At 42.2% G+C, this 72,089-nt stretch overlaps 3 protein-coding genes and 1 long non-coding RNA gene across 4 annotated transcripts; 1 reads left to right on the plus strand and 3 right to left on the minus strand.

Annotated features, from left to right (window-relative positions):
- Positions 1 to 384: 384 nt before the first annotated feature.
- Positions 385 to 34,794, minus strand: LOC308312874 (lysyl oxidase homolog 4-like). The gene is made up of 15 exons (XM_080759630.1): positions 34,673 to 34,794; positions 32,358 to 32,629; positions 30,909 to 31,735; positions 28,903 to 29,114; positions 20,667 to 20,705; positions 20,146 to 20,353; positions 19,706 to 19,886; positions 11,809 to 11,963; positions 11,004 to 11,171; positions 8,638 to 8,800; positions 8,087 to 8,330; positions 6,024 to 6,139; positions 5,509 to 5,645; positions 1,736 to 1,847; positions 385 to 1,612 (listed from the first exon to the last, which is right to left on the minus strand). Exons 2-15 carry the CDS (start codon positions 32,626 to 32,628, stop codon positions 1,542 to 1,544), a joined length of 2,904 nt encoding a protein of 967 aa, XP_080615756.1. The 5' UTR covers position 32,629; positions 34,673 to 34,794; the 3' UTR covers positions 385 to 1,541.
- On the plus strand, positions 17,460 to 46,817 carry LOC308312902. Its single transcript, XR_013963820.1, has 3 exons — positions 17,460 to 17,489; positions 46,452 to 46,526; positions 46,689 to 46,817. It is a non-coding gene; the product is annotated as an uncharacterized lncRNA (long non-coding RNA).
- Positions 46,818 to 50,673: 3,856 nt separating this feature from the next.
- On the minus strand, positions 50,674 to 55,361 carry LOC308311741 (polymeric immunoglobulin receptor-like). Its single transcript, XM_080758526.1, has 9 exons — positions 55,330 to 55,361; positions 54,193 to 54,543; positions 53,363 to 53,686; positions 52,042 to 52,356; positions 51,708 to 51,784; positions 51,473 to 51,595; positions 51,291 to 51,322; positions 51,106 to 51,168; positions 50,674 to 50,860 (listed from the first exon to the last, which is right to left on the minus strand). Exons 1-5 carry the CDS (start codon positions 55,346 to 55,348, stop codon positions 51,720 to 51,722), a joined length of 1,074 nt encoding a protein of 357 aa, XP_080614652.1. The 5' UTR covers positions 55,349 to 55,361; the 3' UTR covers positions 50,674 to 50,860; positions 51,106 to 51,168; positions 51,291 to 51,322; positions 51,473 to 51,595; positions 51,708 to 51,719.
- A 4,987-nt stretch (positions 55,362 to 60,348) lies between these two features.
- On the minus strand, positions 60,349 to 65,393 carry LOC308312585 (meteorin-like protein). The gene is made up of 5 exons (XM_080759244.1): positions 65,002 to 65,393; positions 63,673 to 63,853; positions 63,016 to 63,241; positions 61,898 to 61,957; positions 60,349 to 61,760 (listed from the first exon to the last, which is right to left on the minus strand). The coding sequence occupies exons 1-5, from the start codon at positions 65,094 to 65,096 to the stop codon at positions 61,429 to 61,431; spliced, it is 894 nt and encodes a 297-aa protein (XP_080615370.1). The 5' UTR covers positions 65,097 to 65,393; the 3' UTR covers positions 60,349 to 61,428.
- Between the last annotated feature and the right edge of the window lie 6,696 nt (positions 65,394 to 72,089).

Here is a 72,089-nt window from a genome sequence, read left to right on the forward strand (position 1 = left end):
GTCCACAATATCATGTAGCAGTTAATGTCTAAAACAATTTGTGTCTTAAGTACCAGGTCTTATTCCCTAACTTGAGTAAACTAAAGACCTGGAGGCGTGATCAATGCTCTTTGGCCACTCAGAATAGCCAAATGGCATTGATCACGCCTCCAGGTCTTTAGTTTACTCAAGTTAGGGAATAAGACCTGGTACTTAAGACACGCAAAATACAGCCCTTTGTCTGCTTGCGATAGGTAAAACTACAATTTCATTCCAACGTATTTTTACTGTTAAATAACATTTCTCTATGCTATTTTTCCTTAAAAAAGTGACTGAAGAAACCAAAACATACCCTTTTTCCACTCTACATTTCCACAGTACTACCTCAAAAACTATATAGTTAGTCAAATAAGCATGCCCCAAATATAGTTTGACAATCTTTATTCTTTCTCTACCATTGCAAAGTAGTGTTGAAGGCTCAACACTGTGGTACAACCAGATCTCATCTAAAGTTGTGGGTGTTTGACAGATAAACAACAAACAGAAATATTTGCCATAATAAAATTAACAGTACAAAACACAGCTATGTATCAAGTCAAAGATGTACATGAAATTCTGTATAAATTATTGACCTCAAGAGGTCATATAAAACTGTACATGACAATACATTTGCAATACATTACAATATTTATTCAAATAAAGCAAAGTAGCACCATGAAACACTATCAATACTTTAAAAATAAAGCACACAGTTTTCTTTACAGTAAATACAGTACTGCATTTGTAATTATGAACAGTGAAAGTACAGGAAGCACAAGTCTAAGAACAAGTAAAACTGAGAATTTGTATACTCTACTACTAGAAAGTGTCTTTATTAAGCCTAATTTATACTCTGTAGTACAACGCTTGCCTTTTTTTTGTTGGCAAACAACATTGTCATGCAATGGACGGAGTATAAATTAAGCTTTCCATGGATGGCATGTACTGTAAACATAGGGCTTGTATTGTATTGTACTCATGTGCCTTCATGTCGTTACTTTATAACTGTGGTTACATTTGAATCAAGGGAAATTAAAACAAAAAATAAAACATTCTAAACTGTAAACTACTCTAGGTTTTGTTACCATGGTGACGTCCGATGATTTTGACCACTTCCTGAAAGTCCTTTTGTGGTCGGTCTCCTTTGTTTATCTGTCTCCTATTTCTACATACATCATCCCTCTCTCAGAATCTTTCTAGCAGAAACAGTAGATGGTTGTAATCTGATCTTGCATTTGGGGGATCTGTGTTTTCAAACGTTTTCATGAAATCCCTCAGTGTCCTTCCCATTTTCGATCCCCTTTCCCCACCTTGATCTCGTTCAACCCCATTTTTTCCCATCTACTGTTATCGAATGTTCATTGCAGGACAAGGCAGACGCTTTATGAAAGTCTCTTTGATGTTCCTCCTTTCTTGGAATATTCCTTGTGCTTGAAAGTACGTCCTTCTGATTGGCTGTGGAGGTGTGACGAGGGCTTGTTCAGATGTTAAGTTCTTCTGAGTTCCAACTCAATGTTTTTCATTCAGAGATTATTATTGGAGATCTGACGCTGGTGCTCAAACAGGTCCTCCACCTCTGGGCTGTAAGCATCACCTGATGGAGTGGATGGAGATAATGGAGGGAGAGGTTCAGCTGAGCAGTCAAGGCACAGGGTGGAATTTAGAGTGGTTTACAAAAAGATGACATATCTTTTCAGACGTGAAGGAGTCTTTATACCTGCGTGGCAGCCAAACATGAAGACTCGTGCTCCGTCGTATTTGCACCGGCATCGCACCACATTGTTATGGAAGTCTGACTCGGCCATGTCCAAGGATGGGTTCACCTCCACCTGCATAGACGCATAATATGTTAGACACAGACTGCATAGATCAATTGTCTTGCCTTTTTTATTCATTAACCATTTTTATCATTTTAATCACTTTTATATTAGTGTTTATTTATGTGACCTACAGTATGTCAGCAGATCCAATTCCAATCTATACAATTTACAATTTGAACGATAAATGTCTATATAAATTATAATAAAGAAAGATGATTATGATGATTCATATACTTTTCTAGTTTAATTAATTTCTCTTATATTTTATTCAGAAACAGGTGCTCAGTATGATGATGATTAAAGTTTCTTTATTAGGAAAAAGACCCCTTGAGATGTACCATCTCGTTTTCGAGGGGCTCCCAACACAGATACATGTCACAACCTTTTTGTACAGTAAAACAAAACAAATTACATACACCTAACATGGACAGGACAAAACATTAAACATTGAAACCTTGAAAACCTTACAACCTCATTACGGCTTTGAATCCCATAATATAATGTAGCACAATATGAAGATTCTATGTCCTATGCAGTGAGTGCAAAAAAAATAATAAATAAAATAAAATATAATTATGGTCCGACTCCTCACTGATGGAGAATGTAACTTTCCCCGTGGCATACGGTACGTGATGAGAAACTAAGCTAGATTCTAAACAGTTTCTTTCTCTCTGTGAGAAACCAGCTAGTTATGGGACAAGCTGAGAAGCCACAGCATGGGTTGTTTCTGTTAAAAATTGTGTTTGCATGTTGGGGGTTCTGGAATGACATGACATCATTTCTAATCCTATCATTTCTCCTAGAGAGACATGGGGTGTTGGGGGACAGTTTTCTTTTGTTCAAACCTATGATTACAATGTAGTCATGCTTGATAGGGTTGGTTGCTATGTTTGCTTGTTTTCCACCCTGTCTGTCGTATATAAAACACACACACACACACACACACACACACACACACACACACACACACACACACACACACACACACACACACACACACACACACACACACACACACACACACACACCCACACCCACACCCACACACAAATGATTTTTCCTGATACACACTTCAAACAGATAACCTGACCACATTTTCAATACAGCTACTGTCTTTAATTTTCTATATATGAATTCTGCGGTTCTGGTCATATTTATAGAGAGTGAGTTAACTCGTTAAAATATTCTATTCATATTTTTATTTTGTCTTAATTTAATCATGTTTCTGGCCAATTTGTGTCGGTCCCCACAGTGTGTTTAGAGGGACCCAATGATTTTGGCCCTTAGTTTTATTGTCCCGGTGTTAAAGGAACGATATTAACTTGGTTCCAGTAGATGGCCATTAAAAGTTCAGGCAATAATCTGAAACAAAAGGCCCCTTTTACAATACAATGAAAGGTTGTCAGTAATAGTATTGTATAAAAACGCTGTGAGGTTGCGTCGCTGATGTTTAAATGACGGCGCAATCAGAGACAATCAAGCTTGAGGTGGACGTGACTCACTGGTTTAAATGCACAGTCCTAAAAATGTCTGCTGCCCCACGTTTCTTGGCACAGAGACAAAAGAAACGCCCAGTTTGCCGCGAAAGACATGCAGACTCCCTCCCCTCAATCACACACATCTAACACAAAGACATGCAGACTCCCTCCCCTCAATCACACACATCTAACACAAAGACATGCAGACTCCCTCCCCTCAATCACACACATCTAACACAAAGACATGCAGACTCCCTCCCCTCAATCACACACATCTAACACAAAGACATGCAGACTCCCTCCCCTCAATCACACACATCTAACACAAAGACATGCAGACTCCCTCCCCTCAATCACACACATCTAACACAAAGACATGCAGACTCCCTCCCCTCAATCACACACATCTAAAGACATGCAGACTCCCTCCCCTCAATCACACACATCTAAAGACATGCAGACTCCCTCCCCTCAATCACACACATCTAACACACATTTATGAACAACTTAACTACTGTTTCACCACATTTTCCATCGCAACCACAAAGGGGTGTTGGAGCCACGGTTACCATGGCAACAAGGGATCACGGGTTTCTGACATGCATGTGATTGTCTCCTGGGACATGACTCAGCATATTTCACTGGGGCCCTATATAGTCCTAATGGAGCGCTCACACAAGTACTTTATATGCATGTGCATTGTGCATGCAAATGCACATGTACCCTGGAAAAGCCTCAATGCCAACTAAGCATTTATTTGAGAGTATTACATTCTCAGGATTTTGCAGAACACACAGACACGCACGCACACACGCATGCACGCACGCACACACACACACACACACACACACACACACACACACACACACACACACACACACACACACACACACACACACACACACACACACACACACACACACACACACACACACAGACACACACACACACACACACACACACACACACACACACACACACACACACCTAAATACAACTTCTATATACTGCATGAACTGTTGTGTATATAAAATGTTATGATGGGCGGTGAGCAACATCATTATATTATCAGATAAATGGACAGAGGGTGGAGAGTGGACAGCTTTGTAACACAGCAGATGTAAAGATTTGAGCAGTAATGAGAAGCAGAGTAGACATTTCAACCGCTGAGCAGCCAACCTGAGCATCGCTAGCAAACCCTTCCACATTCTATATAATATTTTTAACCTTATTGTATACTTTAGCAGCTATTCGAAAAGAGATGATCTACCAGCTCATTGTGTGTTTGTAGTTTGGCTATTTTAGAAAAGCTGACGTTATGAGCTTGTATTGTACAGTAGATAGGCTATGATTGAAAGATTTAGAAAAACTTGAAAAATCTATGTTATGAGGGTCCCTGTCCCTGGCACAAAATCTTTTCAGACTGTGGCCAATATCAATCAATTTTGGGGTCTTTGGCGTGAAAATATTTGAGAACCACTATTTTAGATAGGAAATGCTGACAGACTCCTTTCCACTGTCAATATGTCAGCCCTTTTCTCTGAACTGCTGGACTAATGGTAGGTCTACTTTTGCTATAAATGCAGGTTAAATCCCCTGTTCTTAAATATGCACACACCCGTAAACTACATACTGTACATACACGTAAACGCCTGCAGGCCCAGCCAAGACCCATTTAGCTAAAATTACAGTCTCTATCATTGCTTTTCATCTTGTGTACGCTTTGAAATGGTGCAACGCTAACCTTTGTTTTTGCTCTTTTTTGTGCCTTTTCCCCCTTCTTGGCTTTAAAAGAATTTCACAGTTAATTTAAGACATAGTCGCACTTGAAATAGTGGACGTTATTTCACCATAATGACTTTATGTATTTTACTTCTTATCCTTAACGTTTTTTGTTAAGTGGCTTGTGACAGAATAATCAGCACATTAACTAAATACCTATTAGGATATCATGGCTGCCTTCAGAATTGACTTTGAGGAATTAATTTTGGTTTCAAAATTACATTGTTGCTTTTCCAGTAATTAAGCTTAACCATATTAATCCTGCAGTAGTGTAAAAAATGTCTTAATAGAATATGTACAGGTGAGCTGTGTAGATTGGCTATTTTCACTATTTGTCATGATGAAGTATGTTCATAAACTCTGTTTGACAATGGTCAGGCTTTACCCCAGGCTTTACCACAGTCACTTACCTGGAAGATGTATTCACCAGGCCGTATGTCTGTGACGTCGACCCACTGGCAGTCAATGTCATGTCGATAGGTATCCCAGCAGCCCACTGAGATGCCCTGCTCACCCATGTTGTAGCAGGAAAACCTCTTACCTGTTCCTAGAAGTCCAAACAACAACAGCTTTAATCTTGGAACGGTGTGATTTAGCTTAAATCACTAAAAGTTTGATGGGTAATACTTTATGTTTCTAATATAGTTTTGTTTTCTGTACCTTAAGAATAAAGTGAAATAGAAAGAGATTTCCTTTTCTGCCATCGCAAAGGGCCCTATTGTAATGTAATTTAAAACAGACAGGTGGCATCTCTTTGTGAATTAAAAATGAAGCATCTTACAGGTACAAGTGTTGGTATGTTTGACTTGGCAGATTGGCATTGCATTTATTTTTGGTGCAATTATTATTGTGATTCTTGTCTAACATGGTTCAAATCACTCTTCAGATAAACATATAAAAAATGTATAACTGAATGAACATTTACCATCAGGGCAGTAGGTATCCTCCAGACAGAAGCTGGCTTTGTGACCTTCAGCCACCTTGGTTCCATTCAAGGTTAGAAGGTCATAATGGGTGAAGACCTCAATACTGTGGTAATGCCTAAGAGTGGCAAAGATAGAAGAGGAGAGCAAAGTGATAAAGATGGAGAGAGATAGTAAAAGGATAAGGGTATAGGATAGTAAAAGTGATCAAAGTAACTGATATTCCCCACGGACTGAAACATTTAGACATAGGTTATGGCTGTTTTACTGTTCCTTTTCTTGTTTTTCTTGAATGATTCCCAGAGGAATAACAATTTACTCTGGCCTCAAATCAACAAAAAACAGAATAAGTCTAAATATGACATCCATAATTCTTGCTATCGTTGCGAGGGCGTTGTGGGGAGGAGAGCTCTGAGCGCCGAACTCTGCTTCTCCTTTTGGGACGCAGAACCACAACCACTGACAGAAGAGCAGACACCCCAGTTTGAGCCCATGCTGTCATGGCTGTGATGACGTTAACAACTGGGTGACCAGCAAAAAGAAGGTTTATTGTAAGCCGTTGTTTTTGGTGGATCAGGGGACCAATTTATTTCAGTTAAATTACAGACATTTGTACAGTATGTCAGCAGTTTGATTACATACCGTACAGATCTCCTCATGTATAGAAATGTACTTTTCCTATGCTGTTAACTACTTAAGCCCTATACTGTATGCACTTGGCCAATCAACAAGCTCACAACATAATTATCGCCTAGTGACGCATTTTGAGCTTGACTTTTCTTTATCTTTCCTATATTGGTTTGAAAATGAGTGCAATGGTTAACCCATACCAAAGATCATTACATTCAAGAATAACAATGTTTTGGCACACATTTAGTCTAATAATATCCATCTCCACCATTTGGGGGAAAAAAAGAAGAAAAATAATGTCTGACATAAAAGCAAATTTTGGGTTGCCAGTAAAGTTACTTTATGAGTCATCTGTAAATCTTTGCTTAGTAACATAACAGTTGACCTTATGTTTGACAATATAATCATCTGTGCTGCTGAACATTGATTGATGTCGGTAAGCAATGTTTCCCAACGTGCATCTATGGCTTTTTAGGATGAAACCCTTTGATTTTGACTTTGACTTTTAACAACGCCAGGTTCAGTGTGACCACACGCTAAATCAAACAGTACAACATACTGTAAACCTACTCAGCTGTAACCAAGTCAAATCTAACAGACTTATGTTCTCATTCTGTCCAAACCTACTCGTTTGGAACCAAATCCCCAGGCCATACCACCCCGTCTCCTCAGTCGCTTCCTGCACTTTCAGTTTTTATTTTAATGTCTCCATTTCATTTAATGTGTCTTCTGTCTTCTGAATATTAGGACATTTTGTGAGCATGTATGTGTGCATGTATATTCTACAACTTCTTTAAATTATGTATTATTTCATGGCCCTTATATATATATATTTTTAACTTTACTGGACATTCTGCATATTGAAGTTTTTTGTACTTTTAGTATATTTTAATGCAAGTACTTTTGTGCAAGTACTTTTGTACTTTACTCAGGTACATTTTAAATAACGGACTTTCACTTGTAACATAGTATTCTACATCACAGTATTGATACTTTTACTTAAAGGTATAGTTCACCCCCAAAATAACGTTTTTTCTATCGATTACTCACCCCATGGAGACTAGAATTCATTATTTTTGTTTCCGTGACATTCCTATAAAGCCAATCATTTGACCAGCTCGCTATATTCCCTATGGAGACACAAATGAGACTTGTTGTGTCTCCATAGGGTACCACTGCTGGTCAGCAAATTACTGTCTTAGGAATGTGACAAAATCAAATAAATATCCATTAATTCAAGTCTCCATGGGGCGAGTAATCGATAGAAAAAAGTATTTTTTTGGGTGACTATCCCTTTAATTAAAAACTTTTAGTAGGCCTACTTTTTCCACCACTGCCAGTGATGTTGCGGTTATATGGTCAGACTCAACACACACTGTGTTAGCCAACAATAAACACATTTTCGAACTTTTCAAACTCGTTCCCAGATCTGTACCTGTGACATTGGTGCCACGTCCAGCTCTCTCTACCGGCCCTGGGTCTGAAGTCCGCGCGGCCCAGGTTCATGATGCGGGAGGAGAAGCGCAGCAGGCGGCGGTGGCCGTAGGGCCAGTTCATCCTGGCGGCGGACGAGGACAGACAGTTCTCCTCGTTAGCGCAGGTCAGCAGGTGCAGGGGCCGGTCCTCCAAGTAGGCAGACTCCTGGATCAGCTGGGCGTCGAAGACCAGGTCAGGGGCAGCTGCAAGAGGTCACGGGATCGGGAGTTTACACAAAGAGCCAAAATCTGTACTAGTTATCAAACCACTTCTATATCATATTCATAGGAAAAATAGATAATTATGTTTGAATATGTTTTTGTTTATCCATAAGGACTTCTAGATGCCTATAAGAGCTCCATCACACTATACGTTGAAGGGGTTGAATCCCTTCACTTTGGAGCTTCTGAAGCAAAGACTTCACTGACCACAAACAAGGACATGCTGAGAGAAAGGTAAATGAGTGTGTGTGCACATGCACCTGCACACGTGTGTGAACACAACACTCACTCTCCACACAGGCGACTCCAGCGGCTCTGCCCTCTCCTCCTCTGGGGCAGTAGAGATTGACATTTCGGCGACACTGTTGGATAGACATCTCCGTACCGATGCAGTGTGTTCCACTAAGAACCAGATCAGCAGCCTCTGCAGTGCCGGGCCAGTACCAAGTCTCCTGCACGGAAAGATACCGACACATTCAGACTGATCTTGGAAACAAACAACTGGAGTCTCTGGACTTCAAAAATAAAAAAATGAAAAATAAATGTTTTGACAATTTGTACCTTTTAATGACATGCCCAAAATAGAGATGCCAGGTTGAAAGTTGTCGCTGCCCCTTCCTATATGTCCTGTACTGAGAATATGAAACTATCCCATCAGATTCCATTTAAATAAAGGAAAATATATCTAAATAGGGCTTTCATCCCTTGAATCTACTAAACAAGGTGGGTGTTAAATTATGGGCTGTTATTTGAATGCACTTATACAGTATGTATTTGTTCTTATAATGCACTTTATGTCTGTTATGCAATATTATTGTGTGTATTTTAAGGTGGCAGCCTATAAGACAAATGTCTCTAAGAGACACAAACTGTGAACCATCTCAACATTTTTAAATTCACTGTGAAAGGTCCCCACAAACTCCCCCTCAAGCCAATTGGCATACAGTATACTGTACAATACTCTCACACTGGCCTTTCCAAGCACACTCTATTTTGAGATTGTTTGCTCGCCAAATGTCTCCCTTTCCCCCTCTCTCCTCGCCTCGCTTTCCCTTTTTTATTTTCGTTCTGCTGGAAGTGGACGTTTGAGAAGCCTGTAATTACCTCAGGCCTTGGTAATAACACAGCAGAGACGCACAAACAGCAGCGCAGAGAGAAAGCGACAGAGAGGAAGAGAGAGAGAATGGCCGACGGAAGGAGTTGACAGAAACCAACAATATGATAATATTGTTGATTTCTGAAGCCATCCATGCCCCTATAGGCCTGCACTCGACAGCTGGATACTTGACTTTCTGTCCGGCCGCTGTCAGGTGGTGAGAATGGGCAACCCTCAGGGCTGCATGCTGGGCCCTCTCCTCTATTCTCTGTACACATATGACTGTACAGCCACACACTGCTCCAACATCAAATACACGGACGACACAATAGTGATGGGCCTGATCGACGACGATGATGACACGGCCTACAGAGGTTGGAACACTTACACAGTGGTGCCAGGAGAACAGCCTACAAGTAGGAACACTTACACAGTGGTGCCAGGAGAACAGCCTACAAGTAGGAACACTTACACAGTGGTGCCAGGAGAACAGCCTGCAAGTAGGAACACTTACACAGTGGTGCCAGGAGAACAGTCTACAAGTAGCTCTCAGTGGTGCCAGGAGAACAGCCTACAAGTAGCTCTCAGTGGTGCCAGGAGAACAGCCTACAAGTAGCTCTCAACGTCAATAAAACCAAGGAGCTGATCGGTAATTTCAGGAGACCAGAGAGAGAGCACACACCTATTGTCATCAACGGTGCTGAAATGGAGCAGGTCTACTCCATGTTCCTCAGAATACACATCTCGAGGAAAAACGCCTGTGGTTACTGAGGCTACAACTTGAGGGACCTGAAGTGGGCCACACACACACCACAAAAGTGGTGAAAAAGGCCATTCTACAAGAGTACCATCGAGAGTGTTCTGACGAGCGCCACCACTGCCTGTTTCGGGAACTGCACCGCCGCAGAATGGAAAGCACTGCAGAGACTGGTGCGAACAGCGCATCGTAGTGGCACCCCCCACCAGGATATACACAATACACGAGAGACGTGTGGCTAGAGCTGAAAACATCATCAGGGACATCCCATCACCCCAAGCCACTGCAGCACCCACGGCCGGGCAAACATTTCCAGAGCATCAAGGGCAACACCACCAGACTCTTGAACAGTTTCTACTTGTCAACAATTCGACTGCTGAACAAGAAGTTAGTTCAGTCAGATATACTCGAGCGGGTTCATGTTATGCTCAAGGGACATAAATGTATTTGAGTTAATATGCTGCATTACTATTGTGGGTGTATACAGTGTTTGCAAGATCCACACGTCATACGCTGATGTGGATGACCAATTGGGCGGGGTATTTAAGCTCACCTAGACTGCATGCATTCTTCCTGCCTTCCTTCTGTATATGGTTCCTGGTTGTTATGCACTGTTTGCTCCCACCGCCACCCCAGCACCACCGGTGGGCTCTGTTATTCTGTTCCCCATGGCGGGGGGGGTTGTTATTGTATATCTATCTCCCTGATCTTTATGTTTAATGGTGTTTAATTGTTTAAGATGTGTCTGCATGGTAGCCATATCTCGGTCGGTCGCTTGCACCCCTCCCCACCACACTCTCACCTGGTGAGCTCTGGCAGCAAATCCGAAGCCCAGCTGTCGACAGACCACCATGGCCTCGTTGAGGCCCCAGTTCTCACTGCAGACCGACCCCCAGCGCTTCACTCCCCCCACCTCCGTCAGAACCTCCACGCGGCCCTCCATCCGGTCCCTGCCTCCTGCTAACCGCACCTGTTGGTGAAACAGTGCTATGAAGATATGCCATTTGTGTGTGTGTGTGTGTGTGTGTGTGTGTGTGTGTGTGTGTGTGTGTGTGTGTGTGTGTGTGTGTGTGTCTTATGTGTGTCGGTGTGTCGGTTTACTCAAAAGCTGCAAAGCATTGCATCATCACGTAAAGGGATATTTCACTTTCAAATAAAAATAAAAATCACAGACCCCAGTTTAAAGACAATATCAGTCACTAGAACCATGGATAGGCACGTGTTTTCAATTAATCTATCATGGGTAAAATGGAGTTTAAAAATGTTTGAAAGTGAAATATCCCTTTAACTTTTAAATTATTTTTTATACAATATATAACATATACATGAACATCTGGTGCAGTATATTTAAGTGTAAAGTAAACATGTGCACTAGCTGCTCTCCCTCTGTCAGTGGTTGTAGCAAGCTATCATTAATTCATTCATTATAATCCCAAATGAAGAAATTGTGTCATACAGATCTATAGAACAGACATGAGGAAATTGGAAACTGTCATGTGTGCTGTGCTTTCTGTGTGAGAAGAATATGCAAGTGTCTTGCACAGTAAAACCACCAGTGTTCATGTATCCACTTGTGACTGAGAGTGTTTATCTCATTATTGTCTCACCGTGGCCTGGAGGCCTGTGTCGGGAACATTGCAGCGAACTGACACATCCTGGCTGTGCTTGCAGGTGTACAAAGGAACCTCGCGGAAACCACAGTCCATGATGGACCTCTCCCTGCCTGTACACTGCACACTGTTCATATGGACCGGGCCGGTACCTACGGAGAGGGAAGACTTTCACTTATGTGTCTGCCTGGTGGTAAGATACTAAACAAGCATGTAGGTAGACATAGGATACGACAGTATGTACAGTACATATACAGTCACAATGTGTTGCTTGTTGACTGTCTTCAAAATTTATTTTTATTTTTTCTTAACGACTATGGTTGACCAGAGTCCCTCAGTGTTTTCTGTTTTCGCTCTACATTCAATATTTTTGGCCTTAGAGCTTGTCGATCTATTTTCCTGCAAAAGGTTTCAGCACAATACGGATGCTGGGTTAAACCCCAATGACCCTAATTTTCTTCAGAATTGTTTGAAATATATACAGTACATGTATTTCTTTATACCATAGTTACCCGAGACCTATAAAAAATGGGTCCCGACTCATATTTTGGGAAACGCAGTCTCATAGTACGGTATGGGGGCCCTCTTGGCAGCCGAGGCCCACAGCGTCACCACAGGGAGGGATTAAGAGGCCAGACATGATCATGCCCTGTGATGTGGCTGTGGGACAGAGCATGGGCATTGGCCTCTCTGTCCAAATTACACTGTATATTACACACTGCACATCAGGGGTACGTTTAATACACCAAATATAGATGCTGCGATTTACGGAAAAAAGCTTGAATGGCTATGTGAGTGTGCCTGCGTGAATTAGTGTGTGAGGGCCCTCAGGTCCGGGCCCTGTAATTTGGGGGCACAAATAGCTAATGATGTCATCAAGGCTGTGTCACTGTGGTCAGTGCTGTCCGTTAGCCATCTTTTCTTACTGTTCTCCCTGTCTCATGTGCAGTATAGTCTCCAATGTACAGTAGCTCTGTGCAAACCCGCTGTACATATACCTGCTTCCTGAACTGGCTTCTTTTCTCTGTCATGGTCATTTTAGGATCGACAGATTATCGTCTAGGAATTACAGCTCTGACCCTGCCATTGATTCATTATAATGATGGTGACCCAACCTTGAACTTTGAAGCCTATCATCCTATTCTGGAGTGAACATTTGACAAAATAGATACCAAGTGTATCACCAAGTGACACCATGTGTCGCAACACAATGCATTCGCCGTTCTGTGCTTGTCAACCCCCTTTGGGTGAAGAGATTTGATATAGAGGCCTAGAGGGCAAAAGGTGCAGACCTAACCCTATATTCTATAATAACGTTTGCCAATGTTTGATCTCACAATACATCGCAATGCAACACAATTCGTTGTGAACTTTTGAGAGCTTTTAGAGCTTTGCCTATTTTTGCATTTTGTTTGCATTTTGGCATTTTGCCCAGAATAGGGACACTAGGGTTAATTTTGTTCAGGCAAATTTTCACTTTGCTATATGACCATGGTCCATCTCATAGAAGATAATCTTTTCTATATGAGTGACGCGCTGGCTTTATCCTTCATTTGTTGCATGCCGCTCCGGACAGAGCAATAGCTCTGCACGAAAGGAGATCATGGAATTCCATTAATTTTGTGCACCCAGCGTCAGTAGCTACACCTAACGTGAGGCTTGCCTAGAGGTCTGAATCATTCCATCTTGACATTCCCTCATGTCCTTTTTTTAGACATAATAGCCCCATAGCACCTTCTTTTATAGAGCCCTAAAAAGCTACACCAAAATTGTTTCCATGAGCCACTTGTTTAAGACTAACGGTGAGAAGGAAATGCGACCACCTTTACAGGACATGCTGTGTGCTCGCTGGGGCATTGAAATAATGGTGGGGAAATGGATGTGGTTACGGAGGTACTGCCAAGGTACTGCAGGGAGTAAACTAAACAAGGGAGAGAAAGAGTGTGTGAAAGTTGGGTCTAGGAATATGTTTATAAGTAGAATTATTAGACAGCAATGTGGCTACATGCTCATGCCCACAAATAGCACCAAAATGGTCACAATCTGTCCAAACACTCATGGTTTGCCAGATACGCTCCCGGCTGATTGCTTGACATCTTGGTTTCAAAGCTTTGTTCGCTTTTCAAATAGAACAGATTTATTTTGACGACGACACATGCAATATTGTTTAGTGTCACTGGAACTGGAACACGGTAGCATAGTTTACACTCGTCTAATTGGTCATGGGTAGAAATCCACAACAATCAGCTTCTCGGCTAGGAGCCGAGAGCAGGCTGTAAACATTTTCAGTCTGGTTTATTTGTACACTCGGCTGTGCAGGTCCTGTGAGGGCTGTGTAGCCTGATAAAGTATGTTTAAACTGGAGAGACGCTGACCTGAAATTGACTCCCATGGTCAACTCTGTGTCCCCTTTCAACACTCCACCGTTCAGTGTTATGCCTCTGTTACGTTAAGTCCTACCATGTCTACTCTTTTCATACCAGGGATATTATTTTCCTGAATGAAACGATGCTATCAGTTGGGACAGTGGACGCGGCAAAGCCTAATGATAGGTTTGCATGCTTTACTGCCTGGGGCATACACATTACACACTTCCCCAACCATAGCCTCGAACCAATCCCCGACCATAACCTAGCTTTGGTCATGGGAATTAAAGCTTTTACTCTCTTGACCTTATGTCCTCATGTTCCTAATGTTTTGTTTCCCTTGATGTTTTAATCGTGTGATGTTTCTTCTTTTATGAATTTGCCTATTGTAGCATTCCATGGAATGTAAAGTGCATTATAAATAAATATCCATTATTATTATTATTATTATTATTATTATTATTACATGTATTATTATTATCAAAAAGAGGTTCAGGAATAGAGCGGAAAAGTACATAGCCAATGGGCAAGTTTAGTAAAGTATTGAGGGTTTAGTGGTTAAATGTCTGAAACATTAACATGAATCCAACTTAATAGAAACATAAATCATCAAACAAACAAAAAACACTGGTGATAGTGCTGTCAAACAATTCAGTCCATGAAGCTATCTATGAAATCTATGAAAATGTTTAATCTGCAACACAATTTTATATAATACGTAGTGGGGACACTGGGGGTTCCTGCTTAACCTCTCTCTGTCAATTAAGGGGTCCGTGGCCTGAAAACATTGAAGATCCATGATTTAGAGTGTACAAAAGGAACGGAGTTAATTTCATTAAATTTGCACACTCTCGGATTTAGAACAAACTAAAAAGGTAGGAGCACACACCAGTAGTAGGGTGTGCTGACCGCAGGAGACAAAACTTGAACAAAGAAAGAAAAGAGGCCGCACAGCTCGTAGTCACTCACGATGCTAGAAACCTTTACAGACGTTTCGGCAAACAGGATGCCTTCTTCAGGATATGAACACTCTCGGATTTAACAGTGCCATCTCTCAAGCTCTTTAGTTTAGTAAACAGAAAGGTCAGGTCAACTTAGGATACCACACGGGAGAAAAACACACACAATGTATCAACTTAATTTTTTATAATGTTCCAGTTCCGATTTCAGTCTGACAATGATTTGTTTCTTCACTTCCAATTTCACTTGTTTATTCTGTCTCCTGTATGAGTAGGCTACTGACTCCTGATTGGTTAAAATTGGTATCCCAACCTGGCTGAAAATGCATACTAGAGAGCTGGAGAAACTAAGAGACTCCCTGACCCACCCCTAATTGTTCAATAGAACAAATACGCTCTCACTTATTGTTAAACATCTGCATTACTTAATTTACAAGCGCAATTAGAGAATGTAGAAGAAGTGTTTTTTTGATAATTGTTAGGAAGTAAAAACTGCTCTGTCACACAAGTGTGTGAGAGTTTGAAAAGAGAAGTTCGTTCATCTTCATAACAAACAGCTGGGTCGTTTTGTTTACTATACCTACTATAGCGCGCACGTGTGTGTGTGTGTGTGTGTGTGTGTGTGTGTGTGCGTGCGCGCGTGCTTGCGAGTTAGAGGAAGGAAGTGTGAAATGAACAAACATAAATGTAATTGAAGTCCTACAGCATTTGCAGCACTGCCCCTTTAAGGGTAGTGCATAAAAGGGGTGGCCAGGTTTGAGGCCTCTGTTTGGCTGAAAGCCTCTTTTGAGTGTTTGTGGAGGACCTGCAGCCATGAGGTGTACTGCACACTGCACAGCCCAGTACTTGGTAAGAAAACCTCAAACAAATGTTGATGCTTTGATAATTTATTTGGATTATATGGGGATATATTTTAATAAAGTTACATTTAATATTCCATTTGCACTGCAGAATTCGGCAGGTGTGATGTTTTGTGAGGGGAACATCGCTGGGATGCTGCAGAGTCAGTAAATGGTAGGGGAATGGGTTTTAAGAGGGGTTTTTGACATGGGGATAGTGTTAATCAAGTGTTAGCCTAATGTATCCAGTGGTGGAAAGTAACTAAGTACTTTTACTGTACTTAAGTAGAATTTTGACTGGAGTATGTCAAATTTTCAGTGCTTTTACCTCTACTACACTACATTTCAGAGGCAAATATTGTACTTTTACCCCACTATTATTTACAACTTTCGTTAGGCCTACTAGTTACTTTGTAGATTTTGATTACCGGTATTTCAAAACATACATTAATCACTTCAACCCTATTTCGGGCCATTTGAAAATAGCATATCTTAGCTTGTGTGTTGCATCGCGACACACGCATTGTGAGCTTGCAGATCAAATATTTTCCAAAGATATTTAAACATTTGAAAACTTTAAATTCTGCACAATGTACTTTTACTTTTGGTAAAAATGTAATTGGCCACCGACTGGAAATCGATCTGAAATTATGTAGTTCCAGGGACCCCCCGGAAGCAAAGATTTGAGTTAAAAACGTTAGCTGTGAAAGAATATATATTCAAAGATTTGCGCCACATTTTCACAATTTTTCTAAAATAGCAGACCTACAAGCTCGTAGTGCGGCACTCAGCGTCGCACTCTGAGCTTGTAGATCCGCTATTTTTCAATAGCTAAAGCATAACACAATGCTTAAAACACCAAACGGGGTTCCCGTCCAGAATGGGTTAATTCAATTCAATCTTTATTTAAGGTTGCGAATACCATCAGACGGGGACAACTTCTTGCTTGCAATTAAAATTAATTGTATTTCCTATACGGTTTAACAATACTAAACACAGGGGAAAATTGAGGTGGAACAATGTTGGCATCAAGTACAAGGTCAAACAAATCTGAATCTGAAGGCAGAGTGTCACTTCCTGCCTATAAACACTCACAGCATGGGCCCAATTCCACTGATTAGGGATGACACTAGGGGCTGTATTTTGCGTGTCTTAAGTACCAGGTCTTATTCCCTAACTTGAGTAAACTAAAGACCTGGAGGCGTGATCAATGCCATTTGGCTATTCTGAGTGGCCAAAGAGCATTGATCACGCCTCCAGGTCTTTAGTTTACTCAAGTTAGGGAATAAGACCTGGTACTTAAGACACGCAAAATACAGCCCTAGGTGTGAATGGTCATTGTCCTATTGTCTTCTTTAAAGTGCTATAAACAGTGCAATTAAATTAAGCTATATTACAAACAATATTCAACAAAGGTGTCTCTCTCAACTTGCTCCACAGGTACAGGTACACGAGCCAGGGTGATGACCCCAGACCCCCAAGCTCAGCTTCTTCTCAGTAGAAGACAACTCAAGGTGCGAACTTTGTTTTTTGCTTCTTTGCTGCTGCTGCTTGTGTTGCTGTGTGTAATGTATACTATAGCGTGATTCAAGCTGGTGTACTATTGCTGTCATTTTGGGACCCAATGCGTGGCAATATTCAGTAACTGTTTGTGGCTCTGGAATTGAATGCTGTTGTGTAACTTGTGTTGTATCTGCCGTTGGATGTATATGTGAGTTGTAACAGGGAACAGTATGGGCATGTGGCTCTTGATCACTTCAATAATCCTAGTGAAATTGCGAATTCCTTTTGGTTCGAGCTAGACGTTTTGGGCTTTGAAGACTGAAACAGTAGGTTGTCATGTGTGTTGTGTTGTCATGGTTGCCGAGGTTCGCTGTGAGTTATTGTGACAGAGTGGCTGGTATTGGTTCATGACTGGCATGGTGGCAATTTCTGGCAAAGAATGTCTATGTAGGCCCTTTCTTTCTTTCTTTCTTTCTTTCTTTCTTTCTTTCTTTAAGGGACCAAGAAGTCACGAAGTGACTTTGGACACTTATTGTTTTTGTGGGGTTTTTCTTCTTCTTCTTCTTCTTCTTCTTCTTCTTCTTCTTCTTCTTCTCCTTCTCCTTCCGCCAAAAATAGCTGTTTTGGCTGAACCGTGCAGTCGGTTTTCGCGAAACGCAGTAATCTGGTAGATGGCCATGCCAAACAGTGACTTTGCGAAGCCCATGACGATTGGCCAAATGGTGGCGCTATAGCCCTCAATTGAAAATGCTAACTTTGAACGTGCATAGCTCATGAACCGTTTGACCGTTGGCAATGACACTTTGATACACATGTGTCTCCTCATGCCGAACAACTTTCGTGTTCTGACTTTTGACCTCTGACCTTTAGATCACCCGCCATTTTGAATCATATGAAAAACAGTTAATATGTATCTCCTCCCAGGATCTTTGATCAAAATGCACAAAAACGTCTACACGTGAACTTTGGACCTATACGGACATAAAATCGTAGTACATTTGTTTTAAGTGAAAAAAATAAGTTTTTATGAGCCAATGAAAATAGCTGGTTTGTGAAACTTCTTCTGCCCCTAATACCTACAGTACATGAAACGTCATTTGCTTATGACACTTTACAGTATGGTAGAGGGTCATGCCAAATAGCACTGAAAGCAGCCTTACTCCAATTGGCCAAAGGGGGGCGCTATACCAATATTTTGAAAATTAAACCTTTGAACAGGCTTAACTCATGCCTCGTTTGGCCAAAAGTCATGGCACTTGTTTCCACATGTTCCTTGACTCAGGGGGAACACATTTGTCACTTTGACAAGTAAGCTCAGATTTTCCGCCATTTTGAGCAGTTTGAAAAATGCTATTACTGTACCTGATTTTCTGTCTGGATTTTTGAGCAATTTGCGTGAAACAGCCTACACACAATCTATGGACCATTATCTGAATTCCCAGTTGAAGAGAAGTTTGTACGTGAGAACATTTACAGCAAAACACACTGTAGTAATGGATAGTGACATACCAAAAACAAAGGACACACATACTTGTTACCAAAACACTGATTGATGTTACTGTTCCCAATGAAACATCTAACTGTGTCTGCATAGCTCAGTTGGTAAAGGTTGTGTGTTCAAATCCAGGTACCGACAACTCAGCTCGTCAGTCTTATTTGTGCATATTGTTCTTATTGAGTATATTGTCCTCTTTCTTGATTCCGCCTTATCTCTGCTTGCAGCTATATTTATTATTATTATTATACTGAGATCCAGAAGACCACTAACCTGACGCTGCCAGATCCAAAAAGCTTGCTACACAAATTTGTTTCACAGCTTATTTGGATCTGGGATCGCGGAAGCAAATTCGATGATGGGGCTGTTCCTTTTTTTCAAGATACATGGTAGATGATTGGATGGGAGCGTCTGTCTATCACCGTGTGGGCGTGCAAACACAACCAATCATATCGACGTGTGTATATACCGTCACATCCGCATCCCGCCTTTAGCTCACGCTGATTGGTTCGGTACGAAGCAGATCTGACTCAGGGCTCAACTCCGTCAGAGATCCCAGATGAGTGTTGTGTTGGGGAATATGTTTCCGCAATACCGCCCTCATCTGGCAGCGTCAGGTTAGAAGACCACCGCTGAGAGTGAGAATGTCAAATTTGTGTGGGTGCATGTGTGATGGAGGAAACTATTCTTTTGTGTGTGTGCATGCATTATGCAAGTGTGAAATCACTTTACCTTGCCCCAGCTGGGCCCTGATGGGAGCCTCGTTGGCTGTTCCGAAGCCCAGCTCCCTGCAGACAACACTGGCAGCACTGAGGTCCCACAGGTGGTCGCAGATAGACCCCCATTTCCCCTCCCTCAGCACCTCCACACGGCCCTCACCCAGACGCGGCCCAGACTTCAGACGAACAACTGGCTGCAGGGGGGAGGAGAATGAGAGAGGGATGGTTGGGGTCAAGGAAAGGATAAGGATAGACAGTTGAGATAGATTGTTTCTATAACTTCACTCAAGCAACCCACTTCACTTTTCTAATCAGGGCTGGGAAGAAAGAAAGAAAGAAAATTTAATATTTCATTTCCACCTTTCTATACCTGTTCCTCAACCTGTACTACAGTGTACACCCATTCTGCTCTTTCTATCTGAGCATTTTTAATGGCTATTTTTTTATGCTGACCTGCACAGTGGGTGGTGCAGGGGGTCTGCCAGAACGTGTGAACTGGGGTCCGGGGACACAGCGCACCACTACACTCATGCCTCCCTGGCAGGGTACGTCACTCCTGGGGAGGGACAGCTGTGACAGGCACTGGGACAGAGTGACCTCCCACCCCTGACACTGCACCTTCTCCACCCAGTAAGCCTTCTTGGTGGACAGTGACCTCAGTCTTTGGTTTGGAGTGGAGTGGGGTGGCGTTGGCGTTGGCAGTGGGTGTAGAGCGTGGGTAAAAGAAACAAAAGGATATTGAGAGGTTTGTGAACATTGAATTCATGGTCGTAGTATTTCCATTTTCCAATCTGTACCTTTACTTCTACTCCACTATTTTCAAACATTTTAGTACTTTTACATGTGCTACTTTGAGTAGCCTATATTTTGATGCCAATACTTTTGTACTTTTTACTCAAGTAACATTTTCAACAGTATCTTTATTTTGTGGTTTACTTATATAGATATGTCCAAAAGAATGGAACTCATTTTACCTTGAAGATGGGTCTGCAAGCTTAGAGTCCCATAGTTTCCTGAAAGACACAGACAGACTCACCTTACTTTGATTATGATATCAAAACTCTATATAGAATGCCTCCTGCTCTCCCAGTCTGCTTTTGACTGTGACAGGCAAAACAACCACTTATCCTATACAGTCTCATATATTTTTCTACATCTTTATCTTACACACAACCACATCCTTCTCCTGTTTCCTGTGTGCCGCGCCTACTCAAGCCCATCTCTACTCATTTAATTCTCTGCCACACCGTTCATTTATTTACCCTACCACTCCTTTCACTTCACCCCCTATCTCACAGGCCTTATGACCATATAGGTAAATAAATGGAACGCTGTAAATACCAACACGAGGCAGCGGGCTAGAGAGACTGTGCTTTTGTGGTTAAACGCAGTCCTCATGGGAAAGAGTGATAGACAGAGAGAGGGAGTGAGACATGGAGGAAGAAATAGATTGAAAGAAAGATAGACTCACAGTCTCATAATAACATTATACAACATTCTGTTCCTGTCTGTCTCCTTTACTATGCATCTCCTCTCCCCCACTCGAACCATCGTACTTTTCTTCATGCCATATGTGTCTTTTTTCATCCCTCCATTCATGGGTATTTCTGTCCAAGTCTGCCTATACTGTACGTCTGCAGAAGATGTCTGCTTTGGGACATGTATTTCTGGAAAGATCCTATAAATATACACTACATGAAACACTGCTATAGTCCAAGCTAACACTAACAGGCCTTATTGACGGGTGCCAACTAACATTATGGATTACAGAGCTGGTTTCAGGTTTCGTGGATATTAGCTGAAACGTGACTATTTAGATTTACAGTGCATGACGATTGCACACACATACACACAAAATGGTGTTTATATAAGGTCAATGGTGCACATACATAGCGCACGCACACACACACACACACACACACACACGCACACACATTCACTCTCACAGACAAATGCATGCACTATGCACACACCACACAAACCGGCCGCAAACGGATGAACTAAAACCTAAAGGGGCTAAAGGAAAAATTGTAGAATTCAATAAAAGCATGATTCACAAACCAGGCAGTGTCTGGGAAGTGTCCCTCTTTGTCACACACACACACACACACACACACACACACACGCACGAATGTATGCAGTCGCACACACACACACACACACACACACACGCACGCACGCGCGCGCGCACACACATTCTGACCACTTCCATCACCCAGTTTAACCACTGACAGGTGCTGTGTAAGTGACGCCCTCTATGAACATGTACAAATGAAAATGAGTCACATCATCCAAGTATAGACAGCAGGACAAAGTGCCCGCTGCATTCAATATTTGACATGCTAAATCTGGAGACACGATCTCTCCAGGAGAACCCCAGTCTCCTACTATTCCACACAGCCCATTGTACTCGTTTACAGCACGGGCCAAGCCAATCCCTGCTGAAAGGCCTTGCGAGGGAAACCACACTCTAGGAAGGCCAGCCAGCGCAGCTATGGAGCATTTGTAGAGAAAAGCAGACACAATGGAATGGTAGAGGAGAGGCAGAGACTGAACGGGGGGGAACACTCTTGGAACATTCTGTCCTGACAAATAACGTTTGTTTTCAATGGCAGTGAGCATTCATGTGAACGTGAGCAATGGTGGAAAGGAACTAAGTACATTTGCTTACAGTACAGTACGGTGATACTTAGACTTTATTTATTTCCATTTCATACTTCACTACATATCAGAGGACAGTACTGTATTTTTTTTTGTCCACTACAGTTATTTGACAACTTTAGTAACTAGTTATGTTGCAGATTTTGATTATCACTACAAAACATACATTAACTGATAGCCTAAATCAGGGGTCTTCAACAGGGGGTCCAGGACCCCTAGTGGGCCTAAAGTTGAAGTCCCCTAGCCTAATTGATTATTATAATTCTAGGTAAATGTACACAGCAGCACATAAACACAATTACAGTCAGCTCCACCTTTACCAGCTGCAACATTAAAGTGATGAACACATTATTGGATGTAGCCTACTACACTACAGTTCAATAATAACTAAAGCACAATTTTGAATGCAAGACTTTTACTCAGCAGCGTATTTCAAATTTCTATATTATGGTATTGTCACTGAATGTGACCTTTGTGTGCGTGTGTGTGTGTGTGTGTGTGTGTGTGTGTGTGTGTGTGTGTGTGTGTGTGTGTGTGTGTGTGTGTGTGTGTGTGTGTGTGTGTGAAAATGCAGGAGGGAATTGCTTCATAAATCTGGTGAATTAAGATGAGAGTCAGGCTGTATGGGGGGGTGAGTGAATGGGGGAGGAAGTGGAGAGAGAGAGTGAGAGAGTGAGAGAGAGAGTGAGAGAGAGAGAGAGAGAGAGAGAGAGACAGACAGACATGCTTTCCATATAATTGCCCGAATTGCTTGGCAGTGTCTGCGGTGTGGTCGAGCAGTAGCATGTTGGTTCACACACAGCAGACGTGGAAATATGCACGTACATATCAGTTTTCCCTGCCTCCTTTCTGTAAAATCAGGCTCCCTCTAATCCCTGCTTTTGTCAGCCGACATTATGACCACTGGGAAGGAGCGAGTGATGCAAGATCTCAGTTTCTGTGAACTGGACAACTTTTATATAAGGCTTTTATAACTTCACGTGAGGAGGGACAAATGTTTTTTGTTTTTTAAGTTGGTCACAGTTTTCCTTTGTGCTACTGTGTATGATGCAATTGTTTCAAAATAAAAGTGATAACCTCATTTTTACTATGATTTAATTGAATAATGAGTTTTGCAAATATACTTTTGATATCATGATTTACATTTTCTTTGACTGTATGGAAACATGGACTGAAGACCTGTAGCTGCTTTGATATTAGAGGAACTACATTGCAACATGCTCAAGGCATGACAAGTTGACAACCATCTTCTGACCACAACACTACTGTACCCGACTCACTGTACGACTGCATGCAACACACTATGACTATATCATCCTCGCTCCTCACTCTATAACTGTATCCTCTTCACCCTCTCTTGTTTCTGTGGATGTTTTGGGGGGCTTGACACCAGCTCTTTTAGAAGCACTTCTTCCTGTATGGTTCCATAAGCCACACTGGAGACTAGAGACGTGATTGACTGTCAGAGAGAACCTGTTATTATACGATGGAAAGCTGCATGTGTGGAACAATCGACTCTCTCAGGTCCCTTTGCTAGCAACATTAACTTCTATATCCAGTTCCAAGAATCTTCCAACATATTTTTGTTTTTACCAGAAGTCACTCACAGCCACATATGTTCTTTTCAGTGGAATGGAGACTTTTAATAAACCTTTCAAATAAAAGGCAACAAAGTGAGCCATAGTCTACTCTACACTTTGCCTTTTTGAGGTGATAAGTTGATATTATTCTAAGTATAAGCCCTACATTATTTTGTACTTTCAAAAGTGTTCCCTTATAAATGACATGCCCAAAAATAGGAACACCAGATTGAAAGTGGTTAAAATTAATTCATGGAATGAATTGTCCTTTAGGATGTTGCGGTCATCTCAACTGCCACAAAGGCATTCAAATCAACAACAAAGCATCAAGTGAGGAGGTTAGAAATAGAATGAGAGAAATGGGGTCAGGGCGAAAGTGAACTCAAAAAATTACTGTCGGGATCATAGTGAAAGGAGTGAAAATGGCTTTAGCACTTGCCTATTCTTTCAAGCAGAACAAAGTGGGGGAGTATTTACTGTAAATGTCTGTAAAAGTACATAAAGCATTTTAACAGGCCGAGACAAAGGCAGTCACACCAACAGCCACCCGCCCAATAAGCAAGGTGCTGACGCAGCAAAGGGTGTGTAGCACGTCCACTCCAGGGACTATACAAGATTAGAAGAGCTTCTCCCTGCTCTTCCTAGGCCCAGACCATAATTATATAGTGGCTGCAATCGACAGGGCGTACAGGGGAGCCAGGCACACAAGGTCAGGTTTTGGGCCAGCGTGTTACTCTCTAACATGAGTATCTACACACTTACTGGTCACTTTATCAGGTACGCCTGTCCAATTGCACATTAACGCAAATTTCGAATCAGCCAATTACATGGCAACAACTAGTTCCAACCGAGCATCAGAAGAAAGGTGAATGTGTCTTAATGATTGTCTGTGCATCTTTTAATGTTTTCTTTTTTTGGTCATTTGTATTCTTCTATTCTTCTATTTAGTTAATATGTTAATTAATATTCTGTAACTGATAAAAGTTTCCTACAGAAACAAAAAAAGCGACTAAATAAAATTCAGCAACTTTCCCCAATACCGCAGATATATGGTAAGAGTGAAGAGGAAACAGCATGTTCCATGTACAGTAGCACACATTTAATCTCAGGGGGGATTTAAGTTCCCTCATGCTTTCAACCTTGGAAAATCTTTTTAGAGAGGAGGTCACAAACTCAAATATCAGCCTCAAAATACTTTCCATACATGAAGGGCCGGATGCTGCACATCAGGTTTCTATTCCTTACTCCCCCCCCCCCCCCCCCCCCCCCCTGCCCACAGCTATTTACTATGGAGACAGTAATGGCTGCTGAATTCGTGTTGTACGTGGTTAGGTGGAGGTGGAGGTAGACAAAAAATAAACAAAAGTCTCCTGACACCGTCCAGTCTCTAAACAACATGTTGCTCGGCCTTGTGGATGTTAGAATACTCTCAATATTTGTTGGTGTCCAGATTAGCACTAATTTCACCAACGGAGGATGGGGCTAATTTATATTTAGATCCACAGTGCCTCTGACTTGGCTGGGAGTTCCAATAAACACAATCAGAAGATAGCCTTGTCAGTATACTGTAGCAGCATGTCTTGTTGAAATGTCCTTGGCACAATTAATCCCTTCGCACTGTCAACTAAAATGTGAATAGATAAAACCATTGAACTACATATTCATATTACTACATATTCAGCTCGGGCAGAAACATTGTATCTCCATATTAAACATTGTTGCCTTTAATAAATTAATGCCACACTTCATCCCTCCTAAACCTATACAACAGTGTCAAAGTAGAGAAAATATCTGATTCACACTGTCTCATGATGTGACTGTCACCTGTACGGGTATTGATTTTCACTATTTGTGAAACCTTTTGAAAGTGAAAGTGGCTCAAGCTGTGGGTTTTGTAAATATATAATTAATGAAAGGAATTAACAAGAGCTTAAGTTGAGACTAAAGCTTATTGGCTCTATTGGAACACATTTTCTTTATTTATTACACTTCCTAACCGTTTTGGACATACAAGTTTTCCACCTGACAACGACGATATTGATGTTAAGGTTAATGGTTGAATGATTGATTCAGTGTTGTTCTCAAAGTGGGGTCCCTCAGGGGATTACGAATGGACCAGCAGGTCTGTAAAACTCTAGGTTTGGGGATCCTTTAAATGAAAACGTTTGAGAACCCCTGGTCCAGTGTATAGGGCAGCTGAGGAGAAGTAGGTGTAATTATTGGAGAAACATGGAAGGACAGATGGTGCAGTGCAGTGCAGTCCAGAGGTCAGTCTAACCGTCCTGTTGAGCCAGCCCATAAAAAGGCCCTTGTGAGCAGACGGGCAGACACACAGAGGAGGGCTGTGTGTGTGTGTGTGTGTGTGTGTGTGTGTGTGTGTGTGTGTGTGTGTGTGTGTGTGTGTGTGTGTGTGTGTGTGTGTGTGTGTGTGTGTGTGTGTGTGTGTGTGTGTGTGGGGGGGGGGGGGGGGATCTCGGAGTATACCATTTTTGTAAGGTCTCGTGTGTGAAGGGGGAGGAAGGGATATTGTACAGTTATAAACTGTCCTGTAATTTGTGTGCGTGCACACACATGCATGCAACGTGCGTGTATTGGGGCTTGGTGTACTTTGTGCTAGGGCTTTGAGGGTGTGTGTGTGTGTGCTATAGGGCTTTGAGGGTTTGTGTGTCTGCCTTGGAGGCTATTTACAGCTGGAGTCAGACGGACAGATGATCATCGGGATAGTAGCCGTCCATTAGCAGAGCAAATTATTACCCTTTGAAAGAAAAATGTCATGTGCAAGAAGTTTTGCAGTTCCTTACTGAGAGAATCTTTGCATCCGTATCAGTTTTATAAATTGATTTAATAATCAGTGAACTGACAAACACAAAGGAATTATTGATCTAATTCTGCAGCTTGTGCTTTTAAGAGACTATATATAGTCTCCTCTGCTATAGCAAGATCAGGTAATGAAGGGCTGCAACTATTATTTTCTTAGCGTTTCTTCTATTGATTACTCCTTCTTTGATTAATCGAATAAAAGTGTTTTTTAAAGATACTTTTTAAGCCTTGTTTTATACTCGTGCAAACTTACTGAAAATAGCTGAAATACAAGCTCAGGTCGCATTGAAACATAATTGTGAGCATATAGATAAGCTATTTTCACTTTAGTTTTTAATGTGTTTTTGTGGCTTTCGCATTTATTTTATATTATATAGGGACAGACAGTAGGCTGACAGGAAATGGGGAAAGAGATGGGGGGAAGACATGCAGTAAAGGCCGTCGGGACCGGGAGTCGAACCCGCAGCACACTGCCAGACTGGATTACCAGCCAAGGTGCCTGGACCGCTGAGCCATGGCCCAGGCCTATTTTCACAATTTTGACTCATTTTTATTAAATGTTTTGAAACTTTATTTCAATTATCGATTATTTATAGGAGTTAAATCAATTAGTTTGATTAAGCTTCGCATATAATTTCTCATTTTGACGACTAGAACAAAAATCACCTGTAGTTGACCAGTGGGCATACAGCCGACCAGACAAGTAACCACAGACTAGACAGAGAGTACAAAACGCCCACTGTTGACATGGCAATCATTGCACACACCTGTAGTGTGGCAGAAGTGGCCGGGGGGGACTTGGCAAGGGATCGGCGGCGTGTGTCATGGTTGAATACATTGACGACTGTATAACTGCAGTTGAAGCAGAGCCACAGAATGATATACAGACAGACATCAGGACAAGACCGAGTCCCATGTACTGTAGCGCGCTGCATCAAGGACTGCTGGCGCATGCAGTCCCATGTACTGTAGCGCGCTGCATCAAGGACTGCTGGCGCATGCAGTCCCATGTACTGTTGCGCTCTGCATCAAGGACTGCTGGCGCATGCAGTCCCATGTACTGTAGCGCGCTGCATCAAGGACTGCTGGCGCATGCAGTCCCATGTACTGTAGCGCGCTGCATCAAGGACTGCTGGCGCATGCAGTCCCATGTACTGTAGCGCGCTGCATCAAGGACTGCTGGCATGCAGTCCCATGTACTGTAGCGCTCTGCATCAAGGACTGCTGGCATGCAGTCCCATGTACTGTATAGCGCTCTGCTTCAAGGACTGCTGGCATGCAGTTTTCACCGGGGCGTCTCATAATTACATGATCCTGGAAGATATTCCATAAGAACTTCATCTGAAGACCCACGCCGTGATGATGATGATTATGATGATAATGTCTGGGTCTGACATTAATAATATACTCTTTGGAACTATTTCGGAAGTCTGTGACGAGGCCCCACTGTGCGCACGAGGCAGACGGGATGGGCAGGCGTCCTGGCTTGGCTACCGATGCCACAGTGTCCTGGAGACCGGGATCAGAGTGCTGCCCTGTGTGGTTCTACTAATGACAGCCGCTGTGGCTAACCTCTACTACAGGGGAGAGTGGAACAGCCTTCCACCCCATAGGTCCATCTAAAGCCACGGACCGGTGCACACTGCACAGCACAACCCCGAGTGTCATCTTAACTCTGACAGGGTAAAAATGGACCCGTTTGGCTGTGTGGGATGTGATACCACAGCATCACTTTTCCAGTTATTTCACATGCGCACACTCATGCACATGGACACAGACACACACGCACGCATGCACGCACGCACGCACGCACGCACGCACAACCATGTACGTGTATGTACACACAAGTGCACGCACGCACACACACACACACACACACACACACACACACACACACACACACACACACACACACACACACACACACACACACACCTACTCTCTCTTTCCTAAACTTAATCCTTTCCTCCTTTCCCTTTTTTCCAATCTCTCTCTCTCTCTCTCTCTCTCTCTCATCTTTCTTATCTATTTCTCTATGCACCTTACACACACACACACACACACACACACACTCACAGTCTCACACACACGTATGCATACCGTATACGCATGCAAACACGCGCACACACACACACACACACACACTCACCTGTACGGGTATTGGTCCAATGGCTCCGCAGCAGGGAATCCTAGCATGCCACAGGCGACGCGACTGTTGCTCAGATCCCAGCTCTGGTCACACACGTGACGCCACTTCCCAGCATACTTCACCTCCAACACACCCTCACTGACCAGACCACCTTGGTTGCTGGACATCACAGACCTCAGGCGCACCTCGTCCAGACGCAGTCTGTCAGTGCCCTGCCGAATGGAGGCGCAACTTTACTTCAACAGGCCTAATTTATACTCAGTGTGGCATTCCGTCCGACGACAGAGTATAAACCAGGGTAAAAGGATTTGAACCCGGGTCCTAAGACAGATAGTAGGTTTAGGTAGGGGAGATATTACAATTTGAGCTTCATGCAACACCGCTAGTGGTGTTGCATGTGGTCAGTAGTGGTCAGTAGTGGTCCGACTGCTACGTACTACCCGATTACATGGTCATCATTTCTCAGTAGAAAAGCTTGGGAGACCACCGCAGTAGTGTCAGTTATATTGTATTTACATTCTCTACCATATACTGTAGATCGGTTACAATGTTTTTTAGGGAGCAAGCCGAAGGGACGAAGGCCCCTATTGTTTTTCCACTGTCTTTTCTACTTCCGTCACTTGCAGTTCTGTGCTGTCGCTTTCCACGAATATCCACGGCAATATGTTAGAGGGTCATAGGAAACGGTCAAGAACTGAAGATCACACTCAAAGGACCTTTGACCTTTAATCTCCCAATTATATTGTATGAATTATATGATCCACTCCTGACGAATGACGTCAGAGTTAACCACTCCCTTTGAAATCACATTTCCATTCATTTGTGCAGAGTCTGGACCCTTCTAATGCATGGTTAGTGAGTACAGCGTTGACAGACAACCCTTTCAACCAATCAGCGTAACAAAAAAAGTCATCTCTAGTCTCCAACTTTATGGCTTGGCCCTGTCTTATCGCTGCTTGCAGCTATATTTTGTTCTTTATATGCAGTATTATTTAAACTAGACTGGTGCCCTGCTGTAGAGCACTGAGTCAGTAACGATGGAAGTTGGAGATCCATGCCCCACCCGCCTATGGAATACCCATTGTACCCGTGTAAGAGTACCCATTCCACCCATCTGTCTGTGTCCCTTTTATGCACATATACAGTATCAGGCATGCCCAAATATGGATTGTTGTGATGTCAGAACAGGCCAGCCGTACGAATAATTGACAAATCCACAATTCATCTTGATTCTTCAGTCTTGATTATGGAAAGGGCATCTTCCATTTACTGTTCCCTGCTGCATTTTTGTTTTGATGACTCTCAAATCCAATCCTAAGGCCCTCGTCCTCTTCATGGGTATAAAACACTCTGAGAGGGGTTTGAGTTGATAAGGATCATCTTATCGTCGTTGTAACAACAATTTGTCTCAGTGTTTACCCAAATCTTGCCAGAGCGCCCGCAATTAGGATAAGAATAACAATATAAGACAATATGGTACGCCTCTAATCATCACATGTCTCTCTCTAATCATCTATATTACATAGGCATCCGGAAGGAAACAAACATAGAAACAGGGTGTGTGTTCAGTGGGCCGTGGTGAGTGTCATAGTGATTACAAAATGGTTAACGAAAGTGTAAACTGAGTAAGATTACATGCTGGGAAGCTTAGCAAGAGTGATAAATGTCTTGTTATTTCCACTAGCCTGGCCTGAAATAGTGGCATGTTTGAGGAGCTGGGGCTATTTAACGACCCGTGGTTGGGTCCCAAACTTCAGGTCCTGCTAGCGAATATGAATTGAATCCGGAGGAGGCTTGGTTTTAGGTCTGTCTATAATTATGCATGTCTGTCTACTGGCCCGTGGCTCTACCAATGACATTTGTGTGTGGAAGTCAACAAAGCAACACTGGGACAGAGCAATAGTGGATATTACAGAATATATTTGTGTGGATGTGTGTACATAATGTATTGTATGCGCATGTGAGTGCAGATATATGCGTGTGTAGGTGTAACAAAACGTTCTTACCTGGATGTAGTTGGCGTCACTCTCCAATCCCTGATCTGGGACATCTGGCTCAAAGTCAGCATGGTTTCCACTGGGCTGTTGACGCCTCTCATTCTGGGGTTGAGGCCGAGGCTCTGGCTCTGGCTGGCGCTGAGGCCGAGGTTCTGGCTGGGGTTGAGGCCGAGATTCTGGCTGGGGCTGAGCTTGAGGCCGGTTGACCTGATCCTCTGCCTCTCGTCTCACTGCCTGTGGACTAGTCCTCACTGCCTCCTGTCTCTGCCTGTATGCTGCACCGTTGACCAGATGGGATGGCAGCTGGTGACCCTGTGGAACAGGTCCGTATCCAGCCTGCCTTGCACTCGACCGAGCGGGATTCCTTCGCAGGATCTGGATCTCGTGGCCATCGCGGCGTGGAGCGCTGCTGCCCCGACTGAAGGACGAGGGGGCGCGATGGAGGGCGATCTCATGGCCTCTCTGAGGTGAAGGGGGGGTGCGGGGCGGCTGGGGAGCCGGTTGGCGAGCTCGTTGAGGAGTCGGTTGAGGAGTCGGTTGAGGAGCCGGTTGAGGAGCCGGTTCAGGAGCCGGTTGAGGAGCCGGCTGAGCCACAGTCTCTGGCTGTGGGGCCGGGGGTTGCTGGTTTCTCACAGGTTGTTGGTTCGCCTGTTGCCGCGGACGCGAGGGGGCCTCCTCCAAGGAGATTGGGGCAAAGCCAGCCCTCCGTTCAGGGCTACAAATGACCCCCAAGTCCTCAGCATGGGTGCAGTCACTGACCCCCCAGCCGTTGGAGTGGCAGTCTGCCAGAGAGGGCTCTGTGCCCTTGCAGCGCACGTTGTCTAACCAGATCAGACCTGATGGCAACGGAAATGATGGCAAGTCACAAAATCAATGAAGTAATGTTAACTCTATCAGGTTCCATATAGTACCCTATCAATACAGTAATGTTAACTCTATCAGGTATCATATAGTACCCTATCAATACAGTAATGTTAACTCTATCAGGTACCATATAGTACACTATCAATACAGTAATGTTAACTATCAGGTACCATATAGTACCCTATCAATACAGTAATTGATGCCAAACCACTTGAATATTAGCATTTTTATTGTCTGAGGAACATTCGCCAAAAATAGCCGATCTTCAAGCTCATCACGTGTTGCAAGACTAAGTATTAGATGACTAAATGTAGAGGGTTGGTGTAGTTAATTCCACTTCATTAGAAAACCTTTACCCCCTGTCAGTACAACACATCTGATTCAGTCCTCAGGACCATAGCTAGCCTATTGCATGCCATAAGCACTAGTTGTAAGATGACCAAGAACTGTTAAAGTTCTTTGCTTGTATGGAAGCAGACATTTTGTTTGCAGTAGTCCACAGCAAATTGTATTTAAATTCCTTTTGTGTATAACTATTCAAATTGTATAGCTATATCACATTTTTTAAATTAAACTCATGCTTCTTGGGCATACCCTGTCCTTCGCCGAACTTGGCACTGTGTGCCCATGTGTAGCTGCGTGCGAAGCCCAACTGCCGACACACAACGTTGGCGAGGTTGAGATCCACCTCATCGTCACACACTGTGCCCCACACGCCATTGTAGAACACCTCCACTCGCCCTTCATTGGCACCACGCCGGGCTACCCCTGCAAGACGCACGGGCACCTCCTGGGCAGACAGCAGGGGCAGAAAGAGGAGGAGGAGCCAGGACAGGGGGCTCACGCACAGAAGGCGACCCAACATCCTGGAGAAATGTAGATCAGGGAGAGGGGAAATGTGGCGTGGGCGTGGAGTCATGGACATGTTAGACATGCAGGAATAGATCCTGGAAATGGAGATCTTGTAAAGGCACAGAAATCACGTAGATTGCTTGAATTGAACACCTGATGTACCTTCTTGTGCCTTTAAGGACCACTTCTTGACCAATGCTCATTATAAGATGCCGTGTTTCAGAGGAGGCTGGGGATAGTTCAGAAATCTTCCTACCAGTGACATCATTGGTAGGCAGGTTTGGTCATTCAATGGTTTCTATGTCGGCCTGCTAACTTTCCAGGAAGAGACTGTATTTTCTATTCGCTTGGAAACCCCATCAATGACGTCATTGTTAGGAAGGTTTCTGTACTGTCCACAGCACACTAATGAGACGCAGAGGGAGTAGACGGAAATTATGCCATCTTATAATGAGCATTAGTGAGGACCAATAGGACTGGAATCCCCTTTGGGGGTTTTACCTTTCATCCCAGGAACTCCTTTTGGGGTAGTTGTTCAGTATGTACAGTATATAGCAGCATCATTTTTTTTGAATATTTTCAGAAAACTTTCAAGATTTAGAAGGCATTTTTAGAATCGGCCTGACTGGGTTATATGAACAACATAAGTCTGACAATGGGTGATATGCTCCTTTAATTTTTGCATGGCAGTAAACTACTACACCAGATCTCTGTGGTGTCATTAACATTCTGTTTGTTTTATGAATCTTGACTGTAAGATTGGCAATTGAAGTAGATTTAGAAGTCACCATAGGATTATAAACAATGGTTACCGTAATATAGGTGAGCCAAAGTCACATAGTATGTTCCACTATGAATATGTGAATACATCATTTATGAGAACAATTATGAGACAAGAATGTTAAAAGTGAAAGAATGGACTGATAAACACCCCTGAAATATCTAAAGGTGAATTACCCATGAACTAAATATAAATAAAGTATAAACAGACATGTATATGGCATGAAAGGCTCTAGAATCTAAATAAAATCTTATAGGACTAAATTAATTACACCACAAACAACCCTAATATGGTGTTAAAACATTCCCCTTCAGTGCACCATAAATAAATATGTGATCTCTAGTCTACCATGAAATTCCAGAAATCATGTGAAGGCGTAAAACTCACATTCCAGCTCCTGACAAAACTTATAATTTGCAATCACTGTAGCAGCCCTAAAGGGACATTCCACTGTAGAATGACACTTTGATAAGATGATTGTTTTTGTTTTGTTTCATTGCTCATGCTAAGTCCCACTGTGTGTGTGTGTGTGTGTGTGTGTGTGTGTGTGTGTGTGTGTGTGTGTGTGTGTGTGTGTGTGTGTGTGTGTGTGTGTGTGTGTGTGTGTGTGTGTGACTGTGTGTGTGAGAGAGAGAGAAAATAACTGAGAATGAATCCTTTAGTCTCAACCAGGAGCACTTGTAACAACCAATGCTAAAAGTAGCACCTCTGTCCAGCCCTATGGAAATCTGGGCTCTCCGCAAAGCCTCAGGCATTGCTACATGTATTTAAGTCTGAAAACACTCTAGCAAATAAACACTGCCGTAAAATAAATGTTTCTCATGTGTAAACAAGGCACAGGGGGCTGCTCCTGTGAGGGACATGTTGGATATTAACATGCAATGATATCCTCCTCAACACCTCGATCAACTTTAACATGTCTAAGTCTAAAGGACATGAGGAGATGGAGAGAGGCGATACGGGGGTGGGAAAGTCTCAACCCATGAGGGTTCAGTGGTAGGTCAATTTGCGCTCCGCATACAAAACATAATTTACAAGTTAAATAAAGAACAAAGATAAATGACTCTAATCTTGTAGTGTAGTAATAACTGCAGTGAAGCATAGAGGTCACCAGCAGAGAAAAGGTGAGTTGGGTTATTTATACACAGTAAAATCCTCAGCAATCATTTAAATCGTCCACATTTAAATAACTGTTAAATTAAGTGTTTTGTAGTATGGGACATCAGAGAAAGGTATGCAAAAAAGTACAAATCAGTGCAAAGAGAGTGGGACTCACCTATCTTGTTGATCTCAGCCTAGAGTCAGTACCTCCCCTTCACTTGGAGAAAAGAAGGGACAGAAGAGCCAGAGGAAAAGAAGGCAGTGAGACTTGGTCCTGCTGTCTCTCTATTCTCCTCGTTACTCTCCTCCTTTCTTTCTCTGTCACTCCCTCACATCTGACACTTCCCCCATCCCTCCCATTTTCCTTTTATTTTACATAAAGGGAAAAGTGTCTTTTTTGGGTTGCAACTTTGTCCTTTCGGACACCTACCAGTCAAACAGTCACCTACCAGAATTAGAAGGAGGAGAAGAGGAAGAAGGAGAAGAAAAACATTCTAAGTCAGTGGTTGTCAAAGTGGGGTCCAGGTGGGACCCTCAGGGTTCCTTTAGGGGGTTCCAAATGGATCCTTGCCGGTCTAGTAACCCTGAGTGTACAAATGGAACATAATGTGCACTCTCTAAGCTATGGGGGGGTCCTTGAACTTTAAAAGTTTGAGAACCACTGTTTTCAGGGACAAACAATTAGGTTGTGGTGCCTGTCATCCCCGACAACCAATTAGAGCTGTGATGCAGTGAGAGTGTGAACCCTATTGACCTGTAAGTGCTTGTTATCTGTAGTGTGTAGTAGGCTAGTAGCTTTTCTGTGAACCACTCTACTTTCAGACAAGCTGTTCACGTGCACTGGGACACGTGAGTACAGTATACAGACGTACAACATACAGAGAGTATGTGATTGTACTCTTCCTCTCCCATCCCTCTATACACAGATGCAGTGTTGGAGAAGTTACTCTAAAACGGTAATATATTTCTTATTACTAGTTACTTTAAAAAACTGAGCAAAGCAAAGCAACTCCATCCCAAGTTCCCAACCCAGTCTACCATTATAAATAACACACACACACACACACACACACACACACACACACACACACACACACACACACACACACACACTGTAATTGTCCAACCTCTTCCCATATCCTAAAAGCAGTAAGTCTAGTTCTAACCACCACTCATTAAAAGGTCCTCCTGGGCTGGATGACCACCTTCTGGAGGAGCCACAGTTGGACTGAACATGCATGGTCGCAACATCTAACTATAAATGCACCAACGTGTGTGTGTGTGTGTGTGTGTGTGTGTGTGTGTGTGTGTGTGTGCATCTCGACTTCAAATGCACACGTTACACACTCCCACAATACAAGGACTGCAGTGCCCGGTGTCGAGTCGGTCGGACCTACGGTTGTCCAGAGCCGACGACACAAAAGCCCTCTGCCCGGGGCCAGACTCCATATTTGGGCATGCCTGACAAAGAACTCCATATATGGACATAAAAGGGGACACAGCTGACATCGCTCCTGACATCACTGCATAGACTCCATATTTGGGCATGGCTGACAAAGAACTGTGTATACGTCCCCACTGACTTCTGATGCCCAGAATCTGGTGGACTCGGGGCCGCCTGCAACCACACTCACCGCCTTCTGAACGCCATGACTGAACATCCACACTCACCGCCTTCTGAACGCCATGACTGAACATCCACACTCACCGCCTTCTGAACGCCATGACTGAACATCCACACTCACCGCCTTCTGAACGCCATGACTGAACATCCACACTCACCGCCTTCTGAACGCCATGACTGAACATCCACACTCACCGCCTTCTGAACGCCATGACTGAACATCCACACTCACCGCCTTCTGAACGCCATGACTGAACATCCACACTCACCGCCTTCTGAACGCCATGACTGAACATCCACACTCACCGCCTTCTGAACGCCATGACTGAACATCCACACTCACCGCCTTCTGAACGCCATGACTGAACATCCACACTCACCGCCTTCTGAACGCCATGACTGAACATCCACACTCACCGCCTTCTGAACGCCATGACTGAACATCCACACTCACCGCCTTCTGAACGCCATGACTGAACATCCACACTCACCGCCTTCTGAACGCCATGACTGAACATCCACACTCACCGCCTTCTGAAAGCCATGACTGAACATCCACAAATGCAACATGTTTTGATGTATTTCAACACTTCACTTACTACAAAAAGCATCAAAAGACTGACTTCTCGGGTGGGGCATGCATTTGCAGCATTTCTAACTTGCATCCTTCCAAGTAGGCCAGTGCCCCATGGGCACCGCTCTATACTCTATAGCCGGGGAGCCAGTCACGCAACATTTGAGAGGACCTGTGATGTCATGACATACTTTTTATTTGTAATTTTTTTCTATTAATTTGGTCGGGTCCACAGAATGAAAGGTCTGCTCTGCCGGAAACATCTCGGAAAAAGGTTATGGACATTTTTGTATACTGTACACGCACACAGACAGACAGGCAGGCAGGCAGGCAGGCAGGCAGGCAGACGTGCGCACAAACTCACACGTGCACACACACACACACACACACACACACACACACACACACACACACACACACACACACATGCAATTGTAATTGCAGACCATCGGGAGCCCTGGCATGACTTCATGTACCAACAATTAGTGGTGTCATGAAATAAGTGCTCCATCTTCATCTTGCATGATCATGTCAAGTTTCATAACAGCCATTCTCCTGGCACTTTCACTTGACAGTAGAAACCTTGCCCTTTAGGAGGACTAAAACACTGATGCAAATGCACGTCATTAACAGAGCTATAGATATACCTACCGCCTACCGGATTATGTAATCTACAAAATCAGCTTCCAAAAACGAATTGAATGCTCAGTCATATAATACTGTGTAACTGTACTTTATGATGGACTGCTTTACCGTCTTATTTACGAGTAAGACGCGCGAACACGGGAAGCGAACGCACTCAGCTCCATATATGGGCACAAAAGGGGCCAGGTCCACAACAAACAAATCACTGGCCCCTTTTGTGCCCATATATGGAGCTGAGTGGACCTGGCCCCTTTTGTGCCCATATATGGAGCTGAGTGATTGCTGATGCAACACACTCCATATTTGGATAGCGGGACAGACACACGGACACACGGACACACAGACATGATCTGCTAGGTCTCATTGCGAACGCAGTGATTGCGAACGCAGTGAGCACTTACTATGAGACCTAGCAGATCATGTCTGTCCGTGTGTCCGTCGGTCCGTGTGTCTGTCCCGCTATCCAAATATGGAGTGTGTTGCATCGCTTACTGTATATGTGGACCTTGCCCCTTTTGTGCCCATATATGGAGCTGAGTGATTTGTTTGTTGTGGACCTGGCCCTTTTGTGCCCATATATGGAGCTGAATGATTTGTTTGTTGTGGACCTGGCCCCTTTTGTGCCCATATATGGAGCTGAGTGATTTGTGAGTCATGGTGACATCAGGGGACTCCTTATATGGTTATGGCTGAGTCATGGTGACATCAGTGTCATGGCGTGGTCCAACTTGTTATTGCAATTTACGATCTGCGTTCGCTTCCCGCGTTTGCGCGTCTTACTCGTAGTAAGTGCTCACTGCGTTCGCAATAAAGACCTGATTTAAATGAACCACAGTGTCATTATCAAGACCCTAGCATAGATATAAAATGTATTCCTGTACATTTCACTACTCTGACATGAGCGCTTATTAAATTAAAATGGAAACATGTGATCACAAGCCTGAGATACTCACTGCTATAAGCTCTTTTTTTATCATGATGGGAAAATATGATCCCAAGCTTTACAGTACGTTAATGTTGCCTGTGTGGTGTGAAAACAGCCTGGTAATGAGGTTGAACTATGAACAGCTGAGGTTCAGCCAAGGTTGAGGCTCATGAGCCCACTCTAGTGGCATAGGTGCAAACTACACAACAAATAAACGCTAAATATCTAGATATATCCATTGTATCATATCTACCATTTTCCTCTTTGTAATACGACAAAAACAATGTTTTTATGAGTCATGGATATTGCAAGAAAGAAGTTTCGATTTATTGTCACTTCCAAGGATATCTGGATTAAGACCACATGTCAATATGATACAAGATGACAAAAGGTATTATGAACATGGTCAGTCAATGTAATAGATGAATAGATGTTGCTATCTGTTTTAGAGTATCATGCTTTTGAAACAGGCAGAATAGAATATCTCCAAGAATCTCCAGTTGCTGTCCAGTTTTTAGTTCCCTGGAATTAAAAGAAAGAAATGGTACACTCAGTGGTCTATAATATGCATCTGCAATTGGAATCAAAAACTAAAACATATATTTAAAAAAGACAACAGACAGACAGATAGAGTATAGGTACTCATACTGTACTGACAGTTTATTGGTCCGATGGTGACGGGCTTGATATAAACCGAACTGGCCACAGAACGAGCTACTCTTCTGGAACACATCTGTGGAGAGAGACCAGAGACGTTGCGTTGAACAGAGACCAGCTAGACTAGAGCAGTGATTCTCAAACATTTCAAGGACCCCCAAATTAATGTATTTGGCTGCGGACACATAACCACTGAACTAGAGGCAGCAACAGATCAACCAGGAGAAAAGGCCAACCCATAAATTGTGCATTTATATAGCACCTTTATCCAAGGCACTTTACATAGATTGTGCATTACATTCACACACACATTCATACACCGATGACAGAGGTTGCAAGGCAACCTAACCTGCACATCGGGAGCAATTAGGGGATCAGTGTCTTGCTCAAGGACACTTCAACAGGTTTGAACTGGCAATCTTGCGGTTCCCATCCGGCCACTCTACCCTGAGTCACCGCCGTCCTGGCAGAAAGAAAGAGTAATGTGAGACTTACAGGAGAGCAAGAGGAGGCCATCTGGTCACACAAGTTGAGGCTGCAGTGAAGGAAGACATCTCTGTAGTCTCCCTGGAACAGGAAGAGCAGAGCAGAGAAACGAGCCTGTAGGGAAGATCCGCTCTCATCCACTGTCACCTGACGATGGTCGCTAGGGCACCTTGGGGTTAACGGTTCAGGACAATTAAGTTAGACCGACTTGCCCGTGTTTAGTGTTAGGCATAACATAAAACAACAGGTAACATTGCATACAGTAGAGCAGTCTAAGATAACTGTATGTCTGAAAGAAAGTGAAGTGAAAGAAACACTGGTTCCAATCTCGGTAACACATATGACAACATACTTGTTCTGAATGAGGAAGTATCTCATAGGGTCATCAGGGTTTGAGGAGTGAGTGGTGTAGCAGTCATCCAGAACGACCACAAAGCGCTCTGTCTCGGTCTCCTCTACAGACACGCCTACATGCAGGACAGAACCCAGTGGCAGGGTGACTCTGGCTGATGGGTAAGGCTCTGTGTAGTTGGAGTTGTGGAACAGAGACATGGAGGCTCTGGCATAGTTGCCAACTCCTGTAATGCCCTGTCCTTCCAGCCTGCCGAAAAGGGAAATACGTAAAACGTATATGACCTGGTTTAGATGTCACAGGTCGTCATTTGTCAAGAACAAATATTAATTTAAACAAGACTAAAAGATATGAATGAACTACGGTAATCATATGTATCATTAATGTGTTCTCATAATCAAATGGTCTGGTCATATTGCCGTCATTAGTGAGTGATTTGACACATTTTCTTTTTCAGGTACAATAAGGTTTATGAATCAGCCTATTACATTTACTCACGCCAGGTGGGGTACAACTTTGACATCCAGACTGGCCTCTATGTCCATTGGATAGATACAGGAGAAGTGAATTCTGATTGGTAGTGGCAGCAAGCCAGGGGTCAGATTCAGTGGGTACACAAATATATTGTTGGAGAAGATGGCATGAGAACCATTTGTCTATATGGAAAGAGAGGAAAACAGCCCAATTAGAAATTCCTCTATTTCTTCCTGTGAGATAATGGTTAGGCTACACAGTATGCCACAGAAATCTGTGTTCATTTGGACTCTCTCAGAGTTTATCACATTAACCCTGGTGTTCCTATTGTGAGCTAATTTAAATAGAATTAGCCCAAACTTTACAAAGGATATAGGGCTTAGGTGTTTAAATTAACACTTTTTTTATTGTGTATTAAGACTTTGGGTATGGCTGACATCCATCATTACCCTCAGGGTGTTCCCACAGCTTCCCTCCTTGCGGTCCACCTGGTACCACACTGTCCCGTCACGTTCCTCACGCGTGGAGCACAGTCGGTCAGCCAGGTGAGCAGATGAAGCATCCAGGCCGGCGGCTGACAGCCGAGAGCTGGACAGACCCAGCTCCATAACAAGCCTTCCACAAACCAGCTCAGGCACTAAAGCCTCTGGATTATGTGTAACGCCGCTGACAGATGTGGTGGCACTCCCTGGCCCCACAGTGGGTTGCGGTGGGGCTGGGGTTTCCCTGGTGGTGGCAGGATTTGGTCTTCTTGCAGTGGTGGTGACATCTGGAACGGGGGCTTTCGTTGTGGTGGTGCTGGGCTTGGGTTTCAGGGTGGTTGTGATTGTAGTAGGTGTTGGAGTGGTTGTGGTTGTAGTGGGTTTTGGAGTTGTTGTGGTTGGAGTTGTAGGTGAAGTGGTTGTAGTGGGTTTTGGAATTGTTGTGGTTGTAGTAGGTGTTGGAGTGGTTGTGGCTGTAGTAGGTTTTGGAGTTGTTGTGGTTGGAGTTGTAGGTGAAGTGGTGGTTGCAAGTTCGGAGATATCTGGAACATAAGGAGTTTGGTTAAAGGCAATCTTACTTTTTTGTAATGCATTATATTACAGAAATGCAGAAACACCTGCACTGGACATTGCACCCCAAATCATGACTTTCATGACTGACTTTCAGTCCTAATTTCCTAATGTGGCATTCAGATTAAAACATTCATGCTCTGCAAAAACTGAGGTGTAAATGGTGATTTCTTCACAGTATTCAATTTTTTTTAAATTCTGTTTTAGTTGGTTTTATAAGCTGGAAGCCAAAATTGTGTAAAGATAAACAAATAAATACTTGAAATAATTTACGTTGTGTGCACTGAATCTATAATCTATGAAAGTTAAACTTTTTGAATGAAATTATGGAAATAAACCAACTTTTCCATGATATTCAATTTTTGTTTGAAAATAATCACTGGTTCCTGCTCCAATGTATCTTACCTGCACAGTATGCTGAGTTTGACACCCTGGGGGACACAAACTTGTAGATGTAGAAGCCCCCGGGGCAAGACTTGACGTGGATCTGGTTAGCGGTGTAACGGCAGCAGCTGCCCTTCCCCGCCCCACAGACGCTGCATCGTATTACTCCTTCGTTGGGACGGGGATGAGTGTTGCTGAGCCACAGAGGAATGGTGGCCCCACACATGGACTCTTCCACACAGGTTTCTGGCATCTTGGCATTGACCCCTCCTAAACTAAGCCGGTACCACCCGTTCCACCCGAAAGAGTTGTCGCTGAGTGGCTTCTGTGGGTCCCTTTCGAAGGTGACAGACCGCCTTGGGTCATCCAGCACCGAGTAGTGCTCACAAGGGTCAACACAATCCTTGGTCCCGTTGACGAGAAGGCAGTCTTGCCCATAGTCGCAGTACTTGTTCTGCTGCTGACAATAGAAGGCTGAAGTCCGGGGTGCAGGCTGCTTTATGTCCTCTGAAGCTAGAAACATGGATAAGTGAATAAAACTGAACAAGGAATCATGTATGAAACTATGAATGTGTGTGATGATCTGGCATTTCATTTGTAAATTGTTAACCACTTAAGCTCTACTTTTGAGTTTGTAGATTGTATTTTTCCTATTTCTGAATTGTTTTGTATTGTTTTTAAAATGCTTGCGTTTTGTTACTGGGTTGTACAATGTGTACAATGTGACTGCAACTATTGTTAGATAATGAGTTTGAAATTGTGTCTGAAATGCTGAGTGAGCACATCCCCTGTGAGCTGATGTCATGTTCTTGAGTAAGCTATATTTGGGCCTGACAATACAGTACATTAACTCATAGCCAATCCATCAAGGAAAGAAGAACAATAAAAACTGTGACATGTCCAACTCTATTACTCTGCTACAGTTGCAGATCTTTGCTGGAAACCACCTAACTCCATTTTTTAATTATTGATTATTATTATTATTATTATTATTTAGCATAAATCAGTGCTATTGAACACCCTTTATGTCTGTGTGTTGGTTAAAACAATAGTGAACCAATAAAACTTAGTAAAACGCACTTCGGAGTTCGTACAAAACCTCTTAACTCTCAACATTGGATCCTCAACTCCATCACCTCTCCCTCTCTCATGCACATACTTGACATTATATAAAGTCACAACAGCAACTTTGATGAGGCAATATTGCTTTGTTTTTCAAAATATACGGTTTCCTTAATTTCCTGAAAAATATATATTTTAAATTTCCTGAAAAATGTTAGGTGGTTTCTTCCCGACAGCAGAGATATATTTGTCACTGCATTCATGCATTAGGTAAAGAAATGACTAAACATATGGGAATTTGTTTTGTCGACGACTTAGAAGCTGTCATTCATACCTGTAGCTTATTATTATAATTATTTTTCATTTATTTCATTGTCATTCTTAATTATTATATCAATGCTATTGACTTTTTTATGTATGATGCCATTGTCAATGACAAGAACAGTGGCTACAAATGAACGATACTGGTGTTATAACTGCATGAATTAAGCGCAGCTGCTCACTTAAATATTCAAAAAACGAATCTGTTCTTAAACCCTAGCATCCAAATTTGGCAAACATTTGTCAAAAACAGCAGATCTACAAGCTCACATTGATCTTGTAGATCTGCTATTTTGGCAAAGAGATTTGGTGTAGAGGGAAAAAAAGGAGTGGACCAAGTTAAGACCCCCTCGGAGAAACGGTTGATCTAGGTTTTGCCAGTGGGTTCCCAGATTGGTTTTAAAGTGGTTACGTTTTTTTTTTAAATCTTTCTAAGAATCAGTTTTGGTTCCAGTTAAATAAAACGTAATTTTTCTGTGAGTAGGATAATAAACGTACCAGAGATGTCGTCTCCTCTGATGGAGTATGCCAAAAGGACAAGCAGAAGAATCTGTGATGTCATCATGCACTGCATCATTCAGCTGTAGGCCTACCAGAAATCTGGTGAATAAATATAATGTTAACATAATTATAATAAGATAATCCACACAATTCACACCTTTAAATTGCAGCAGGCCTACACACTAGTGTAATAAGTGTGCTCATCACCGTTCACTTACCACCAAGTCGATGTGAGTGACATTACACCTCCAAATACTTGAATATATATACACAGGGTTGGAAGGGAGTAGCAGAGAAATTACATAACTACTGTACACCATTTCATATTTACAGTCATGATTTTAAGTTACTAATTGATAACTGAGAACACAAATAATTTTCAAGACTTCAAGAAAATGTTGCTCAGCCTTTTGTCAATATGGAGAAAGAGGAACCTTATGCAAGAATGTTATCATGCTTTGGATGAATGAGACAAACCAATAACATACTTACTGTAAGATAAGGGTGCTTGTTTAACACATTGTTGTGTGTATTTTTGTGCATGTTTAAAGATTTGTTCTTTGGTATTATCTCAATAGAAAGAGTTGAGGCACTGTGGAGATTTTTAAGCATTTGTCACTGGTTAACAAATCTTGATTCAGGGCTGCTTTGAAAAGGCTGTTTCACAAGTAAACATGGAGAAGCAGCCTCCAGCCTCCACCCTAACATATCTAGAATTAAGCAAATATCTTTTAAATATGCTGCTAAACTATCTAGTTACACAGATAGATAAATTAGTATTATTGTCAAATGTGATTGGTTTAAAAAGTATTAACTGCTGCACCTGGTTAGTATCTAAACCCACTTTACTTCACACAAGACAAGTTTTTTGCAGCCTTTTATTATCATAGCAACTGCCAATAAAAATATTATTATTCTCCTTTCATTAAATCAAGACAGAGAAATCAATAATAATAATACATTATTGGGGCCAGTCATGCTATGAAGGCTGCTGGGGCCAGTCATGCTATGAGGGCCACTGGGGCCAGTCATGCTATGAGGGCAGCTGGGGCCAGTCATGCTATGAGGGCCACTGGGGCCAGTCATGCTATGAGGGCTGCTGGGGCCAGTCATGCTACGAGGGCTGCTGGGGCCAGTCATGCTATGAGGGCTGCTGGGGCCAGTCATTTGGGATCAATATAGGAAAATGAGCCTTCATGTTATTTAGTCCGGTCTTGTCCTTTAAGTTGAGTAGTCCTGATCTAAACCATTTTTGTTCTTCACCCTGTTTTCACATTTTACCTGGATATTGTATTCACTCAGTTTAGTGTGTGATACTTCATACTTGTATTGTATTGTTTAATTGTTATAACAATGTCTCATGATGCTCTCTAGGCCTGGTCTCTCTTGGAAATTCATTTTAATCTCAATTAGAATTTTACATTGTTTAAAGGATATGAAAGAATGAATGAATGAATAAACTCCCAGAAAACTACAGGTCTGCTACAACTCATGCTACTATACAACTCTCATTTCTCTCCCTACGTTAGAGTCAGATTTGGATTCAACATCAGGACATGGGTGTAAGTCAACAAACAAAACTGTGAGCTTTGTTGGCCTTCCTGCTAAACCACAGTAAATGTATGACAACAAAGGAGTCCAAATTTAGCTCACTGCAACTTGTTTCAGACCATATTATTGTACCTAGGTCAGTCTACACCTTACACTGTAATTTGCTCGTTTTCAGAGGACAGAAATACAGTCCCAAAGGGGTGATGTACTGTGATTTTATATCTTTAAACTCATATTTATGATTCCTCCACAAAAGCCTAAATTAGAAATTACCTGACTATTCTAAGGTTCATGTGGGATCCATCTGAATCTAAAGTAGACTAAATCAAACAGCAAAGGCTTTAATAACTTTTTTCCCACAGTTTTGTTTATTCAAGATTTCAGTGTATACAGTAAATCAGATAACACAAGTAAGACGCGCAAACGCGGGAAGCGAACGCAGCTCGTACATATTTGTTTTTTTTTAAGATTAATATTAAAATATTGTGGTAGCATAAAAGAAAAATAAATTGTATAGTCCTATACTAACTAGGAAAGTGACACTGACAGTTACAAACCACATAACCTGAATCAAGTTTTGAAATAAAAACAAGACAAACATACGACAAGACAAGACAAGACACAACATGGCATGGTCATTGGTCACCCCTCCAAAACATAATGGATGTGGCAGTGCATCCACACATGGTTCCTATGGCTTTAATAACTTTGGGGGTTAATGAAATTGACAGAAATTGACAGTTCAGACATTAAGAAATGATGTTTTGTGGTCAAATCATCTTTGGTACTGTGTATTTAGCATAAGACCATCCCCACATACAGCAAAGGTGGGTTGCAATTATGTAATCCCCTGCATCCACCTTACATACAGTACACCTGACCTCAGGCCTCATACAGGCCTGTTGACCAAAGGTTGATCTAAAGATAACGTTACCCAGTGTTAAAAGTGGTTTTGCTAATGGACATGCAGTTTACGGATTGCACAGCACACCAAACAGTACCCCTATGTAAATATTGTGATATTATTGTGATATACAACAAAAGCTGTTGTACAAATTTGCTAGTGGTTGCATAATGTGATGACCCTCACCATTCAGACCCTCATTCAGCTTGTTCTGTATATTGATTAATTATTAATTATGTTGCCATTATGGTCATGTCATGTTGAAAGAAGGAATGACCCGACCGTACCTTGAGAAACAATACTTCTGTGACATTTGAACTCATAGGCTTTCAGGAGTGCCTGCATGTCAACTTTGCAGAAATATCACACAAAATGATCAAAAACCTCAAGTATTTCTTTTTTTTGTGATTTAATGATTTACTACCTGCTAACCCTTTAAAAGCAGGGACAACTCCAGCACAGATGCCACATTCTGAGCTCTGGTTCAACATCCACCTCACATCACATCACATTTACGGTAAGGTATAACTGTATACTGGCTGTGTACAACTTGGTTTCTGACTTATAAAATGTTTTTTTTGCATATTGAGAAAATGTCCATAACAGAATAATGTATGTAGAAGTGATAACTAGACGAAAGAGGCCTTTGTAAAGCAAATATGCATGTGGTCTTTTACAGTTTGTGTCTCGCTGAGCTCAAAGATGCAGAGATCATCTGGTGTTCTAGTTTTGCTGCTGCTGATCGCAGCAACAGAAATAGAAGAGGGGTCTGGTTTGCCTTCTTGTGATACCTGCAGAGCAGATGAGATGTGTCTGCTGAACAGTGATGGAGTGTGTAGTTGTGGGAAATATGGTGAGAAGATCTGGTCATATTTCTTCTCTTTCAGTGAATAACTTTTTCTCCCGTTCTGCTACAGAACGCCTCTGCAGAAAGTCCCCGCTGCACAATTATAGTTATTTCCAAAATACATCAACACATCATCAAGCCTTAATAAAACCATGCTGGGTTTGTGCTTCCAGTTCCAGAGTTGTTGTGTGGGAGGAACTACCTGGAGGTTGGTCTGTTGGTGTCCAGGCTGGAGCCATCTGGTCTGGATGCCGCTACAGCTCACCTGGCTGATCAACGCTGCTCCACCCACGAGGACCGCAACGGAACCGTGTGGTACCAAGTGGAGCGCAAGGAGGGAAGCTGTGGAAACACCCTGCAGGTACAATACTCTCGGTCATTATTTCTTTGTAAAAGAGACTATGGTGTCTTGCCAGGTACTGAGAAAAATACCTGACGAACAGCTTCAAACACAATGGATGGTTTCTAAAGTAGAATTAACCACTTTCAACGTGGCGTCCCTATATTTTGGGCATGTCATTATGGGTGAACATTTTCAATGACAAAAATATGTAGGCTATATTTCGAAAAATAGATGTACAAGCTAACAATGCAATGCAATGTGAGCTTTTAAAGCCCAAACCACACCAATGATTCGCCATGCAACCACTGAGCTGGTTCAGTATAGTGCTAAAGTGGTTTTAAATGACAAATGAGTAAATGACGATTTCGTTTTGTGGGATTATTTTACAATGTATAACAGTTTGAACAGTATTATATGATTCCCAAATCTTAACCAGTCCTCCTGTTCCTCTCCCTCAGACCAATGGCACCCATGCAACCTACTCCAACACTTTGTTCATCTACACTGCTGGTCAGACACCTTTCAGCACCCCCGTGGACATCCCCTTCTCCTGTGTCTACCCCATGGATGCTTACGCTAGCCTAGATGTGGCCATCAAACCCTACCTGGAGTAAGTGCAGGAACACAGTGTTATCAAACAGAATTTGCACTTAGCCTTCACCATATTTCACTAATCACTTCTATACCTCAGTAGAAGTTGTAGAAGCTCATGTTTAAGGTTCTATACAGTGCATGTACCGATCACTGAAAAAATGTACTGTAAGAAATATGACATTGGTAAGGACTTACATTTTGTGTTCATAGTTAGTTAGTTAGTTAAATTAAACAGCAGGATTGGATGAGTTTCCTTTGTCATGTCTGATTTACAGTACATTTCACCTCTTTGCAGGCTGGAAGGGAAGAGCATTGTAGGACTTGGTGACCATGCCGGAGCCTCCATGTCTCTGTTCCAGAACCCCAACTACACAGAGCCTTACCCATCAGACAAGGTCACCCTCTCACTGGGTTCTGCCCTGCATGTAGGCGTGTCTGTAGAGGAGACCGAGACAGAGCGCTTTGTGGTCGTTCTGGACGACTGCTACACCACTCACTCCTCAAACCCTGATGACCCTATGAGATACTTCCTCATTCAGAACAAGTATGTTGTTGTTGGTGAGATTACAGCCATAATGTGATCAAGTCTGTCTCCTTTAACTGTTTGTAAATTAATGCTCTTCAAGGTGCCCTAGCGACCGTCGTCAGGTGACAGTGGATGAGAGCGGATCTTCCCTCCAGGCTCGTTTCTCTGCTCTGCTCTTCCTGTTCCAGGGAGACTACAGAGATGTCTTCCTTCACTGCAGCCTCAACCTGTGTGACCAGATGGCCTCCTCCTGCTCTCCTGTAAGCCTTGCCTTGCATGGTTTATGCCGCCATTGGTGAATTAATGTGTGTGTGTGAATGGGTGAATTGATGCACATGTAATGCGCTATATAAATGCACCATTTACTCCAGATGAGAGATTTTGAAGAGCTGCTTTAAATACCTTCTATTTAATGTTAAACATGGGATGTTGTATTTGCTGGTTCAAAATGTAACATTGACGATGTAGTATTGAAGTGTAATGTTTATTTCTGCCTCTTGGCCAGTTCCCACTTGTAAAAGAGACGCAGTCTCAATGTGATTTTACTGGTTAAATAAAGGTTAAATAAAAATGAATGTCTGCTGACTTGTAGGAAAACCGTCTTATTTCCCGCCAGGATTGAAAGTTAAATGTGCAACTTTCATAAGAAATCATTATAGGCTATGTATTAGGGAAACAACTTCACATGCAAAGTCGGGTTACAATGTACAGTTTTCTTTTAAATATAACCCTTGGGGTTACTTTGAAGTAGTTCAATGTACTGAACCTATAACTTTATTTCTTTAGGCCTGTACTAAAAGGAGAGCCCGGTCTGCCCCTAAATCGTTTCTTCTCAAACCAGTCACCATTGGACCAATCACCTGTGAGTATAGACATTTTCTATATAGAGATCGTCTCAAAGTCAACCATGTTGACATAATGCGTGAGTGATTCAGCAACCCACAATTCTGAGGGGTCACAATTATAGAGGGGGTTGGGGGAATGATGAAAGTTTCTGCTGACATTTGCTGCTACCACTTATCTTGGAAAATACCTCAATTCTGTCTGCTTCACCCCAAACATGTAAATGGTAAATCCACATTCAAAACACTATATCCACAATGCAAATACATTTAATGCACAGAAAATAACAGATTAAAGAAATCTGCCAACATGGTAATAATATATAGCTGTATTTTCAAACGCATTTTTGAAGATATTTACCATTGCATCTTAACATGGAGATAATTGACTGTGTTGCTAACTATAACATTGATACATCGACCTCGTAGTAGTTCAAAGTAACAGCTCACTGCCATACGATTCAGACATCATAAGTCACTGCTAGTGACCTCTTATCACCAACTTAACACATTAACAACATAACAATATTGATCTAATTCTCTTTTTCTTATTTACATGCAGTGTCATAGATGTTGGACCAACTCAGTTCAAGAAACATAGGGTAGATGAAACTCTCAATATAGAAAGCTGACGATGGCTTTGTATGGAAACACATGTGTTTTGTTCATTTGTACCATTCTGATGCCCTAGCTTGCATTAAAGGCAATTATCTTCAAATTTATTTGGAAGTGCTGGTATTTACTTACACTACTTTTCATACATGTCCACTTTCTTTCAAAATGGTATTATTATTACTATTTTGAATTATTGGCCAAACATATTTTGATAGACAAGAAGAAATTCTGTTGAATGTCTGCATTGAGGGTTGCAGTGTAAAAGAACATGGGCTTCCGATTCAACAGATCATTGCATAGCGTACCGTACAATAATGTACGGGGTGTTGGTGTATCTGAATGTATCTGAATTTGGCAAAGGCGTTTCTAAGCTGTCTTGACATTATACTTTTTACAGGGCTCTGTGTCAAAGTCACTCTTATAGGAAATATATGTGCGTAGCTTATTTCCTTCCTGTAGCCAGGACTCTTCATCTGCCTTTGTTAGCAGGATGTGGGACATATAGGCCTACATATGTATGTTGCCTAATTTTAGCTTTGAAATGATAGTGGCCGATGATGAGTCAGTGAGGACTGTTTCCGCTCTTTTCTCAATCACACCAATAGGTAACATTGTCATTACTTACAAGATTCTACATAATGACAATGACAATCCTGTTCAAGGATCAAGTGACAATCAAAGTAGTATTTTTGCACAGCTCAGAAACACAGCTCAGAAACACAAGTTACAGTTGACATTTGTAAATAGTATAGCATAAAAAAGCATGTATAAAGTACGTTTGGTTAACATAACTAGCATCTATCTAAACAGGCAGCTATAGTGATACAAGGAAATTAGGAGAAATAAGGATTACAAACAAGTGATGAGCTACAGAAATTCTACAAAGTGCACCACCAGAATATGTTTAAATCCACTATTTTGCAGTTTGCACAACACATGATATCTGTTTGGGTTTTTAGCATTCAGATGACACTCGTGTGTTTTCGTAGATATCATCTGCCACTCCTGTGTTTTTGTGGATATCATCTTCACCTTGAAAGGTGTTAGTGCACATCGTATCTTGATTTGCGTACACGTCCTCGGGCTGCATACAAATATGATAAGCATATGGTAAGCACAGAGTCGTCTCTGTTATTATCCACAACCACCAGCATGTGCTATTCACTCACAAACGTTAAGCCTATACTGCACCTGCATCTGCATGAATCTATTATTTAAACCAGATAAACATAATATAGGGAATTATGCTATATAACCAAAGGTTATGAAGTACTTATAAGAACATGTATAGTCCCTTCTACCTGCAATTATTAAGAAAGTTGTTCTGACCTGAGTCTGTTGAAGTTCCATGTTTGGAAGTTGTAGTCCGCAAGTGGATCCGTGAATCATATGCTGTGTTAAAGAACATTATGTATGTTAAAGATCTCTGTGCTGTACCTACATGATGATGACAGCATTTTGATAACGTTATATACAGTATATAAGCCAAGCCCATCACTACATCTACATCATACCTCAGTTCTCCTCGATGTGTTAGCGTACAACACTGTAGCAGCCAGAAAAACAGAATATTAGACCTCAATGCAACAATTGTGTGTGCATGCGTGTGTGCGTGCATGTGTGTATGCGTGCGTGCGTGCACGTGTGTGTGTGTGTGTGTGTGTGTGTGTGTGTGTGTGTGTGTAATAAAACATACCCTCATCCTGGACCTGGTTACATTTATTTTTGCATATAATGGTCAGGGCAAGTGTAGCAACTAGTACTGCACCCAGGACAGCAGGAACAATGAATTTCACATACTTAATGAGCAGACCTAGACCTGGAAATAGAAAATCATTTAGTTGGTTCACTTTCCATGCCACTGACAATTATTAAAACAAACATAAATATAAGTGAGAGACAAACTTTTAAAATAACTAGACATACTGTACCTGTTACAGGTGTCACAGAATGAGAGACTTTATTGGAGGTTGTGTCCAGTAGTTGTCCAGTAGTTGTGGTAAGGAGACTGTTGGAGACTGTTGTTTTGAGCGGGCACACAGTCATATGTCAAAATAAAAAAATATTATAAATTATAGTCACACCAGGGGCCACATTGTACAACACAGCTTAGTGCTGCAAAACATTGTCAAGGTGCTCTGATCCTCACCAAACTTGGCACAAAACCTACATTTCACCCATAAGGGGTGCACAGCACAATACAGGAATATGATGATCACATGCACAGTCGGAATATCTACAGTATATCTCTTCAGACTAATTTACCTGACAGGTGAATGTTGGTATAGTTGCCAGCGCTCCATGCCTTATCTGAGCCACACCAGTATGTCCCAGCATGCTGTGCTCTCAGCGCTGTGATGGTGACCAGGAATTGGTTGGAATCAGAGTTGTTATCTTGTGACAACCTGAGATCTGTGTGATGTGTCTTTTCGCTCGTCACAATATCGTCACAGCTGTGGCGTTGTTCTCCCTTACAGAAGAACTTGGCATTGAGCTTGTGTTTCGGCGGATAAGGACACTGTATATCTATTGGATGTCCCTCTGTTCCATTCAGCTCCACCGTCTTTACACAGCACCATTCTATAAAACAGAAGAAGGGTGTTTTTTGAGTGGTGCAACCACTCCCTTACGGAGCTATGTGTGTGGCTGGGTGGGTGGGTGCGTCTGAGCACGAAAACAGCATGGTTGTTTTTCACCACCTGTGCGCAACCTAACACACACACAAACACACACGCACATATTAACTGTATATATGGTGATTTCGGGTGTGCCAGTACAGTACAGTGACAGTACAGTAGAGGGTACAGTAAGTAGAGGGACCCCCACACGGTAACTCTCTCATTCCTCAACCGTTTCGGATGCAGGGCGGCTCGCCGGAATCGGGCCGGCACCCTGGGTGCGTTCCTGTGGGTCAGTACAGTACAGTACAGTAGAGGGACCCCCACACGGTAACTCTGTCATTTCTCAACCGTTTCGGACCTTGCCCTAGTCTCAGACTGTACAGCAGAGAAAGGAAGGGAACTAGGAATAACAAGTAAGACACGCAAACGCGGGAAGACAGACAGACAGACAGACAGACATGTTCTGCTAGGTCTCATAGTTAGTGCTCACTGCGTTCGCAATTAGTGCTCACTGCGTTCGCAATAATACTGAAATGGAGGGCAAGAAGATCAAGCTCAGTGCCAAAAACCAGTAATGGCATTCAACACGGAAGACAGAACCAATCGATTTTGCCAGCAGAACGGTAGTCGAGGACTTCAAATATCTGGAGAGTGTAGAAATCTGAGATGGGAAACAACATCAAGAGATGGCAGAATGAATGCTGCTGTACGAGGCCGAGACATGGACGCTGACAGGACAGCAGGAAAAAGCCCTGCATGGCGTCTACACAAGAATGCAACGAATGGCCTGACTGAATGGGGCAATGCAATGTGTCAGGATAACGGCACAGCAGAGCTCTGGACCCTGATGCTATAGGTAGGAATGAGAGGGCGGAGTTTGTGTCGGCCAGTCCGCACCCTCACATGTGTAATAATAAGTTCTAATGCACTGTCATATGGCCGAAGATATGACTGTGCCCTCTCACCTTTGACTTCCAGGTGAAGAGCAGAGAAGTGGTCCAAGCTTGTGTAGCTGTGGAAACCACAGAGGTACCTCCCAGAGTCCTCATGGCTCAAAGCGCTCATGTTCACTGTGAACTCTCCTGCTGCTCTGTCATCGTTCAGAGTGAGTCGTCCCTCTCTGTTGCGGCCAGAAGTCACCAGTGCATTCTGCCAACAGGTGGAGGACTGATTTCCTCTGCAGAAATACTTGACGCTGCTCCGGTGCTTGGCTGTGTAGGGACATCGGATGGATATAGGACCTTCCGCATAACCCTGGACTGTAGTCACGTGGTCTGCACAGCACCTGTCTGGTGAATCAAACGACATGCATCAGAAACTTCCACAAGTACAGATGCCGCGCACAGAATTACCATAAGAAAAAATGAACTTCGACAAGTCAAACATTTTTGAATAATAACAAGCCCTCAGTATGAACAAAAGATTAGTTTATGGAAGTATCGATAAAGGAATTACATTTTTTTTGGCTGTCATATGTCCATTTCACATTGTTGAATTATTTACCACATTGTTAGTGTTGCAACATCCAACTCGACTCCCCAGTGTCCACATCCTTCACTAATATGCATTTATAATTATTGAAAAATGACAGTAAAGAGTAAATGTGTTTCAGGGAAGTATGTTTGAAAGAAATGGATAAAGAAAGACAGAGAAATACTAAAGCTGACATAATTTTACAAATGTTCTATATTTTATGGTCATGAGGCATGGATAAAAACAATTAAATCATACTATTTTTATAGCCATAACAATGGTAAAATAGAGTCTGTCAAACAACTCTGATAACATTATGTACCTGGGGCTACTTCCAGCTGTACTTCAGTATAGAGGTCGACTTTCCCTTTAATGTTCACGCCACACCAGTATTGTCCTGCATCGCTCTGCTGAAGGCCAGTGATGGTGACTGGAAATACTCTGTTTTCAGTATCATCACGAACAGAGTATCTGCCCATCTTAATTACTTCAGTCAGAGTAGGCCAGATTTGGGTCTCAATGAGAACATCAGCACTGCCACAGCTTCCTTTACACAAGTAGTTCTGGTAATTAGACCCATAGCCCTCTCGGTAGGGGCAGAGAATTTGAACTTCACTCCCTTGGTATCCGGCCACACGAATCACTTCAGCTGTACTTAAATAACACATAGCAGCTGTAGGGAGAGGACAGACATGAAATCAGAAAATGGGTCTTTCTTTCGTGAAAAACTTATTTCACAAAATAGGCCTATTATCAAAATATAAAACATTTAGGAAGGATTCCGAAAGGGGCTACAGATCAAGCTGCTTGGAGATCTGTTACTTTTGCTATTTTTGAATTTGAATACTAAAAATTAACTTTTTTGTTTTGGACAGTTTTCTGTCAGGTTTCCACCTGACAGAAAACAGAACAAATGAGGGCAGCTATATTTAAAATTCCCAGGCTCATTTTTAAGCAATTTGGTGAAGCATGAAAAAGTGATTGTTTTGCTTACAAAATATCTCTCAAACTGTAATTTATACATGTACCTATATTGCTGCATTATATACTCAATTGTGATTTTCAACCATGAAATATAGAAAACCAAAAACGTTGAGTGATTTTTAAGTTGTACTAAACAAGAAACATGTTTCATACTGTACATAAGAACTGCCAGAACCAACTGCGTAATGAGACAATGACAATTTAAAATTAACACTTTAACCCCAAATTGCACAAATCTATAAAGGTTCTGCCCCGTCCTAAAATTTTTAATAATGCAAAAAAACAAACAGACAATACTTGAATAGATGCATTACAGCTCGGAACGAGTCTGACTATATACACAATAGTATACACAATATTTATTCCAATAAATAACAATAAGCATCGACTCTCTTGACAGCCTGATCACGTGACGACAAGATAATTTTTGGTTTAAAATGAAATAAAGAAATAAGTAAGAAGCTAAAGCACATACCACCAAAGAGGAAAAGCATTAGGTCTTGTAGGCTCTGCATGTTCAAGAAGTGAAACACAAACACTGCAAAAGCAGTAATGTCACTAACTATGAAAGTAATGCTCAGTTCCTCAAAACAAAGTTACGGTATGTTATGTGAATAAGAGTGTGTGTGCCCCCTCCTGTAACATGTGAAAACAAAACAAGTCAGCATTTGTTTTGGTTTCACTTGTTACAGGAGGCACACCCTCTTGTGTTGTAGCTTACACTAAATGTTGTATTATCAGCCTATTAACAACTTCATACTGTATATTCGCCCAGATTAACATAATGATGCAGAACTGAAAAGCTATCATCTACTATGGTTAATATCTATTAATTTTATTTATCTGCAATAAGAGTATTGTAGGACATTAGGTTGAGAAGGTGTATTTGTGTCTAAACAACATTGTTTGTCTTGTAAAGTGACTTCATCCATTCATCCGTCATTGTCATATGTTTCATAATGGCACCTTAGGCTTGAACAATCAAGTCCTATTATGTCCTACTTTACACGCTGACTATATATGGCCCAAGCCAGCAGTAGGCTACCTGTCTGTATCATGCCTGAATGTCTGCCACTGAGGGGCAGTCTTTCCATCCTAATGCCCTTTACCGGTGACATGATAGCCTTGACTGAGAGGACGCATTTCTTATTTCGAAAGTATAAAGGTTTGTGTGTACTGTACTGGTCTGCAATCAGTATGTAATGACTCATGAGGAGAGAATCACTGATCTGATCTGAATTCTAAATTCTAAAGTTCAGTCTTTGTATATCTAAGGCCCAAACGAAATCTGTCATTACACCAAAAGAAGGTGTCTCTCCCTGTATAGTTCACCATAAGCACTCATAAAGCTTATAGCACAGTCCTTGTCTCGGCTGACTGTACTGCAAGCCATCCTGTGAACTGCAGGCGAGTTTTATTTCAAAATGTTACATCACCAAATGAAATATATTAGATATACCCTCTCTGAGAAAATAAATACCAGCATGTTAGTAAAGATATAAGCTATATCCTAATAAAAATACAATCTCATAGCCTACATTAGGAGCTGGTACCAGCTAATAGGGCCCAATGAGGCTTTTCTACAACATTTCAACTTTTCACCTTGTGGCAGAGGTGTGCTAGAGGGCCCTTAACACATTCTCATCATTCATTCATTCATTTGCTTGTTAACCGCCAGTGAAACCCTTATTTTGAAGGATCCTTTACTTTACATAAACCTATTCACCTTTAGATTTAACCTTTGTTAAATCTTCTCCACAGTCATTTAAACCTTACTGGAATTACCTCAATAATTAAATCAATTAAAGCTTTGAGGGTTTGTGTAAACACACACATTGAATGCCATTGACAATGAATGGCCAGCTTTGAGTGTTTGCGTAAACACAACCATTGAAGATGAAAGTGAGGACGCAAATTGTGATTGGCCGGAATGAGATGATGTATAATGATAAGAGTGCCCCTCACTTCACACAAGTGTGATTTCCTTTCTTATACAGGACTACTTTTTAAATGAATGCTTACCTTAAAATCCAATGATAACATATACCTTCGACCAAAATAAAGACATAATAAAGTTTATTGTATAGTTTAGTTGGATCTATCTAATTTCTCTGTACTGAAATTAATTAAATCCAATCCAATAAAAATCCAATCCAATAAAATCAAACAAATCAAGTTACACTTTGAAAAATGGACTGCAGTAATGTCAAGTAATGTGCCATGGGTTGTAGTAAGTGGGCTAAACATGGCCCTTTTTATGGGATATCAAATGAACAGTGAGCTAACAAAATGATGGATGTCATTGTGTGTGTGTGTGTGTGTGTGTGTGTGTGTGTGTGTGTGTGTGTGTGTGTGTGTGTGTGTGTGTGTGTGTGTGTGTGTGTGTGTGTGTGTGTGCGTGCGTGCGTGCGTGTGTGCGTGCGTGAGCTCGTGCAATTGCATGTGTGCGTCCGTATTTTCCCTAAGCTCAGCTATTCCCTGGTCTCTGGCTGGCAGCTGTTCTTCTCACATGCTCTGCAAAATCTTCCCACATCTCACCGGGAGCCTCTCACACTGCCAGGTTAATGTTAAGAGGTCCCTGAGCAGAGGGCTAAGGGTGCCTCTCACACTGCCAGGTTAATGTTAAGAGGTCCCTGAGCAGAGGGCTAAGGGTGCCTCTCACACTGCCAGGTTAATGTTAAGAGGTCCCTGAGCAGAGGGCTAAGGGTGCCTCTCACACTGCCAGGTTAATGTTAAGAGGTCCCTGAGCAGAGGGCTAAGGGAGCCTCTCACACTGCCAGGTTAATGTTAAGAGGTCCCTGAGCAGAGGGCTAAGGGTGTCCCAAATTAGCCAGGATGCCAAGGAACGTGGGGCAGTTGACGTGGCAGGATGCCAAGGGGAGTTGCTAGGGGTAGGTTAGGTTTCTACTGCGTTGGGCCTATTGCATGCTGGCGGTGTGCAGGATGCGTGTGCTGTGGCTATCTGTAGCTATACTGAAGACCACACAAACACACACACACACACACACACACACACACACACACACACACACACACACACACACACACACACACACACACAATACGCTCTGTTATTTGATTTTGATTTCAGAATTGATCTCATGTGGCAGCCAAGTCTATGGACTTTTAATGTTTGAAGAAGAATAAAACAGGCCCCCATCGTGACGTCATGTGGCAGCCAAGTGGCCGCCCATCACTTCACACAAGTGTGATTTTTCATTTACCATTAGTCCCCCCCTCCCCTGTCAGGAGAGAGAGAGAGAGAGAAAGAGAGAGAGAGATCAATAGCACAAACTCTCACTCATCCCAAAAACAGCACTACCCCCACACAAACTGCTAGGTTGGCTGACACCCATATCATATTGCTGCAGGCACAAAATGTGTAGACGTAGACATCTAACTATAAATGCACCAAGTCTGTGTGTACGTCTATACTGTACGTCTGTAATCCACGTAACTCGAGAACCGTTTGCCCCACCGACTTCATATTCGACACGCACGTTCCACAACAACACAGGGAGTGCAGTGCCCAGTGTCGGACCCACGGTTGTCCAGAACCACCCAAAAAGGCCCTGTCCAGGCTCTGGACAGGGCCCCTGCCCAGTGTCCATATATGGAGCTGGCCTGTTCTGATATCATTCTGACGTCTGCAGACTCCATATTTGGGCATGCCTGACAAAGAACTCCATATATGGGCATAAAAGGGACACAGGCATAATATCTGGGTGGGGCATGCATTTCCAACTTGCATCGTTCCAAGTAGCCACCATGTAGCCCAATCGAATCGGTGGCGTGTAACTATTTGACTGTGTGTGTGTGTGCGTGTGCGTGTGAGTGTGTTGTGTTTGTGTGTGCGTGTGTGGGAGGGGACATTCCAGCCATTCTTGGTCTTCCTGAGGAAAAGAGGGAAAGCGTCATCCACCCTGCTGACAGCTCCAGGGAGGGAGAGGTACACAGACACCCTGCCGAGGTCATCAACCTTCCACCTTCCATACATCAAAACCTCTACCTCCTCTCTAGGACGGTACCAAATGTCATTTATTTTAGGTTTCAAATATAAAGATTTGAATGTCCGTCCTCACATTTTATGTTAAAACAAGCTTGTGAAAAGGACAGATAAGTAATCTAATATCAGTTCACAGAATAACACGGAATTTTAGCATAATGTTAAAGGTGCTGATGCTTACGAATTTCTAAAGTGGAGCTTCATGTTTTTTTGCCATAGCAATGATTACTAGTATACCACATTACTAAATTACATAAAGTTCTAGATTACTACTTGCTAGTAATCTAGTTGGTGCCTTGTATGGTTCCCTCCGCTGTCGCTGTGTGCATGTATGTGTGACTGTGTGAATGTAATGCACAATCATTGTAAAGTAATTCAATTGGATAAAGACGCTATATGAATGCACCATTTACAGAGAAGCACCATAGGAAACACCATGGAGCTCCATAGAAGATCATGTCAGTATCATGGTTAGTATCATGTCAGGTTAAAGGTCAGACTCAGTATCATGGTCAGTTTCAACTAAGCACTAAGGATTGGAACTCCATGTTGTGTGTATCACTGACAACACATTGAAAAGTTTGCGTAGACAGGTCTTTTTCCCACAACATGAACTTGTACTTCCTCATCTACAGTATAAAAGACTGCCTGTTTTTATGTCATGGGGCCATTAACATAGATTTACTGTGGGAAGGTGGCAATGACACACACACACACGCACGCACGCACGCACGCACGCACGCACGCACGCACGCACGCACGCACGCACGCACGCACGCACGCACGCACGCACGCACACACACACACACACACACACACACACACACACACACACACACACACACACACACACACTATGCGTAGCTTGGCTTGTTACGCTGGAAAACATAATGGATCATAAAGGTGCCGTGTTTCTCTCACTATCTATCTCGTCCTTAAAATTGTCAATAGACACACATCAAACATGTGCCTTTTGGCACTCGTCTAGGAAGCTTTGGTTAATACATTCTAGAACATAAAAATATGCCAACCGGGACCTTTTTCCACCAACAAAGCTAAATCTTTCCTAAATAAATAATGTGGGCTCGCTTCAAGCCAAAACAAATCTCAGGTCAAATCTCAGATCTACAAGCTCATAACGCGTCACATTGGCTTTGAAATTTGTATACTTATTTTAATTAATAAAATGCTAAATGTAAGTAACAATAATAATGCTGTCAAATAAATGATGTAATTGAGTAGAAGTAACAAAAATGGAAAGTAAAGTAAAAGTACCTCCAAATTGTACTGTTCCTTGTAAGCACTTGAGTAAATGTACTTACTGTACTTTGCACCACTGAGCAGCCAATGACTGACAGGCTAGCCATCACCAGCTGTGACATGGGTTGACATTAATGGTCTTATCTCAAAATGTATACATTTCATTAGATCTTTTATTGGATTAAAGCTGTGTGAACTTGGTGAAGTAAAAAACTGAAATAGACGTTTTTGGTATATCCGTAATTTTGTTCATTCATAATGCAGTGACATCATCTTATTACATCAATCCCATAAAAACATAGTGGTGGAGAGAAAGAATCACAGAGGAATAGCTTTATATTTTATTTAGCAAATACACAAATCATTGGTCTCAGGGAGCTGCCAATGCACACACAGACCCAAGTATGGATGGATGCTCACAAACACATACACAAACACACGCGCGCGCACACACACACACACACACACACACACACACACACACACACACACACACACACACACACACATGCATACACGCACGCACACACACACACACACACACACACACACACACACACACACACACACACACACACACACAAAGACTCACAAAGACTGCATACTGTACACTTCTGTCAGAAGGTATACGACTTCTAAACTGTATATAAAGCTTTTTACAAAGCAAACTTTCATTTCAAGAATGATGACATAACACACACACACACACACACACACACACACACACACACACACACACACACACACACACACACACACACACACACACACACCAAGCATGTTGCTCATTCTGTCCTTCGTGTATTCACTCACATCTTCACTCTCTCATTTCATCACTAACTCTGGCACTGTTCGCACAGTTCTATTGTGACTGGTAAAAGTCTCACATTGGCTCCTAAAACGTTCAAATAGTCCAACAGTCATCTCCGCTGCTAGGCAACGAGAGCTTCAGCCAACTGCGAGCGAGCATGGCCCCTATGGCATCACAAGGAGCCTGGGCAAGGTTGCTAATCAAAGTCAAAACTCCACCACCTATCATGTCTGTCTGATAGGCAATCAGTTGGCCAGCCTTTCGATTTTCACCAGTTGCTCTCTGCATAGTCCTCGAAAAGCTTAATGTATGCTTTGTCGTTTGCCCGAGAACGACCGAACACAGCACCTACAGGCTTACACATCACAGATGCAATGCATGAGCTTGTATAGGTATAGTCTATTCTCTGTCACGTGACGAATTATGAATCGGGTTAAACTCGTTGAGAAGTACCCCACCTCATCAAACCCAGCAACGTGATTGGAGGAGATAGCCTCTCAGTCTGTATCCATTTGACACGGGTTGGTCCCTGCGTCCCGTGCGGTGTGGTACAGCTTGAGGAAGTCCTTGTAGCGTGGCGCGCAGCCAAGCCAGGCTTCACCGAAATGTACAGAACCCGTTATCAGGTGTTCGTCCTCTCCAGGGTGCACACCACACTGCAGGGGTACGTTCACACGGCCACTCCAGCTCCTCCCTCTGGCCCCACCCCAAGCAAACACCCTGCTCTTCTGACGGAACAACTGACTCAGGGTCACCGCTACAGAGGCGTGGTCATGAGTACCGGGTGAGGAGGAGGATTTGACCACACCTCGGATGACACCGCGAGCCGCTGCATGGGGAAGAAAGAGAAATAAAGACAAGAAAGGAGGGTATGAGTGAATGAGTACTCGAGCTTGCCTAATAACATATCACATCGTTGTGTGTGTGTGTGTGTGTGTGTGTGTGTGTGTGTGTTTGCGTGTTTACCAAAGTCACTGGTGCACACAGCCATAAGGATCTCTTCATTGGAGCATGGTTTACAGGGAACTGGGAGGGAACATATGGGACATAGTTTAACCACTTTCATCCTGGCATCCCTGTTCTGGGCATGTTATTATAAGCAAAAACATGTCATATTTTCACCGTGCTACACCATTGTCGTGTGACACCATCTTCAATGATGAAGTGTAAAATAAGGCACAAGTGGATAACACTGTAGCTCCGAACCCATTCTCTCTCTTGAAGCTGCCATGGCTCTCCCTTTGCATTGTTACAGCCTCTCCAATTCTCCCTCCTTTGCCCGTGTTCTCTTTGCATGTGTGTGCGATTACGAGAGAGAGACATCGTGAATGAGGACAGCAGGTGTGGGTAGAAAGGTAATCAGAGTATTATCCTTTGACCCTGTCAGCTATAAAAACAGCTGTCAAACAGCCAGACACAGACGCACATCCCCTCTCATTCTCATTACTGAGCAGACACAACTCTGTTCTTTGCCACACCAGACCCTCTTTGCTCACACGGGTGGGCTACCCACAATGCCCTGCTCGGGAGAGGCCCTTGATTGACAGCTGAGAGCTGATTGGCTGACCTCTGGGCTTGACCCCCAACGTGACCTTTTGATTGGCCTGCTTGTTTTCATAAGCCTGGTGGAGACTAGAGAGTGTGGGAGCTTGGGCTGAGGTGTGGCAGAGACACGGGAGGCAGCGTGTGGAGCAGACAGAGACACAAGGGAGAAAGAAGGAAAAAAGGCACAAAGTACCTCAGACTCCTCTCTTTTCACATCAGTCTTGCCCTTACTCCATTTCAATTAACAGAGCCTGAACTACATCATCCTGTAAGTGTGAATTTACAAGTCCATTTTTACACTCTGTGAAAGGAAAACACTCAGGCAGTGTGTGTCATGAGTGTGAAGCTTAATGTGACAAGAGGGGTTAAATAGTGAACTGCGTGTAGCTAACAGAACCACTGCACTGAACAAATTATAATGTCCATAGTAGTTTGTCCATAAAGAATACAGTAATGTTAAAATTGAACTAAATAGGAGTTAAAGTTTCATTATATGCATTTTGTAAAAGATTTGCCAAATGACTGATGCCACCTCTTACCTGTGCCAGGGTGTAGGTAAGGGTACATGTGTACTCCAGGCCTCTGGCTGGGCACCAGCTCATATTGGAACGCTGTGATCCTTTTGCTGATGTCAGTGTGGGCCACTGCCTCCACAAAGAGCGCCACCTCTGCCAGCCTGAAGCAATGCACCGTGCCCAGAGCCTGCTCCTTCTCTTCCAGCAGGAGGCTTAGCTCTCCAGCCTGTTCCAGGTAGACCTGGGCCCCCTGGCAGAGCCACAGTAAAGAGAGGGAGACAGTGAGTGACTGAAAATCTTTTTACTAATAATTAATTTGCCTTGAAATATATATTTAGAAAGTATTGTTTGTGTACATATATATATATATCCCAGTGAGTATTTGGCATCTTTGTATTGTTTATCAGTCACGCCCCTGATGTGTAAAGATATTCAGCGGCTAAAACCCTGCTTGCAGTGTGTTGTATAGCCAGGTGCTGAAGCACGCAAAATGGCAAGTGCATAACATGTGTAAAGTCACATTGGTGAACCTTGTCCGCACACCAACCAATAGGACAGAAGTGCCACGCGTTGACTGCACTTTATAGCTTTGCTTGTAGTTTTCTTTCAGTGAGCCCACACTCAAACAAACTACACTATGGAACTGCTGCTGGCACTGCAGGGCCCAGTTTTGTACCCTACCTGGGAGTCTGTGCGAGGCTTGATGCAGGCATGGCTTGGCAAGGCTCCTGATGAGGGCTCTGTGTTGGGTCGCAAATTGACAATGATAGCCCCTGTGGGGTAGAGCCACTCCAGAGAGCCTTCAGAGCATCGTAGATAGATCTGCTCCACATCTCTACGATGGGACTCATGGCTCAAACCACTGCAGGAAGGAGAAGAGAAGAATCAAGTAGGCAAAGGAGGGGAGAGTAGAGGACACCAGAAAAGGGGAATGAGAAAGAATGCACTTATCTGGTGTTAATCAGATTTATTTAAAAGAATGGGTTCCCAGATTGCTTATCAGGCATAGCCTGCATTTAAAGAGAAAATGACACTGTGAAATGATAAACAGAGAACACCTTAGGGTCTGACCTGAATTCACTTTTCTATAAAAACTGGCGCAGCCGCGCAGCTGTCTCTCGGCACAGAAGATAGGGATAGGATAGGCTACATTGAAAGGGCGCTTATTATTTCGCCAACAACACCGGAAACTAAGGGATTATTAAACTGTTATAAATTTGACTCAAACTTCTAACCTCAAACTGTTTGAAGTCGTAAAACTTTACAACACTAAACAAGTGCGAAGTGCAGACCTTCCTTTTTTATGATGCAGGGCTTTTAAAGAGCTAGTGATCAAAGGCATCCATATGGCTCTATTTACGCAAGACGGCGCAGCGGAATTCATACGATCAAGTGGGTGTTTTCTTGCAAGCCTTATTGCCTATCAATTGTATTGTATTTTTTTAGCGACAGGGAGGGTTTTAATTCAGAAGGCTATAAATTGGGATGTGTTTGGAGGGGATGGGTGGGGCGCCAGCCTAATAGGTTCAGACGTGATATAAAAATATTGACTCTTTCTTTTTGGAACGAAATAACCTCTTTTTCACAATCCAACATTGCGCCTGACAGCGTCGCCAACTCGCCATGGACATCTTGGACAAGAGATGCGCAAAGCGTGACCACTATAGGCCTCCCCACCTGGCTTCCATAATAGAAAGAAACCATGGTTTTAATTTGCAATAATTGCAAATAATGACTAATGGACAACAGACTCAAGTCTGGTTCAAATAAAAAACTCCCCACAAAATGTATAGGCTATTTCCCAATACAAATCATTTTCACGCATAGCCCTACATTTATTTGTATCTATCCACATGTATTTGTATCGCCATTCGCCAAAGATGCTTCATCTTCGTAAAATGAGTTACGGTAATTCCCATATATATAGCACTTTTAAAGAGAGAGAGAGAGAGAGAGAGAGAGAGAGAGAGAGAGAGAGTCAGAGATATACAGTTTCCATCCTCGACCTACCTTCCTCTCCAGCTGCACTGGTCGCTGGAGTATTGTGCCACCGCCTGAGAGAAAAACACAGCAGCAATCCAGTGCGCAACCCACGGCAGTAGCATGCTGGTTTTTATTAAAATATCTCCGAGGTCGGTCCACGGCACGCTTCAGTCACAAGTGATCACAGCAGATATCCAGGCTGTTCGATATGTTTTGGCTACATGGTCAGTTTAATTGAGAGTGAGACGTAATACGAGGCGTATAAGTAGGCTATTACTGTTCTACACTCGTTTGCATAATTGCATTATTCCAAGTGGATAACGGTGCTGCACGCGTCGCTAGGACATCCACACCGCTGCTCAAACTTCTGCTGCGCGCCTCCTGAACTCTGTAGCCTACTGCAGACGCCTAGGGCGCGTGCCAGCAGCTGACTCCGCTTTGAGTGACACGCGTGCGCTCTCAAAACCACGCCCATGCAAGTGTCCGTGTCCGTCCGTGCGTGCGTGCGTGCGTGCGTGTGTGTGTGTGTGTGTGTGTGTGTGTGTGTGTGTGTGTGTGTGTGGCAGGGACCCCCATAAGAGAAAACGTACACATTTACGTCTACATTTAGACGTCTACATTTAGACGTACACATTTAGACGTCTACATTTAGACGTCTACATTTATGATGAAAAATGATGAAAAACGGCGTGCCATAGTATGCCGTACGATATGGGCTATAGCCCACGTTCCAAAATGATGAGAAACGAGGCTACCTGAGGGAGTTCCAGGGGGGACCCATCTATTTTGTTCATGTTCATAAAGTGCTAAAGTGTTTAAAGCAGTGGTTCCCAAACTTTTTCATGTCAAGGACCCCCAAATTGACACTACTTAGCCCGTGGACCCCCATTTGAAAAGATATGCCAGGGACCCCCATAAGAGAAGACGTACACATTTAGACGTCTACATTTAGACGTCTAAAAAAAGTTAGCCTCGTTTCTCATCATTTTGGACCGTGGGCTATAGCCCATATCGTACGGCATACTATGGCACGCCGTTTTTCATCATTTTTGAGGATTTGAAAAAAATGACGAAATGACAAAAACGATGGGTTATAGCCCATGTTTGTTGAAATTTTGAAAAAAAAAGTTATCCTCGTTTCTCATCATTTTGGACCATTGGCTATAGCCCATATCGTACGGCATACTATAGCGCGCCGTTTTTCATCATTTTTGAGGATTTGAAAAAAATGACGAAATGACAAAAACGATGGGTTATAGCCCATGTTTTTTGAAATTTTGAAAAAAAAAGTTAGCCTCGTTTCTCATCATTTTGGACCATGGGCTATAGCCCATATCGTACGGCATACTATAGCGCGCCGTTTTTCATCATTTTTGAGGATTTGAAAAAAATGACGAAATGACAAAAACGATGGGTTATAGCCCATGTTTTTTGAAATTTTGAAAAAAAAAGTTATCCTCGTTTCTCATCATTTTGGACCATGGGCTATAGCCCATATCGTACGGCATACTATAGTATATTATATACTATTATTATAGTATAATATATTCGAGTTCTTCTAGGTCGAAGGGTTTGGTTTGAGGGTTGGCTGATTGTGGTTGGTCTGATACCACTGTGAGATGGTATTCTCCTGTGGGTCGGCGGCGGTGTTGGTTACGACTGTTGGCCACCAGTTGTGATGCAACAGAGTTCGCTGTGACCGTTGTGAATTATGGGTGGCTCCCAGAGGTCCTTGATCCCCATGGGGTCCAACAGTGGTCATTGAAGCGTGCACACACAAATGCACATATGCACCTACACACGCACAGGCGCACATGCGTATGCACACCTGGACCTGTAAATTAACAACACAAAAACTAAGGCACTGGTGTCGGACTTCTGGTTTACCGGAACGGGGTTCAACTCCCTGCAGTGCCCTGCTCAATTTGTTGTATTTACATGGTTCATTGGAAATTGCGGAAATTGGCAATTGCGGAAATTGAAAATTGTGGAAATTGCGGAAATTGGAATTTTTTTTTAACGGTTTTAGAAATTTTTTTTCTAAAACCGATGGGCTATAACCCATCGTTTTTTTTGTTTTTTTTTAACACTCGGCAATTTTTCCGCAACACTCCGCAATTTGCTAATGTTTCTCATCCTCCGCAACACTCCGTAATTTGCTAATGTTTCTCATCCTCCGCAACACTAAATTTTTCCGGTAAATACAACACATTGAGCAGGGCACTGCAGGGAGTTGAACCCCGTTCCGGTAAACCAGAAGTACGACACCAGTGCCTTAGCTTTTGTGTATTCAACTATTTGGGTAACATGTGAGCTTTATCCTCTAATTCATGGGCCTGGATTTTTTTTTTCAAAATTTCAAAAAACATGGGCTATAACCCATCGTTTTTTTCATTTTTTCATTTTTTTCAAATCCTCAAAAATGATGAAAAACGGCGTGCCATAGTATGCCGTACGATATGGGCTATAGCCCACGGTCCAAAATGATGAGAAACGAGGCTAACTTTTTTTTTCAAAATTTCAAAAAACATGGGCTATAACCCATCGTTTTTTTCATTTTTTTCAAATCCTCAAAAATGATGAAAAACGGCGTGCCATAGTATGCCGTACGATATGGGCTATAGCCCACGGTCCAAAATGATGAGAAACGAGGCTAACTTTTTTTTTCAAAATTTCAAAAAACATGGGCTATAACCCATCGTTTTTTTCATTTTTTCATTTTTTTCAAATCCTCAAAAATGATGAAAAACGGCGTGCCATAGTATGCCGTACGATATGGGCTATAGCCCACGGTCCAAAATGATGAGAAACAAGGCTAACCTTTTTTTTCAAAATTTCAAAAAACATGGGCTATAACCCATCGTTTTTTTCATTTTTTCATTTTTTTCAAATCCTCAAAAATGATGAAAAACGGCGTGCCATAGTATGCCGTACGATATGGGCTATAGCCCACGGTCCAAAATGATGAGAAACGAGGCTAACTTTTTTTTTCAAAATTTCAAAAAACATGGGCTATAACCCATCGTTTTTTTCATTTTTTTCAAATCCTCAAAAATGATGAAAAACGGCGTGCCATAGTATGCCGTACGATATGGGCTATAGCCCACGGTCCAAAATGATGAGAAACGAGGCTAACTTTTTTTTTCAAAATTTCAAAAAACATGGGCTATAACCCATCGTTTTTTTCATTTTTTTCAAATCCTCAAAAATGATGAAAAACGGCGTGCCATAGTATGCCGTACGATATGGGCTATAGCCCACGGTCCAAAATGATGAGAAACGAGGCTAACTTTTTTTTTCAAAATTTCAAAAAACATGGGCTATAACCCATCGTTTTTTTCATTTTTTTCAAATCCTCAAAAATGATGAAAAACGGCGTGCCATAGTAGGCCGTATGATATGGGCTATAGCCCACGGTCCAAAATGATGAGAAACGAGGCTAACTTTTTTTTTCAAAATTTCAAAAAACATGGGCTATAACCCATCGTTTTTTTCATTTTTTCATTTTTTTCAAATCCTCAAAAATGATGAAAAACGGCGTGCCATAGTATGCCGTACGATATGGGCTATAGCCCACGGTCCAAAATGATGAGAAACAAGGCTAACCTTTTTTTTCAAAATTTCAAAAAACATGGGCTATAACCCATCGTTTTTTTCATTTTTTCATTTTTTTCAAATCCTCAAAAATGATGAAAAACGGCGTGCCATAGTATGCCGTACGATATGGGCTATAGCCCACGGTCCAAAATGATGAGAAACGAGGCTAACTTTTTTTTTCAAAATTTCAAAAAACATGGGCTATAACCCATCGTTTTTTTCATTTTTTTCAAATCCTCAAAAATGATGAAAAACGGCGTGCCATAGTATGCCGTACGATATGGGCTATAGCCCACGGTCCAAAATGATGAGAAACGAGGCTAACTTTTTTTTTCAAAATTTCAAAAAACATGGGCTATAACCCATCGTTTTTTTCATTTTTTTCAAATCCTCAAAAATGATGAAAAACGGCGTGCCATAGTATGCCGTACGATATGGGCTATAGCCCACGGTCCAAAATGATGAGAAACGAGGCTAACTTTTTTTTTCAAAATTTCAAAAAACATGGGCTATAACCCATCGTTTTTTTCATTTTTTTCAAATCCTCAAAAATGATGAAAAACGGCGTGCCATAGTATGCCGTACGATATGGGCTATAGCCCACGGTCCAAAATGATGAGAAACGAGGCTAACTTTTTTTTTCAAAATTTCAAAAAACATGGGCTATAACCCATCGTTCTTTTCATTTTTTCATTTTTTTCAAATCCTCAAAAATGATGAAAAACGGCGTGCCATAGTATGCCGTACGATATGGGCTATAGCCCACGGTCCAAAATGATGAGAAACGAGGCTAACTTTTTTTTTCAAAATTTCAAAAAACATGGGCTATAACCCATCGTTTTTTTTCATTTTTTTCAAATCCTCAAAAATGATGAAAAACGGCGTGCCATAGTATGCCGTACGATATGGGCTATAGCCCACGGTCCAAAATGATGAGAAACGAGGCTAACTTTTTTTTTCAAAATTTCAAAAAACATGGGCTATAACCCATCGTTTTTTTTTCATTTTTTCATTTTTTTCAAATCCTCAAAAATGATGAAAAACGGCGTGCCATAGTATGCCGTACGATATGGGCTATAGCCCACGGTCCAAAATGATGAGAAACGAGGCTAACTTTTTTTTTTGAAATTTTGAAAAACATGGGCTATAACCCATGGTTTTTTTCATTTTTTCATTTTTTTCAAATCTTCAAAAATGATGAAAAACGGCGTGCCATAGTATGCCGTACGATATGGGCTATAGCCCACGGTCCAAAATGATGAGAAACGAGGCTAACTTTTTTTTTCAAAATTTCAAAAAACATGGGCTATAACCCATCGTTTTTTTTTCATTTTTTCATTTTTTTCAAATCCTCAAAAATGATGAAAAACGGCGTGCCATAGTATGCCGTACGATATGGGCTATAGCCCACGGTCCAAAATGATGAGAAACGAGGCTAACTTTTTTTTTTGAAATTTTGAAAAACATGGGCTATAACCCATGGTTTTTTTCATTTTTTCATTTTTTTCAAATCCTCAAAAATGATGATAAACGGCGTGCCATAGTATGCCGTACGATATGGGCTATAGCCCACGGTCCAAAATGATGAGAAACGAGGCTAACTTTTTTTTTCAAAATTTCAAAAAACATGGGCTATAACCCATCGTTTTTTTTCATTTTTTTCAAATCCTCAAAAATGATGAAAAACGGCGTGCCATAGTATGCCGTACGATATGGGCTATAGCCCACGGTCCAAAATGATGAGAAACGAGGCTAACTTTTTTTTTCAAAATTTCAAAAAACATGGGCTATAACCCATCGTTTTTTTTTTCATTTTTTCATTTTTTTCAAATCCTCAAAAATGATGAAAAACGGCGTGCCATAGTATGCCGTACGATATGGGCTATAGCCCACGGTCCAAAATGATGAGAAACGAGGCTAACTTTTTTTTTTGAAATTTTGAAAAACATGGGCTATAACCCATGGTTTTTTTCATTTTTTCATTTTTTTCAAATCTTCAAAAATGATGAAAAACGGCGTGCCATAGTATGCCGTACGATATGGGCTATAGCCCACGGTCCAAAATGATGAGAAACGAGGCTAACTTTTTTTTTCAAAATTTCAAAAAACATGGGCTATAACCCATCGTTTTTTTTTCATTTTTTCATTTTTTTCAAATCCTCAAAAATGATGAAAAACGGCGTGCCATAGTATGCCGTACGATATGGGCTATAGCCCACGGTCCAAAATGATGAGAAACGAGGCTAACTTTTTTTTTTGAAATTTTGAAAAACATGGGCTATAACCCATGGTTTTTTTCATTTTTTCATTTTTTTCAAATCTTCAAAAATGATGAAAAACGGCATGCCATAGTATGCCGTACGATATGGGCTATAGCCCACGGTCCAAAATGATGAGAAACGAGGCTAACTTTTTTTTTTGAAATTTTGAAAAACATGGGCTATAACCCATGGTTTTTTTCATTTTTTCATTTTTTTCAAATCCTCAAAAATGATGATAAACGGCGTGCCATAGTATGCCGTACGATATGGGCTATAGCCCACGGTCCAAAATGATGAGAAACGAGGCTAACTTTTTTTTTCAAAATTTCAAAAAACATGGGCTATAACCCATCGTTTTTTTTCATTTTTTTCAAATCCTCAAAAATGATGAAAAACGGCGTGCCATAGTATGCCGTACGATATGGGCTATAGCCCACGGTCCAAAATGATGAGAAACGAGGCTAACTTTTTTTTTCAAAATTTCAAAAAACATGGGCTATAACCCATCGTTTTTTTTTCATTTTTTCATTTTTTTCAAATCCTCAAAAATGATGAAAAACGGCGTGCCATAGTATGCCGTACGATATGGGCTATAGCCCACGGTCCAAAATGATGAGAAACGAGGCTAACTTTTTTTTTTGAAATTTTGAAAAACATGGGCTATAACCCATGGTTTTTTTCATTTTTTCATTTTTTTCAAATCTTCAAAAATGATGAAAAACGGCGTGCCATAGTATGCCGTACGATATGGGCTATAGCCCACGGTCCAAAATGATGAGAAACGAGGCTAACTTTTTTTTTCAAAATTTCAAAAAACATGGGCTATAACCCATCGTTTTTTTTTCATTTTTTCATTTTTTTCAAATCCTCAAAAATGATGAAAAACGGCGTGCCATAGTATGCCGTACGATATGGGCTATAGCCCACGGTCCAAAATGATGAGAAACGAGGCTAACTTTTTTTTCCGAAATTTCAAAAAACATGGGCTATAACCCATCGTTTTTTTCATTTTTTCATTTTTTTCAAATCCTCAAAAATGATGAAAAACGGCGTGCCATAGTATGCCGTACGATATGGGCTATAGCCCACGGTCCAAAATGATGAGAAACGAGGCTAACTTTTTTTTTCAAAATTTCAAAAAACATGGGCTATAACCCATCTTTTTTTTCATTTTTTCATTTTTTTCAAATCCTCAAAAATGATGAAAAACGGCGTGCCATAGTATGCCGTACGATATGGGCTATAGCCCACGGTCCA

This window comes from Protomyctophum bolini (genome assembly GCF_963924005.1).
Source record: "Protomyctophum bolini genome assembly, chromosome: 3".
Taxonomy (NCBI): domain Eukaryota; kingdom Metazoa; phylum Chordata; class Actinopteri; order Myctophiformes; family Myctophidae; genus Protomyctophum; species Protomyctophum bolini.

Coding starts and splice junctions, on each gene's coding strand:
- LOC308312874 (XM_080759630.1), bottom strand. CDS start 32,628: ATGTTGGGTCGCCTTCTGTGCGTGAGCCCCCTGTCCTGGCTCCTCCTC. Junction 31,736..32,357: donor CAAGTTCGGCGAAGGACAGG/GTATGCCCAAGA, acceptor CGTTGCCATCAG/GTCTGATCTGGTTAGACAAC. Junction 5,646..6,023: donor GGATACCTACTGCCCTGATG/GTAAATGTTCAT, acceptor TTGGACTTCTAG/GAACAGGTAAGAGGTTTTCC.
- LOC308311741 (XM_080758526.1), bottom strand. Junction 53,687..54,192: donor ACAGCTGGAAGTAGCCCCAG/GTACATAATGTT, acceptor TTGATTCACCAG/ACAGGTGCTGTGCAGACCAC. Junction 51,785..52,041: donor TACCAACATTCACCTGTCAG/GTAAATTAGTCT, acceptor AGTCTCCAACAG/TCTCCTTACCACAACTACTG.
- LOC308312585 (XM_080759244.1), bottom strand. CDS start 65,096: ATGCTACTGCCGTGGGTTGCGCACTGGATTGCTGCTGTGTTTTTCTCT. Junction 63,854..65,001: donor CAGTGCAGCTGGAGAGGAAG/GTAGGTCGAGGA, acceptor TCCTTCCTGCAG/TGGTTTGAGCCATGAGTCCC. Junction 61,958..63,015: donor TTACCTACACCCTGGCACAG/GTAAGAGGTGGC, acceptor GTTCCCTCCCAG/TTCCCTGTAAACCATGCTCC.